At 39.2% G+C, this 72,089-nt stretch overlaps 1 protein-coding gene across 1 annotated transcript; it reads right to left on the reverse strand.

Moving 5' to 3' along the window:
* Window positions 1–819: 819 nt before the first annotated feature.
* Window positions 820–28,461, reverse strand: LOC135088396 (neuroligin-1-like). Its single transcript, XM_063983244.1, has 14 exons — window positions 28,362–28,461; window positions 24,589–24,781; window positions 23,162–23,280; window positions 21,449–21,601; window positions 20,093–20,290; window positions 19,174–19,309; window positions 18,535–18,783; window positions 18,029–18,290; window positions 14,921–15,155; window positions 14,250–14,387; window positions 7,728–7,926; window positions 3,773–3,903; window positions 3,050–3,132; window positions 820–2,255 (listed from the first exon to the last, which is right to left on the reverse strand). The coding sequence occupies exons 1-14, from the start codon at window positions 28,459–28,461 to the stop codon at window positions 2,166–2,168; spliced, it is 2,286 nt and encodes a 761-aa protein (XP_063839314.1). The 3' UTR covers window positions 820–2,165.
* Window positions 28,462–72,089: the final 43,628 nt, after the last annotated feature.

Consider the following 72,089-nt stretch of genomic DNA (forward strand, 5'->3'; position numbering starts at 1 on the left):
TTGAATATAATGATTATGTAACAATATTTAGCACTAATGTATGTACCTTTAACATGACTGGGTTTTTTGGCCCAAAATTAATATTTGCATGCTTCGTGCAAGCAAAACATGACTGAACATTTTTCTGTGTAACATCTGTATATACCGTGTTTTAAGCAAATAAATGTATTCTTATTCTTCTTATTCTTATAATAAAGATGAGCATAATTTCGTTGCCAACTCCGCGGTATAGTTAATTCAGTTCCACGCGTTAAAAAGTTTCGGGGAAATTTGAAAATTGAGTGGTAGGCACGGGGAGGCTTCGGGTGTCTGTTGCACGACCCTCAAATATTGTAAGGATTCATATTATTTTTAGGAATTATGGGAAAGTTAAAGTCCAGGTTGTTTTGTACTGTCTTCGGTCATTTTAATGATTTCTTTCATCTTTTGTATTGTTGTCTTTAACGCTATTTCTGGAATAAGTCTCTGCAACGTAGCCGTTTGAGAAGCTTTCTATTTGGCCACTGGATTCAAATATTTGAGCAGTATGAGCGCTATCCGTTGCAGCGCGAGTGCTACGGTCGGTACATGCACGCCGAGTTGCAACTTGAGCGAAGTTATTCGCAGCACGTTTCGTATTTGCTGCACGTCTGTACTCCGTAGATTGTCCAATAAGAGGAGGTAACTTGTAAAGTGACATCTAATTTAATTCTCTAGTTAAATTCTGGCAGAAGCCATTGAATTATTGATCTCACTCGAAAGGGTTAATTAAAATTCACACAAAACGCAGATAATAAACATAATTTAAAAGGGGACCAAATGTGAAATAAAACCACTTCATACCAGGAAAAAATGGTTTTTATTAAAAACCCCGTTTTTACGAGATAACTCTCGGTTTAGACAGATATTTGACGACGACCTAATATGTACAATAATAGAACTAGACCCAACTGTATATACAAAGTCATACGATATCATACATTAAATCGAGAATCTGTATAACATAGAATTTGATATACATAGGGACTAAAATAACGATATTTTACAAATTAGATAAAGATTTCATAAACACAATAGGGACTCGCTAACATTTTACTAATTCTATGTATACCATATAAACAGAAGTATATTTTTTCTAACAAGTAAGTTTTGGCCACGCAGCTGAAAACATTCTAACCGTTAATTGATTTTGGAGATGTTTCAGAAAATTCAGGAATTACGGCGTAGTTTCTAAAAGCTATAGTTAACGGAACGCTCACCTCAAAACCACGGAAGCTTAGCATGATAATACCGAACCGACAACGGAACATTTATCAAACTTTGCCCAAACTTTCTAATACCCATAATCTAAGTTTCGCCAATAGCTGATATTGTGAATAGGGGAATTACCTGAAGTTTGTTCCATTGGCATGGGAATGAAAATATAATATTGAAATCGTTGTTATACAAACGAGGCCCAAAGTAGACCCTTGATAGAGCCCATCATTAAATAATACGGACATGAATGGTCGCAGCTGCGTGGATCGAACTTGAAATATAAACAGAGATATAGAAAACAGATAAACTAACAAACACAACCAGAACAACATGAGACATTAAGCCCTTTAATTGGTCAGGAGGTAGATACATACGAACCCTTGTTCCCTATACAGACATAGGTATAGCATATCGGTTAAAATTTAGTACAGTTTTCTCATTCACGCGACATTACCAATGGAGAAATTCAAAGCCAGCTGTGTCAGACTTTAACGGATTGGGATTAAATTATTTTACGGCATCTAAAAGTTAGAACTTTAAAACACTTGTTGATAAAATTTTGATTTCAGTGTTAAACCATCAAAGAGGTTTTTCAAACATTGGTAATGTCGAATGAATTTCCACACAGAAACTTTTCACTCTTTCAGTTTTTCACACGAAAGTTTGAGTTCTCACTCTAAAAGTTTCAAATCACTGTTAGATTGTTCCAGCTGGATCACACTCGAAGACGATTGATGTCAGAATCAAAGCGCTTAGGGTGGTTTAGTTTTAGGGGTCACTTCGAGTCACATATGAATTATTGAAATTCTTGCTCGGATGCCGACTGGCCTACTTCCCGAAGGGTCGGACCGGGACATTATCTGTTTCATCGATGAATATCCCGTATCCAGAAGGCTCCCCATGTTCTAGAAACTAGCTTCAGAAGTCATCTAGACAGATATCTCTTGGATTTGGACGCGCTTTTTTGCGGGAGGTGGTGCGTTGCTCGGCCTCTCTTTTAATTCCGACTCGCTGCTGCGCTGTGGAAACCGATTATATGTTAGGTACTGGATATTTTTGACAAACAAACAAACATGTTTTGTCATTATCTTATTGGAATTTTACTGCTCTCTTGAGATTTATTGTTGATGAAGTTTGTTAAAAATAATGGAGACATAATATTCATAATTTAATTCTCCAGACACATTAATAAATTCATTGTTTAAAATAATAAATTAACCCATTGCCACATCCATAACTGTAAGTAAAGATACAAATAAAATAAGCCGTTCGCATAATAAATTGGCCGTTAAAATAAGTTTATTATTTACATCCACTTAACAGCCGGCGCACCTGTATCTGTAATAATCAAATATCCCGCAGAATCATGAGTGAATCGGATTTAATATTAATATCATCGAGCTCGCCGACTCCCGACTGCTGTTTCAGCTGAATACATTTGCATTGTATTATTATTTAATGACGTTAATTTGTTATGTTCAAAGATATAAAATGGAACTTTAAATTAAAATATTCCGAATCATACAAAACAACTTTAAAGAAGACATTATAAAAGCAAGATAATTTACTTTGTCTCTTTAAATTCAAAATGAAGTTAAATAGTTGTTGCAGAAGTTGAAGTTAAATTATAAAGTTGTGTACCCAGCACGTCGAGTAATGAATGGCTGAAAGCTGCTAATGAAAGCCAGTTGTACACACGACAGCACATCAGGCTACCAATTTTTGTTGCAAAGTCGCCCCTATTACAACTGCTCAAGAACCCACAGTGGTAACGTTGAGGTGCCTCGTCTGTGCGTTTGAAAGATATTGTTACCTTGAGGGTGCTCTTCCGCGGCGACAGCGCAGCGGTCGGGTCGCTGGTCAGCGACCCGGTGCCGGTTCTGCTGCTGCAGCTCCCTAAGAAACAAAAGAACGATGCTATTTTGGAACGTCGAATTCCTTTTTCAAAAGTGTTAAACAGTCGAATGACTATTTACAACCGTATTCACAAATTACTATGAGGTCTCACAGTGCGTGTGGACGCACAGGGTGACACACGAACCAATCACAGAGCTCTAATCAACACTGTGCGTTTGATTTGCTGCTTCACATAAGCAAGCATCGTTTGTAAATATGGGCGTTACAAACTGCGACTGTGCTGTTTGCGTGTTGACTGCGACAAAGTGTTAAGTGTCTTTTGTTTTGTACTTATTTATCTATGTGCGTTACCTTTCTTCGGCGGTCTTAGAATCTTTTACCATTTTGAACTTAACTCTATTTGCATTATGATCTAATTTAGACGAATTCTAGTACATTTTTCGAACACATTATCACAAATTACAAGGGCTTGTATGCAGTGAGCCTAGGCGCAGGCCACCGATTTTTAGTTGGCCGATAGTTGGGCCTGATTCTAATTTGTATGAAGAATCTGCCGATACTAAATCGGTGTAATGTGCGCACTTTCATACATCTACGTGCTGATTAACAGCCCGACACAACTATCGGCCAACAAAAAATCGCTGGTCTGCGCCTAGGCTAACTGTTACTTCAACCTTACCTTCCCTCCTCGGCCTCCGATGAGTAGTCCTCCGGCGCCCCCTCTGGAGGTAGATCCCGGCGAACACGAGCACGTTCAGAGCCAGGAGGAAGCACCCTGCCCCCACCGTCACTCCCAGCGCCACGGTGTAACTGTAACAAGGCAGAAATAGAACTAGGCCGATCTGAAAAAGTAGGAAACTAGTCAAGTGGCATAGGCCTTTTTCCAGTAGTAATCATAGGGCTCAAAAACTGAACTCCGACAAACGTAGTGTCGGAGTAACGTAATGTCGAAGTAACGTATGTCGGAATTTACTTACGTAGCCTAATCATTTCATAAGTTTGTAACTAAGAGTCATTCGGGTTTTCGTCAAATGTCTCTTAATTTTTAAACTCTTGAAGACTTTAGGATTTAATTTCAGCTTAACTTTGGCGACTTGATAAAATAAATCTTACTTCAATTTAAACTTCCAAAGTGAACCGTAGAGTTGTATTTAGATCAAGAAAGGAATTGCCCAGAATAGTTGGCGGACTTGAAAGGGAGCTAGATCCAGTTCCGGCATTGCTTACAGAACTTTCGGGAAGGTGAAATTCTCTTAAACGCTTCTACATTCGGGAAGTGCACCATTAGCGGGAACAAAACAACAGAGCGAACGCTGTAATGTACCCCTAAATAATGACGGTGTTGCTCCATTAAGATAATATAAGATATACAAGAAAATCTTGGGGATCTGTAAAATAAGTTCAGGAAAAATTTAAATTTTTGCATAGATAAATCTTCGTTTCCAAGAGTTGTAATTTGAATTTGAGATTAGTAAGAGCTAAGACAGTGTTCTCTGGTAGACAATACCGCACTAAAACTTTAGTTAGACAATATTGCGCCACCCTATCCTTGATAACTCCGCGATAGTGTTCCCAAACACATCGTCGTATAAAAGCGCCATATCAACAAACAAAGCCCCCAACTGGATTCCGCTCACATCCCCAAACATAACGCAAGCACTAAATAACTCGTTTTATCGCGTCCAGCTAATTCGGTAGGAAAATTGGCGCCATCTCTTATTATTATCATCCAGGAACACTCCCAAAAAACGCTGAGAAATGGCAGCATTACTCCGAGACAAAGCGACGCAGGTAGTAAACACATTAGTGGGATTACATCCGCGGGTTTGTCGCAGGTTAAACTGAAATATGTCACTAACTTGCGTAGTGTAAGAATTCTGGTGTTGTTGAGCTGTCACGACAGATGGGCCACTTTGCAGAATTGAAGTGAATGCATGACAAGTGACAAACGAGTATTACTAGTATAGCTGCGTATAAATCTTATTTTTATTCTTACAGACAATATAAAATAATACACCACGCAACTGAGTGCATTATTTTTCTCTAAAAAACTGTATCAATGAAAACACCAATGATTGCACAAGTATTCATTCACGTTCATTTTACCAAAACAGCGAATCTATTTTAAATTTTAGCATCTCGCAGGTATGTAGTTGCAAATGTTGTAATGGTGTGGGTTTGCAATAAAAAATTACAGTCAACTGTCGAGGAGAACATCTTCCGCTAGGTAGAAAAATGGTTACCGTCTGGCCGACTGTTTATTATGTTAATCAAAGGTCCAGTGACAACACCAGCCCGACTGCGACTAGTTGGCCGACCAGTCGCGCGCGATGATCGGATCACCCCCGCCAGTCGATTTAGGGAAGCGGAAAAAGTCACATCTGAACGCTACTTATCTGATTGTACGTTATACTTGTACGTGGGTGAGCGATAGTTGGTGATTTGTCACATAAAAGGCATTGTATTAGTGCTCAGTGATAAAAATAAGGAAAATAAGAAAAGTTTCTTAAATCAATCTATTTGACACATGCCTACTTACTTAATTCCAAGAACTAAACATCATAAAAATGTAACTTGCACGTATCTGTTTTATTTATTGTCAAAACCGCTTCATTCCAGCTCAAATAAGCAATTGCCAATAACAATCATTTGGTCAGCGGGCGGGCTAATAAAAACAAACATGTCGGCCGAAAACGTTTCAGTGCACACCGCGGGGACTCGCTTCAATGTAGACCGGGACTTTACACGGGGCTTCACGATTAAATCGTTTAGATGTCACAAAAGATAGACTCGATACGATAGAACGAGATCAAATATTGTAAAATCTCCTTGTTGATAATTTGTTAGCGGATTTGAGAGCTATTTGCATCTTGCGTCTTGATTTAGGTTAGAAAAACACCGTTAGTTGTTCCTGGCGTCAATGGGTCAGAGTATTTAATTTAAAGCGAGACGATCCCATTTAAAACGAGACGTGTGAACCCTCATAATTAGGTCTTAGTTGCCATTTTCAGACAAATCACGATGACATAATACTCGTACAAAAGATTGATTTGATATTTACTGAAAAATCGCCTCATATTTATGTAAATACGGCTTAGGGACGACGATACATCGAACTAAAAACTATGATAGTTGTAATAAGTGCTATTCTGCTACATGCATGTATAGTCTGACTAGCTTTCCGCCCGCGGCTTCGCCCGCGTGGAATTTTGACTGTCACAGAAAAACTTTATCGCGCGCGTCCCTGTTTCAAAAACCGGGATAAAAACTACCTATGTCCTTTCCCGGGACTCAAACTAACAGAGTTACTTTCGCATTTACCTATAATATTAGTATAGATGTGCTGGTGACTGTACACTGTTTTAATTGGACCGCGCGCGTTAGTGACATAGTATTGCAATGCGATTGGTATACATCTGGGAATCATTTATTGGTAATTGCATCGATCACATTCATTACACATAATATACATGCCGTAGTTTATGCTTTTTAGTGGAGCTCTACGTCGCATCGCTGGGTCAATTAATACAGCTGGTTGGACTTATAATCTTTTATTTCCAAAAACTCGACACAAATATTTTCAAAAATGAACAACTTTATACTTTGTGTGCAGAGTATATTACATACCTAGTTGTTTAGCTTGAAAATTAAGAACTTATGAAGTTAACCTTCTCATAATTTTAGTGCTTAAATGCATTATGAGCTTGTTCTTTCTACCTCAATTGTTTGTAAACTACGCCAACGTTATAACCGTTTAACGTCAACGTTACACTATTTACCGTACCGTTACCGTCAGGTATTACCGCTAACGAGATGCAATGCGTATTTTCTATAAACTTGCGGTGTACGCTTGGAATCCATTTGCCGCCTTTATAAGCTGGGTTTCCCGCAATATAAGAACTACCCTCGTTGAGGGCGTAAAAGCCTCTAATTAAGATGTGGGGGGTATTTCCTTAATGCTACCTGGAAAGAAGCTTGCTTGGGCCGGAAACGATCTTGGAAGTTACATTACACAGACATATTTATTCACATATAAGATTTTTTTCAAGGAAAACGGACGCCAATGGACCGATATGAAAGCGTGAAATAAACAGTGAAATAAACCAACCTAATAATGTACTTTGAAATGACATGGGCATTGGGCAGTATCAAAACAAGTAACGGCAAGCACTACTAAAATAACTTTGCGGTGGCATCTGTGTATTATCAAAATGTTTAATGCCCATACTATGTCTTCCGGCCTGTGGCCACCACTAGAGAACTTTTTTGCCCCAGCGGCCATCAATTCTGCGAGCTATGTGCTACATTCTGGTACGGTATCTGCAATACTGCGTGTCCAGGTTGGTAAGCGAGTCCTTGGGCGAGGGCTGCGGCGAGGGCAGCGCGGAGAGCTCGAGGGCTTGCACTCCGCCTCCAACGCACATTGTGACACGGTACCTGTAATACGCACTACTCCGGGTCACATTTTGCTACGGTACCTGTAATACTGCGAGTCCAGGTTGGTGAGCGAGTCCTCCTTGGGAGAGGGCTGCTAAGAAGGCAGTGTGGAGAGCGAGAGGGCTTGCTCTCCTCCGCCTCATTCTGACAAGGTACCTGTAATACGCACTACTCCTGTTCACGTTCTGGTACGGTACCTGTAGTACTGCGAGTCCAGGTTGGTAAGCGAGTCCTCCTTAGGCGAGGGCTGCGGCGAGGGCAGCGCGGACAGCGCGGGGCGTGGGGAGGGCGAAGGCTCGCACTCCTCGGCCTCCGACGCCTCCTCCTCGGGCTCCGAGCCATCCTCGTCCTCGTCCAGGGACGCTGCAGTCGTGTACAGCTCCGGGAATATGTCACCTGGGGAAGGACAGTTGGGTTAGGCAAAAGAAGGCAAAACCGGTCGCACTGTTAGTATCACATTATCAATGTGGAACAAGGTAAGGTTTTTAAAGGCAAGCCAAGTAGCCGTTTTCGCTAGTTTTGGACTGATCAGTATGATATCAAAGTCTTCGTTGGGACAATGCTTTGTTTGTTGATTGATATTGCCTATTTAGAGCAGAATTTGTGTAATGAGCACAAACGTTTATACCTGGGATCGTGGACCTTTGTGAAAGTGAACCTAGTTACCGCAATACATACAGCCGAGTGGCTTTGGATAATTAGCATTAATTTTTCATACAGACTTCTTATATTTTTTTTATACAAATAGAGATACTTTTCAACAATGAATAACTCTACGGTGTAGAAAATAATCCCTTACGAGGGCTGTAAGGATCCAATATCTATTACGAAATGACTTATTGATATAACGACATTAGTACAAACATAAATAATTGATTATAAGATAATCATATCGGAGGTGACAATTCGAGGCATTTATTATATCAAATTGATTAGATCAAACACACAACAATAAGGTTCGATCAAATTAATTAACTACGTTATTAGGACGGCGCCGTGAACGCGTAATTGGTTTATGTCCGGTAATTAAACTGACAATATTTGTTTAGTTATGTTTGATGTGCCTAGCGAACGCATTCGTGGAAATACTAAACTGATTATAGGTCGATTATTGTCGATTCAATTAATACATTATAATATTTTTCAATTAAAAACCATACGAGATGGATTTAAATTACGGTTGAATCTTGTTCCTCAACTGATTCCAAAAATCTTTGTTATAATATTATTATTATTTTTGTCTAAATATAAAGGATCTGTAAGTAGCATAAAGCATAGTAAGTAGTTACCTAAATTGGGATGTCATTTCATTTATTTTATAACTTTTTAGTCTTTATCTCTAGATATGATTTTGAATCCACAAAATATACAGGATACGTTCACGTAGCGGAATCAGATACAGAGATCTAAATTGTTTGTATAAATATGCGGGACGAAACCATTGTTTCCGCGATCATATTTTCGCCTCCCCTGTAAATGCGTATAGAATCGTTCGATATGACCCAAAATGCAAATTTTATTCTCCAACTTGCCGATATCTTGAGATCTGCGCCATAAACCCGCGGAGCCGTTAAGATAACTGAATAGGGGAATGATTTAGGGATAGCTTGCTTATTTTATTCCTGAAAGTTCCGAAGTCGTTAATGAACTGTGATTTAGAGAGTGAAAGGGTTCACAGTGGAGGTAGGCCTAGTGACTCTACCCATCGCCAAACACCATGGACATAATATCTTACTAATGTGTACTAAAATCGAAAAGCCCAGGTGCATTTATGAAGCACTGCGATTGATGACTTCACTTTGACGTATGTGACCACTACAAACAGTTATGTGATGTGAAGTGCGCTCCAGAGCACTGCATCAACTGCCGTATTACACAACATACAGTTTGATTGAAGCCTGCCAGTGACTAAAATGGCAACCTCAGACAGAACACTAGAAAATTGACAAGCTCTGAATGAAGAAGATTCTGCAAAACCAGATGAAAAACCTTACTTAGTGCAGAAATGATACAAAACTTGTAATATTTTTATATTCCTGTTCATTTTTTATGATATCTACTTAGTTTTATGGTACTTAGATGATTCATTACGTGGAATCACCAGACCTTCTGCATATTTCTGTGTTATTTTGCAAGGCGTTATCTCAAACTTCGGCACAAAGGTCGGTGCGGTGTACCCTGGGCATTGTGGCAAACTCTGAAACTCTTCAAACTCCAGAAACAATGTGTGCCGAAAGAAGCGTAGTTGAGAACTCCGAGGACGATTGTTATCGGCCGCCGCCATGTTTGCAAGGAAGCCCACTCGGTGCGGTTCTTAATGATTGTGACGAGTGGGAAGTTGATAATTGCGTTAGGGCTGGTTTGTAGTGGTAGTATTTGGTTTATAACTAACTTAAAGCTTGATATTGGCCAGTTGCCAAGATGCCGACATTGCCGAAGAAAATTTTGGCAGATGTTAAAACCCTTCGTAAAATAAGATTTTCCAAATTGCTACTTTATATCCTTGATTAACCTGAAGTAAAAGTGTGCCACATAATAATTAACATGAAAGTAAATACGTACTTTTTATATCAATAAATTAGGTTAAAACTTATAAACGATGCACCTAAATAGCAAAAAGTGATTAATGATTTTCAATAATGGGCCTGAAGGAACGCAGTAGTAGGTTAGAGCCGTTATTAATTGTTCGCGGGTTGGATTCCGCCATAATGAGGTATGCGGAGCGCCGCACAATGGCCGAGGTAGAATGGAGCCGATTGAGGGAGCCGCCGGTAATCGCGGGAACGCCTCGATGTCCGTTGTAAGAAACAAAAGTTCCTAATTATGTTTTATGCCGGTTTGGTACCGGAGTACAATGCCAGAGAGCGCAGATTCTATCTCTGATTGTAGTAATCTCGGCGCGATCATTTTCTTTCTGATGTTAGGGTGCGTACAAATTATGTTACAAACTGTTGGTAGCACACGCCGTCCATGTGTAACTTATAAAACTTGTTTTTTGTAGTCCAGATGCATTTTGAGGATGTATGCAGTAGGTATGCTCGCATTATGTTTTAGCTTCAATAAAAAGATTTACCAATTTACCATGGCTCAAGATATAGAATCTGAGTGCTTGAACATAATTTGTTTATGATATCTGGTGGTATACCATCCGGCAATAACAGCGAGGTGTCAGGAATACGCCTCAGAAATTGCCCCCGTAATAGTAGAGCTTTGTAGCGCGCGTATTGTGGCGCTGATAATGCCGCGCGCACAATGCCCCCTCCGGAATCGAAACCCGGGACCCTTTTGTCGGGACACAATCGCGCACCTGCATATCGAAGAGTTTCAGGATACGTCCCGAATTGAAAATTTACACAAAACAATCGAATTAATCGAAGGAAATGGGTCGGTTAGTGCTGTGTTGCTAATGTGTTACGTGTTTGCGTGTAATCGGGACAACTTGGTTGGTGTAGACAGATCAACAGCCTGTTAATGAATAGCTATACAAATGCGTTTGTCGATCTTGTATGTGTTATGTAGAGGCGTCATCACTTAATGTTTATGGGTACAGAAATCGCTAGTGGGCAATTCTTGATTCGTTACTGTAAACCTTTCGCTACAATAGTGTTCTATTCAGTTTAGTCGGGAAAACAAACATAAAACAGCTTTAAAAGATCTGTAATCCTACAATGTTTTTATAGCAAGCAGTTTCCGAGAAATCATTTTAGGATTGTGAAGCTTACGGTCTTTTGTTGAATAGTTTACAAAACCTTTGACAAAATCCTATTCAACGTAACACACAGGAATATGTCACTGTACTCTTATATTTCATAATATTTTACTAGGTTTCGCTCTGCCTCAGACTATCTTTTTAGAGTTTTACAAGATGGTTTAATTGCGTGGTATGTACGAGTAACAAGCAAAAAGGTAAAATTAATGTCGCACTTATAACATTTATGATGGATAAAATAACCTCATAATACATCAGTGAATAAACGTCACCGAAACGGTGACAAATTTGAGATGTTTGAGCCAAAACTGTGATCTCTCACAAAGCGCTGTTCATTATCTTTGATGTGGCCGCCAAACGACGCCGCCTTCCGACGGTAACACCGGGACGGGGCTCGCCAATTACATTTGTCATATCCTCTTCATTCTGTTTCGTAATGGCCGCCTTCTTCAGCGTTTTAAACCGCGGAACAATACATTAATCAGCCGGGTTTACGTGTCTCTGAAGGCACGTTCATTAATTTGCTAACCGGACTAAAGGACGACCCGTTATAATAATAACCCAACAAGGGAACAGTTTTTTAATCAGCTGCTTTGGGCGGACACGAAAAATCAAGCTTTTGAGGATACAATGAAGCAAAAATTTTTCTTTTTATTTAGTCTTATTTTTCCAGTGACTGAAAACTAGGCCTTTTCTCCATTCGTGTACGAATTTCTGTAAGCACATCACAAAACTTTTTAGAACGTTTGCGTGATTCACATCGATTTATTTTTATTTGCTTTCCCGTCCCAGTGAAAAAGTTGCTCCAATACATGCGGCTCACGCTTTCAGCACATCGTTAAAACTGGCAAGCGGATACCTACTTCCCTGCCATTAACCTCGGCACGTGACAAAAGTTCGTTTTAATTGGTATGCATTGTAATAATTTCAAGTGATTCAATGGTCCCGAAGTTTCACCCCGGAGATAGCGCGGCAGGAACAGCCATAACAATACAGTAAGTTAATTCTTCCGCAAAAAAAAGTTAGGCAAACTTAGCAATACCATCTGAACATTTTTACTCGAGGGTTGTAACCGAATCATCCCACTCCGCTGGCCATTTTGTCCTCCAGGATACGTCATCATGATTTTTTATATGCATCTGAACCTACCTACTTCTTTTTTCTTACGTTAACTGGCACCATACCTATACATATTAGGTATTTATCTCCAAATTGTAGTCTTGAATACAATACACCCTATGTTTGGCGACGGCATCAAATATTGAAACTAAAAACAAGGCGTCACAACTAAATGGAGTTATTCAGGTTAATGCCACCAACAACAGCAAACAAAGAGCACCATTATTCGTATGGACTGGCGTTTCTCTCCGACCTTCGCCTCAGATAGTGTTTCAGAACATTTATTAGGGGAGGAAGGGGGAGTGGAAGCGGTTAATGAGAGTGTTCCGTATACGAATGCGAGGGGAAGAGGGGGTGCCCTAATGGGCTCGGATAACAAGCGTGCTCAATTCAAACTCGAGCGTAGACGTTAAGCGTCTCGATTCCAGCTCTCTACAGTTCTCAGATTTCGTTTACATAAACGTGTTAAGGAGGTCTGAGCCGATGAATGTTAAACACTTTTTGAAAAGGGAATCAGGAATCGCAATCGAAATTTTAAAATTCGCAATCCAGGTTTTTTTAGAAATGTAATCACGATTTAGCTAGATTGCTACTGAACGTCTATCCGATCAATCTCCTGCGATAATACGTACGTACCAATAGTACGAGTTGGCATGATAATTTCGTAACTTTTTATAAATTAGTCCTTAAGCCAGCTTACGCCAATAGGCGGTTACTTGCCTGCCTTTAAACTTGTAAAGCTGTGTCGTACAATTCTATTATGATAAAGCGTAAGACCATCAAATAAAATTACGCAGTAAACAAAAGAGAATTTCTTGTAAGTATCAATAAATCCACAATTGTGTCAGCATTACACTTTGCTTGATTTCAGAGCCCCTCAAAGACAATGTCTTCAAAAAGCAGAAAAAGTCTTACACGTCTCAAATGCCAAGAAACATACAACAATAATTCTGATTCCGACTTATCAAATTACAAATGAACGCCGCAAAAACAAAGCTCTTTATTCCATTGGGAAAAATAAAAACGTCGGAAAAATCTTTGTTTTTTCGGAGCGGTTTCTCATCATTTCCCTCTTGTTGTATCGAATTTTAATAATTACGCAAAGATACGTGATTCAGCCAGGAGCAAACAGCAACAAAAATAAAGGGGTTCACGAAACTCCGCTCAGTCGGAAAGTTTCTTGTGAGAACAAAAAATCCTGCGCTTAAGTTTATGTTGCTTTAAGTTAGGGTTAATTTATTACAGGCTTGTGGGTGTTTTCGAATAAAAGTTAGCGTCGGGAAATATTGTTTGATGTTTCTTAGTTGTAGAAAAATTATGGAACAATAACTGCTTCAAGTTCCGATGTTTATTACCTGTCTGATACTGCACTGGCCTTCGCAGTTTATTGTATCAGGTAGTTGAGACTTTTGTAATAAATATGATTTCATGGTGCATTCAGAGAGAAGTTATTTCTTCAGAGTGGGTTGTTATAGCTCAAAAGAAGATTAAATTAGAAGTTTTATTACCATTTAGGGAGATTGGACATTTCAACGTAGTCTTAATTCTTCTGAACAACTCCTTGTAGGGGTAAAAAGAGTTCTTTGATCTTGAATAACCTGTGCTTGTAAAAGGTTTTGCGGAATTGGGCTTTAAGGCTTTCAATTATTGATCGTAGTCCAAATCCCTCATTTGCCTCTAGTCAATTGGGGAGGGTCGTGTTCCTGCATCGTGAAGACGGCGACCGCCCTGTGAGTTGACAGATGTTGGTATTCACGGTACCTATTCAAGAAGACAGCGGATTACGGGTAATGCAGCAGGGAAAGGCAATGCATGGAACTGTTACGCGCTACCTCGTTCCCGTATAAATAACCTGATGGTAACAAATGAGCTAGAGTTGAATACGTCTGACCTGCGAACATGTCGGGGTGCACGGAGCGGAACTGGTGGTGTCGCGGCGCGGCGCCGGGCCGATGCAGCTGCGGGATCAGGTGCAGCCACAGCGCCATCTTGTGCCCGCGGTAGTGGCTCTTCACGCGGAGCTTTGTACCTGGTGGGGAAGTTCAGTTTTTGGTAGATATTTCCAAGTTTTGAAAATTTGACTTTACAGATAGTTTTGCTTTCTTCTGCTGCTTCATCTCAGCATTGGTCTACTTTAGGGAGAAGCCACTTGGTGCGTTGCGGTCGCGACGCGGCGCCGGAGCGGAGTCGCTGCGGCGTCCTGCATATAAAAATCAATGATATGCCAGACGGTGCGTTCCGGCGGCATATCATACACCACAGGTACACCCCGCACTTCGATTGAGCGAGACGGTGCCGTTGCGGCGCCGCATACCACCATGTGTACAGTGATGCGGCAAAATGTTTGCGGTGCGACGCCGCACCGCACCGTGTGGCTTCTCCCTTATAGTCCCGATGCAGTACTGTGATGCAGATGATTGAGCACTTATCCCTCAAGCACAGCGTGGTCGTTTATCATTATGTTAAAAAATTTAAGTCTTCACAACACAATTACTCTCACACCTAATAATAACATTTGGCTATAAAAACATCCAAGCTTTAAATACCATGACCAATACTCACTTATGCTAAGATACTGCTGCGTGTTCAGCTCGTATCTAGGCCAGGAGTCGTGATGTCGCTCGTCCGCCCTCGGCGTGGGGTCAGCGGTCTTGGCGAAGGCGGCCAGCAGTGCCACCGCCGCCTCAGCCACCGCCACGTCACCGCGTGAGTAGTTGCGAGGAGCGGCCGCCGAGCCCCCCACTAGGGGCAGGCCGAGGAAGTAGGGCAGGGTCTCGCTGGACACACTGCCTAGGCGCTGTTGGGAGATACACTTGACGTTATGAGTGTTCTGAAGGCCTAGTGTGAGTTTTTATCAAACGCGTCAAAAAATGACATTATATGTATGACGGATTGTACAGCGCCCCTAGCGGGAAACGTTCAAAAACTAAAATTTTCATACATTTTTTAAACGCGCTCACTAGTGAGCGCGTTTGATGTAAACTCACACTCAGCCCACAGATATCAATGGTAACTTGTAGTGTATAGTCATAGTCATTTATTCCATAAACAATAACATTATAAATATAAATAAATAAATAAATAAATATCTTTGGACAATCTCACACAGCGCCATCTAGCCCCAAAGTAAGCAATTAATATGCTTGTGTTATGGGTGCTAGCTTAACGGATATACTACTTATATACTTTTTTTTTTTTTAATACATACATATTATACATAGTAACACCCAGACCCGTCACAGAAATTAAAATTCATCATTTCAATTTCTGCCCGGCCGGGAATCGAACCCGGGACCTCTCGGCATAGTAGTCCGTTCTGAACCACTACACCAAACGCCCGACAAATTATCGTATCGGAAATTACAAAAAATATGAAAAATTAAAAAAAAACATCAACCAATATAAAATCACAAATTATACAACACAGCATAAAGCTTTAAGGAAGCATTTAACAAAATTATATATTACTTTTTATCATTTAAATAATCCTCAATACAATAATAACATTTCTTCAATAACAAAGACTTAAGCTTATCTCTAAATTTATTAAAATTATAAATAGTATGGTATAGTATTTGGCCACTTTGTCTGCTCCAATATATCTGACGGCGACTGTACTGAATGTAGGTCCTCCCCCAATGAATTGCAGATTGATCAGTTTGTAGCAGCCTGCAAGCTTAATAAGTGCGCACTATGTGGGTGGACGACCCACACAGCATTTGTACAAACAATTTCATTGCGAGCTCTAAACTTAGATATTCTTAAGATTTCGTGGTCTTTTAGAGATATCCAATCGTATGTGGGCGGAGTGTGGACAAACTTTCCAGTTACGTAATTCGCATGAAAAGCTCATTTATTCAACCCTATCTAGATAATACTTTGTCAGCGCAAAAGTTATCTTACGATCTGTGCCAATAGTAATAAGCAATCTTGGGAAGAAATGAGGCGGACTAACATCAAGACTAGAATAGAAACAAAGGAACTAAACAAACCTACCTTTCTGTATTTAATTCGAGTAGTCTTAGGCTGGGTTGCACCATCTTACTTTAACTTTGACAAACGTCAAAAATCTGTCATACTCCATACAAAAATCACCGGTTATCGTTATAGTCACGGTCAAAGTTGGGTGGTGCAACTCAGCCTTACTGTATTTAGATTATGTTGATGCCTAATCTCATTCAAAATCAATAGCACAAAATAAGTAAAATAAAAAACTCAGACTTTGAAATCTCGTGCTAATTTTATTATATCATAAAATAAACTGGAGGAAACAGAGGGGCAGATTAATTTGTAATATCTGCTTTATTAATTTAACTTAATGAGGCGTTTGTTCATCTAATGAGAGATAAAAGGGCCCAAGAAGTAGGTATCGCGCTTGTTAGCCATTTTATTAATTAGTCTGAAAATGTTTGAAATTATACAAAAATCCATTGTGTGAATTATCAACTCGGTGCGAAGTCAATTAGGCGACATTCGATATCACTCGATCAGGCCGAGGGCTATTCGTGCCTCTCGAATGACGACAAGTTGATATGAACTACTTCGGGGAAATCTATATTGGTCTGTTTATTAATAAAGGACTTGTTAGTTACAATTTCACGCCCTCAATGATGTTATGTATGTCAGTATCACATTCAAATAATTCGTGACACCCAAAGTAGCCAGGAAGTTACACTTGGAATAAGGTTGTGTTGTCATTGTTGTTAACTTTATGACCACTTTGGATGTCACGTGACTATTTGACGCTGAAGAGAAGGACAATAAGAAACTTTCTGTATGAAAACAATTGAATGGGGAAGGAAAATACAGTAAAAATAGAATTGTAAAATGTACTTATGCATTAACTGGTCACTGAAAAGTTTTAAGATGATATTGACCAGCCAAATTCCGAGCATCGCAGTCTCTATCTACTGGAAAACCGTCGAAATGTTTACGGTGTAATAGCAGTCAGACGACGCGAATGGGCACCGGACGCCACGAACTCCATGGACAATTCGATACCGAGATATTAATGGCGCTAGTTTGGAAACGAGTTCAATTTTTAGTGTAACGCCAAAATAGGAGGACTGGTCGAGCGGGATATTGGATGTTCCTGTCTTTGTTTGGAATACAAATGCCGATAGCTTTTTGTCTACACCACTATTGGATCGGAAGTGAAGGACTTTTTTCAAGTAATTCAGTTGGTATCAGAAGCAATAATTGCAATAAATTTAAATAGTTTTAGGTTTATTAATTTATTGTGCAATAAAACGTGTGCCTTTGGATGTTGATGGATTTTTCCATTCCTAGAAGATCAATAGTGATGTTCTAACACTTTTGGCCCCTCTTCTTGCGTACAGCTGGGCCACTGTCAAAGTAGGTGCGGCCACAGCGGCATCACTTAGTGACTCCAGCGTGGCGTCACGAATGTTGATGGCGTATATTGTACTTTCCTCTCAAGAAGATCCATCGTGCAGTGTTCTTACCTGAGGATAGTCAGCATCTCTGCTTTGGTGAGCAAAATGCGCGAAGTATGTCTTAGCCCCTCTCCTGTCGTGCAGCTGGGCCACTCTCAAAGCGAGAGCGGCCACAGCTGCATCGCTGAGTGACTCGAGCGTGGCGTCGCGGATGTTGATGGCGTATAATTATTGTTATTTTCTCCTAAGAAGATCTATCGTACAGTGTTCTTACCTGGGGATAGTCAGCATCTCTGCTCTGATGGGCGAAGTGTGCAAAATACGTCTTGGCCCCTCTTCTCGCATGTAGCTGGGCTACCCTCAACGCGGGAGCGGCCACGGCTGCGTCGCTGAGTGACTCCAGTGTGGCGTCACGGATGTTGATGGGGTGCTGGATGGGCTTCTCCCAGTCCGTGTACTCGTTGCGAATGGCCGCGAAGATCTCGTTGCGGTGGTACCGGTACACGTTGCGGACATACGTGCGGAGGATCCGGTTTCTGGGTGGAGTAAAAGTTTCGGGGTTACGATTGTGAATTTGACGAAGGTTAATTTACAGCTGTGTAGAAAACGCCTATATAAAAATGAAAAGATACATTCTCCGTTGTCATCAAAAGAAACATCAGATTTTTTTTAACTAATGATGAGTGTTTAGCGTCATAGCTGAAAAAAAAACACTGCCCAGTTGTTTATAAGGTGTAACTATTTCAAAAGTTCAACATACAAATTGGAAAACAGCCTCACCTGTGTTCCTCTTCAAATCCGTGTCTAATATCGTCTTCACTAAAGAACTGGTAGCTCTCGGTAGTAGCTACCACCACGGCCAGCGCGCAGTCGAGGAAGGCGTCGCTGGCGTGCAGCGCGCGCGTCGGCGGCTGCGCCTGCGCGTCCCGTAAGGGGACTGACGGCGCCCAGCCTGCTAGGAAGCGGGCTCGAGGCGCTTCGACTGCTAGTAATGCAGCGAGCGGCCTAGCGCGGATGCATTCTAGTAACCTGGTTGGGGAAATATTGTTTTAGCAGGACTCTTTTGATAAAACTAGGAAAGTCTTTTAGTGTTAAAGAGTCACATGAGGCGTCATGAATTGGAACCAGCTCCCCGATGGAAGGCTTAAGCTTCAACCACTCCAACGCACGATCAAAGGCCAATGCCAGGTCGTGCGACCCATGACAGTTCACGCGACCTGTCATTTCCCTATGATCGCGCCGGCGATGGCGATCTGCACGCGTTGGTGTGATTAAGCATTACTGTCTATAATGGAACCACTGGGACCAATGGGACACAAAACAATAAATACAAAGTTATGTGTACTCGTACCTTCATCTAATGATAAACTAACAATCAAATGGACTGAAAAGTAAGAATGCAATGGTACACAAACTTACCAGTCGTCGGTAGTGGCTCCGTCTGGCGTGCACCGCAGCGCCTGCGCCGCGTGATCACGCGCCAGGGCTGCGTCGGGCGCCAGAGCCGTCGGGCTTAGCGCGGAGCCGCTCAGCAGGAGCACTCGTGATACCAGACCTGGTACAATACCGGGATATTAAAGCTTGTATAACTCGGCTCTATCATCATTTGTAAAAAGGTAGTCAGGGTACCGTCGAATAAGAGCATTCAACACATCCAGGGGCGCCTTTTAAAATAGGGATCAGTAAATATTGACGCAATTATTACAGAATCGAAGAAAGGTGGAGTACGGGACTATTCCTACTTCTCGTTTCCACCACTGCGACTCCTGTGTAGCCAGGGTCTACAGCTTGAAGAAAGGTGGAGTAGGCAGATTCTGCAGAGATCTGTCTCTGACACCTGACGACCTCAATTTGGCGCACATGCACATTGGCGCTGCTTAGAGGAGGCCCACGTTCAAGTAACCTAAGCAATTTTGTTATCCAGGTGCCAGCGTACCATTGGTCTCCGGCATCATGAGCAGCACGTTGGCCAGCGCAGCACCGGCGGCGTGCCCCGCCAACGTGACGCGCCGTCTAATGTAACCTAAGATACAGTTGGTGCAGGCTACCTTTGGTCACCGTCGGACTGTGTGCTTCCAGCTGTTCCTGTCGCCCCCCGTCCTGGGGGGCTTGTAGGGTCCGCCGTGCAGGCGGACAATCGCCGGGAGGGGCTGTGGTAGAGAAGGCTTTGTCCGGAAACCCACAGTCTCCTCCCACTTATGGCGAGTGACGGAGCACCGGGGTCTTTTTAGTGGGTATGCCTCGTCCTTCTGACTTGGTGAGCCCCACATAACCTACCCTGTCCCCGCAGGGTAGGTATGCGATTCAACGCATTTTTTCCCCGTAAAAAAAAGGCTACCTTTGGTCTCGGGCATCATGAGCAGTGCATTGGCCAGCGCGGCGCCGGCGGCGTGCCCCGCCAGCGTGACGCGGCGCGGGTCGCCCCCGAACGCGGCAACATTGCGTTGCACCCACGCCAGTGCCGCGATGGCGTCGAGAGCAGCGGCGCCGCCCGCGCGATGCGCCGGGTCCGAGCGGGAGCCGGGGGTTAAGTAACCTGAGAGAAACAGTTGGTTAAATCTCATTCATAAAACCATTATACCGCAAGGGGAAATGAAGAGGCTTTAGAATTTTCCTATTTGCTACCTTTTTCTCTCTGAGAAACTTGACAGTGATTTTCCTTGAAATAGCGTACCTATTGTAATCTGTTCCTGTTAGGTTCAATTCCTACTTTATCAGCTGATGAAGATATCACAAGTTCGAATTGTTGAAGAAAATTACGATTTCGTGCCTCAGAAGGACGATAAATCATCACTCCAATAAAATAGAGATATGGCTTCATTAGCCTCAGGGAAGAGCCTGGATGCGGGCAGCGCAGGACCGTTCATTGTGGAAAACCTTGGGGGAGGCCTTTATCCAGCAGTGGACGTCATTTGGCTGAAACGACGACGATGTCTTCATTATAAAATTGTCTGATATTTGAGTTATGACCAGAAGAAATGGCAAACCTGAGTAAAGCATGCGCTTACCTTGTCAACATCTGCTGGTATCAAAAGGATGTACTGATACTAATCCATACCTAACAGTCCTAGCCTATGGTTGAGGGTGACGACGAGCAGGTGCGCGCGCGCGGCCAGCACGGCGCCGTCCAGCGCGTTGCCGGAGCCTCACTCGTGCTCGCGCCGCCCGCCCACAACACGCGTAGGGCGCCCCCAGCCGCCTGGTCGTACAGTAGGGCGTACCTAACAGTCCTAGCCTATGGTTGAGGGTGACGACGATCAGCAAGCACAGCGCCGTCCAGCGCGTTGCCAGAGCCCCACTCGTGCTCGTGAAGCCCCCAGCCGCCTGGTCGTGCAGTAAGGCGTACCTAACAGTCCTAGCCTATGGTTGAGGGTGACGACGAGCAGGTGCGCGCGCGCGGCCAGCACGGCGCCGTCCAGCGCGTTGCCGGAGCCCCACTCGTGCGACGCGCCGCCCGCCCACACCACGCGTAGGGCGCCCCCAGCCGCCTGGTCGTACAGTAGGGCGTACCTAACAGTCCTAGCCTATGGTTGAGGGTGACGACGAGCAGGTGCGCGCGCGCGGCCAGCACGGCGCCGTCCAGCGCGTTGCCGGAGCCCCACTCGTGCGACGCGCCGCCCGCCCACACCACGCGTAGGGCGCCCACACCACGCGTAGGGCGCCCCCAGCCGCCTGGTCGTACAGTAGGGCGTACCTAACAGTCCTAGCCTATGGTTGAGGGTGACGACGAGCAGGTGCGCGCGCGCGGCCAGCACGGCGCCGTCCAGCGCGTTGCCGGAGCCCCACTCGTGCGACGCGCCGCCCGCCCACACCACCACCGCGTAGGGCGCCTCCACGCCGCGCGCGCCTGATAAGGGTTTTAGGTGCATATTAGAAAACGAAGCTCAAAACTCGATTCAATTTCAAGCTCATAGATAGTGCCATCCACGAAGACGCGCCCCACCATTTTTCCGCTAATGGAGTGTTATCGGTACTTCTTGGATCGGTAATTATCCATGAGTGCACACGCAGACTACAATGATGACGCTCTGATTGCTCGGATCAAATTCCCCGCATCCCGCGTTTCCCTCGACTAAAAATTGGTAAGGCGCGTCTTCGTGGATGGCACGACCTATACGCGATGCGGCATGACCTAGCGGCTACTCGATAAAAATCTATTACACATTGCACAAGCCACCGACCACTAGAGATGGCCACTACCACTCTTGGCAGCCTCCCCACATTGACTGAACTTTACGGCCGGTTCACACATGTCTCCGTTTTTTTATCGTGTACGTTTTTTTTCGTCGTACACGATAAAACGGAACAGTAAAACGGAGATATGTGTGAACCGGCTGTTAGATAGTATTACTGTGACTTATGCTAAGACAGAGATCAAATCGAGCGTTGAGAATTATTTTCTAATAAATACGGAAGTAGAAACATCTGAACGAGCGTATAACAATACTAATGGAAAATAATGTTGTCATTAATTTGACGTATAATTTTGAATGGACATGAATCAACATAAGTAAACAATGTAATCTTTTGTTTTTCGTAATTTGGCAGTAATTATATTTCTAACATACGACGCGCAAAACAGTCGGAATATAATTATGAGGAAAACTCAACGTGAGGAAAAATGCTTAAATAGGAAAATTTAATTTACAGAAAGTTAACACCAGCCTTTATATTATTTACGAAGTTGTTCGAAATTACTTTCTAAATAGGAAATTTTTCATGTTTGGTATAATTAATTTTCGCTAAAAAAACGTTGAATTGAGACATAAATAATGTTATTTTATTTTTTCTAATGTTAAAATTAAATATTATTATGAAAACCATTATTTCACCTTGCCGACAGCAAATAAGAAGGTACTTTTCCAATAATTGATAACTTCCCGGTAATATTTATTGCTCCTCTCTACTTATAAGGTTTTCTCAGAATTTGTGAATGATGTTCATCTCTTAAATTACCATAAGTGCCTTAGAAAACGAAATACAATATTTATTTTCTTTCAAAGCAAAGCATAAACAAAAGATGGGAAATTAAGCTTCAATGTCTCATAATTCAAATGTTATTCAAATAAAATTAGCACGGAGACATGCCCGTCAATTATTGTAAAGCAGGAGAAGCTTCCATTTCGAGAGAGGGACGCTCAAAACAAAAATGTACGCACAACGGCACACAAGTTACTCTGGTATCTTATGTCCACTGAAAACCAGTGTCTTGGCACTTGGCAGTAAAATGTCAACTGTCAAGATGATACTGAGTGGGTGATCTCTTTGGCAACATTTTTTTTTCTCTTTTCTCTTCATTGTTTTTGTACTTTTTTTTTATTAGTTATCATATAAATATTTTTTCTTTCTTTTCTTTTTCTTTCTTTCTTAATGAAGTTTGAAATAAGTGCTGTTATTGTGTACTTACCGCTACCGGGCACATAGATGTTGAGGTACAGGCAGTCTTCGCTCTGGTTGGCCAGGAAGGGGACAGTGGCTTTGAGCTCGTTGTACAGCCCTAGGGGCATCCTCGATAAAGCTGCACTCCTGGAAAACGCTCATGCTATTAACACAATCAGCATCAAATAGTTCGTAGCACCCAAAGTGACCAAAAAGTGCGTGTTGCAAACTTTTTGGCTACTTTTAGTGTTACAAACTATTTGACGTTGACTGTACTAAGATATTCCACAATTTATATCGCTAATATTACACGTAAAGGATCGTTCAATCTGTAGATATTTAAATCAAGAGTTAGTAATACGTAGGTACCTACTACAGTATCCTCAATTTCAGCTGAGGCTAATTTCAAGCAGATCAAATTAATCTTTTCGGATCGTACCCAATACGTGACTCCAGATTGTTGTCCGTATCTCATAGTTAAGGGTTATGTAATTGAATTACTGGATCATCAATAGATTACCAGCCCGGCCGGAGCGGGCAAACATCTGGACGGTTTCGGATGAATCAAGCTTGTAATGGAGTTACACTTCAAAGGGTTACACCACATCTGGGTACACTTAAGACGCAATTCCAAAACAAATGTCAATCTCGTGTGAGATAACTTTATAATTGGGGACGTAGTTAGAATTTAGTTTGAAATGCTTCTGTTTAGGGGGCTCTGCTTTGCTAAATTGGGATCGCAACAATATCCAACTTGGGCTGTGGCTGTTGTTTCAGTTTAAAAATTAGGTATTATTTTTTGCGTAACAGATTTAAGAGTTTATAATCGGTAGCAAACTGGGGACCTTTTCAAATGAAAAAATTGACTGACTCAGGTGATACTTTAAAGATTTCATTGTTGAGTCATGCAGCAGATGACGTATCGTCGCGACACTACTGGTTTCTAAGTATCATACATGTAAATACATATGTACATACGTAAATACATAGATATGTATTTCTATTGAATCGTCTGAAGGTTTCGTTTCAGCCAAATGACGTCCACTATTACTACGCTGAACAAAGTCCTCTTCCAAGAATTTCCACATCAACCGGTCCTGTGTTGCCCACATCCAGGTGCACCTTTATTTTCTTTTTGGAAGGTATTTCATAGAAATACATAGAAACCAGTGGCCGCGATCCACACATCGAACTCATGCCTTCAGCTGCGAGTCTATAACTTTTTACTTGCTAGGTGACATTTTCCATATACTCGTATGCAGTTGCTAAAATACCAGTCATACAACTTTTTAACTTACATTAATTTTGCCCAAAAGTTTTGTAGTTCTACATCATCATCATTTTCATGATAATTTCAGCCACAGGACGGCCACACTGCTGAACACAGGCCTCTCCCAATGATTTCCACATTGCTCGGTTGGTAGCCTACATCCAGCTACTTTGAGTCCTACTTACTTGTTGGATATGTCCGGGTAGCGCTGCGGGCAGACCGGCGCGTACGCATCGGCCAGCCGCGTGCCGGACCAGGCGGGCGGGGGCGGGGGGGCCCCTAGCCGCGGGGGGCGCCCCGCGTACGGCACCCCCCAGAACGCCTCCACCGGCTCCAGCCGCCGCGACGCCGGCTCCACTATGATCCCGCGGATTGCTCCTGGGGAGGAGAAGATAGGTTAGTATTGAAACTTGTGCGTTGAAAATACTCTCCTGATACTATCTTCGAGGGAAGTCGAACCTTAATTTCGAACTCCTCATATGTTCTTCTGATTAATTTCGTTGCGGGTCCAATGACAGTTTAACTTTCCCCCGGGACAAACTTGACCTTCATTGGTTGGGTTTTTGTGGCGGTCAAGCTGTAGATCCTGGCTACACAGGAGTTGCAGTGGTGGGAACGAGAGGTGGGAATAGTCCCGTATCTTCACTTCGCACTGGATATAATCTGCAGTGTATAGACATTTGTCTCGAGCGCATACGTCACAGACCAGTCAGCGGGGGCATTCAGCGTCCGACCGTGGTGCGGGCAGGTCGTGCTGTGTGCGTAGTTGAGCCAAATAACAATCCAATAGTGGAGATAACGGTGTACAATACACAATTAATCCTCAGATTTGAACATATCTTATTATATTTCGATTGATTTTGTTGCGGTTCCATTCCACTAGGGAACGAGTAGAATTCTTGACCTTAACAAACATACTTATCGGTCACTACCTTCTGTATTTACCCGTAGGTGGCTATCGATAACTGCTTTATTGTAAGCATCTTAAAGGACAGTTGGGACTACAACTAATTCAGAGCCTACCTCCCTTAATCGTTCGTTCGTTCGTTTCAGCCAAATGACGTCCACTGCTGGACAAAGGCCTCCCCCAAGGTTTTCCACAATGAACGGTCCTGCGCTGCCCGCATCCAGGCTCTTCCCGCGACCTTTACCAGATCCTCCCTTAGTACTTACTTACATATCGAGCTGTTTCGCGACCGATATTTGAATTAAATTCTATGAATAAAGCAAAATCACAAATACCATCATGTCAATAATAAGCTATCATTGTGTATCTGCCTCATTATTTTCGCCATTAATCAAACTGTTAATTATGCGTCAACTAAGTAATTGATGTAGGTACTACTAACGACTTGACGAACTGGCATTCCACGTTAAGACTTCAGCAAGAAATTGTAAGGATTGGTAACCAGTAAAGTTTAGCGTTCCAGTACTGATTAAGATTAAAAACGCGTCTTCGTTTATCTAACAAATAAGTAATTTTCCAGATGTACTTACATTTCTTTGGTTAAAAATAAATCTGACAGTTCCATTTTTTCAGTATTTTCAAAAGGATTTAACATAATCCTGTAGGCACAAGTCAAGAATTGACGAATGAGTGGCATTTTTCCCAGCTGGCCCATCGGCCCGCGTAAGCGTCCAACCCAAATCCGTTTCACCGAGGTCACTCCGGCGCTATTCAGGCCCAACAATTAATTTGGCCCGCCCGATCGACATTTGGTTTACAAAATGCCCCAGGACAACCCGGACAGGCCCGGACGGCCGCTGATTGGGCCCGGGAATTAAACTCGATCCAAAACATGCCCGGCTCTGTCCGGATTATGCCTGCTAGTATTTGTGGGTGTTGCGTACAATTAAAACTGGGTCTTAGTTTGAATTGTTGGTGAGATATTATATCCTCAGATTATAACGTGGGACAATTTCAAATCACCGTGGTTCTTGAGATAGGCTGTTCTAGTTTTGAGTACGATATATCGTTTCGTTTCTCGATATTACACCTTTGAGATGGATGATACCTAGCACCTATTATATGGCTCTCTTCATGGCAACAGTGAAATCTACAAAAGAAATTGAATGTGCGTGTTTTTCTAATCATTAAAAATATCGAAATCTTTCCTAACCAAAAAATTTTGTACCTACTTATTTGGTCTACTCATGAGTTAATAAATGATTGGTTAAGTTAAGATTAAGTCCAATTAGGATAAAAACTACTCTTTTATTTGGAGGTAAACATTTCAAATAAACGTTAGAGCCATTTATAATGTTAAAAGAAAATACTCATTGTTCAAGTTCCCGACTTCGACATGCCTTTTGTAACATATCATCGCTTTGTCAGACCCCTGTCTGGGGTCCGTCCGAGCAATACAGACAGAAGTAATTGGAAAAGATTTAGTTGGAACCAATACCACAATAAAGGCAGGTACAGATCGCGACGAGTATTGTTGTTTCTGTGCCAGAGCTAGAGACCAATCTATACTCGTATCTATACTATCTATTCCTACTAATATGCTTTCACGCCTAAACCACTGCACTGATTTTGATGAAATTTGGCATAGAGATAGTTTGAGTCCCGGGAAAATACATAGGATAGTTTTTATCCCGATTTTTGAAACAGGGACGTGCGCGATAAAGTTTTTCTGTGACAGACACAATTCCACGCGGGCGAAGCCGCCGGCGGAAAGCAAGTGTTACAATAAAAATAAGGATTTCCAACATAAGTCATTTTCGTCAAATAAAGTAGAATTTTTATAGTGTTACTGCTGGTTCAGTTAGTAATTTCGAGAAGGAATACAATTGTAACAACAAGGTGTAATTAAGTTTAAGAGTTCAGCTGATTAGTTTTTAACTCAATATCATTCCTTCGGGGGTTGTTTCACTTAATTGGAAGAAGCTTTCGATTCTTGTATTCGTCTGTATTCCAGGGCACGTACCAACTCTAAATCGTATACGAGTACGATGGTGCCTATGTCGGAGATCAGAGACTTGGGAATAAATGCAGATAGTATTTGTTTTAATTACTGCTGGCATTGGTAATGATGCTTCAACTGCAAGCTCTTGCAATGCTTGCATAGTCATGTATGGGAAACACTCCATTCACTAACTCAGTGAACTTATATTATGAGTTCAGAGTACCCGTAACTTGTCGCACGAAGCAGTAACGTGACTAACTCGTAACTGTAATGATGCTTCAAACTTGTGTCTGTACTCTGTGTGGAAATGACATTCCTTACTCACCAGAGTGTTTTGTTAACTGTAGCCCAACCCGATAAATACTTCCTACGCATTATGAGGCATGAAGAAACACGTAACAGTAATACTTCAACCACGTGTGTGGCAATAAATGATATTATGTGAATAGCGCCGCGCACCACGCAATACGCGCGCTCCATGCGACATCACGCGTGCTTCATGCGATACCACGCGTGCTTCATGCGATATCACGCGCGTTCCATGCGCTATCACACGCGCTCCATGCGATATCACGCGCGCTCCATGCGATATCACGCTCGTTCCATGCGCCATCACGAACGCTCGCCTGCCGGTCCTATAGCGCGGGACTCACCGGCGTGTGTGTGCACGATGCGTGAGCTGTAGCGCGGGACTCACCGGCGTGTGTGTGCACGAAGCGTGAGCTGTAGCGCGGGACTCACCGGCGTGTGTGTGCACGACGCGTGAGCTGTAGCGCGGGACTCACCGGCGTGTGTGTGCACGACGCGTGAGCTGTAGCGCGGGACTCACCGGCGTGTGTGTGCACGACGCGTGAGCTGTAGCGCGGGACTCACCGGCGTGTGTGTGCACGACGCGTGAGCTGTAGCGCGGGACTCACCGGCGTGTGTGTGCACGACGCGTGAGCTGTAGCGCGGGACTCACCGGCGTGTGTGTGCACGACGCGTGAGCTGTAGCGCGGGACTCACCGGCGTGTGTGTGCACGACGCGTGAGCTGTAGCGCGGGACTCACCGGCGTGTGTGTGCACGATGCGTGAGCTGTAGCGCGGGCCGGCGGCCGCCAGCGCCGCGAGCACCAGCGCCGCGCACCACGCCGTCCGCGCGATCTCCATGCGCCATCACGCGGTGCTTGCCTGCCGACAAAGGAGGTAATTCGTAAAGAAAACACTAAGGCTGAGTTGCACCACCTAACTTTAACAGTAACTATTAAAAAAAAAAGTCAAAATTTCTTTATTTGTTTAGACTAATAAATAGTTCTTACAAATCGTCATTTTGCTCTTAAGGAGCCTCTACATGTCTCATAATCTTTTTACCCTACCAGCGCTTCGAGACCAACATTTGGCAAGTGCTGAGAAGAAGCGCCGCAACAAACTCAGTCACCATTACGATTACCAGTGTATTTTGTATGGAGTTTGACAGATTTTTGACGTTTGTCACAGTTAAAGTAAGATGGTGCAACCCACCCTAAGTCTGCGGGCACAAAACTGGTGACGGCCGAGCGACGCGACGGCGGAGCGGGGGCGATACATACAACAACATGGACAGTATAAGGTGGCACAAAACGGTGGCGGAGCGGGGCGATCGCAATACTACCTACTCCTCATCGCCGCCGCTTCACCGTCGCGTCGCCCCGCTTTCGCTCGAGCTTTTTCGAGTCGAAAAATTACAAATATTTGTTTTTATGTAGTCGTGAATTCGTGATGGATGTTATTATGCCTGATTAGCTGCTGCTGTTAATGCTCATGAAATTTAATCAGTTCACAATTATTCAGAGAGCGCAAGATAATTTTTTTATCCATTCCATTTTCATATTCGTATTTTTCATACGATACGAACGATATAATTAGAATTTCCAAGAAGTGAAATAATTACATTTGGAACGCAATCTCGTCCAACCAAATAGTACCAGATTTTCCACGCGTAAATTAAACTTTGTAGAATCAATATTATTTAACGTGATGAATTTTTAAAAAGAACATTGGTGATAGAGGTCATTTGGTGATAGGTATCGTACATTTATGAGTATTTACATTTTTTTTATTTAATAATAAAATATGTATAAATATCACAAACTAAACTTTGTATTAGTTTACTTTCCAAACACGCTGGTTAGCCAATGTTTGCGTCCCAATTAGTAATCAAATTAATTTCTGAAGCCAACAGTACAGTTCTGCGAACCAATTTCGAGAGGCCCTAATGGCGGCGGCCCTAAATGAAACCATTTAGGGAACTGCTTTGGAGCCTAATAACGACACAAACACACATTGAAACAACTGTAAATGAAATAATATTTTCAAGACATTTTATTCATAAAATAATCATTTTAAATAATCCGTGTTGCAGATTGCACCAATCAAAAAACATTGTCTGTGCTCGACTCTAATTCGCTTATGTAAGGTTATAGGTATAATAGGTACATGCATTTTAACGTGCTACGTCACGTGACGTAATAATCGTTTAAATTACATTAGCTTTTTTGGCTCAGGTAAAACATTTAAACATTTTGTGCCAAAATGTCGCCAATTATCTTGTTCTCAACATAAATCACGCTTTTACATCTGCGATAAGACCCGAGTACTAAAATCATAGTGGCGGTCGTTACTCTTCGTAATGACATTGTTATTAGTGCGGCAGACATATTGTATGTCATTGTCATAATATTCACGCCGTAGTGTCATTAGCGTGCGGCGTCTAGTGTCTACGACAGTTCGCCGTAGCGTCGTAGTTCATCTAAGTGCTACGACATGTAATTCGTAGCCATTTGCCGTAGCTGCTACGAATAGGGAGTGACTACGGACTACGAACGACGACGACGCAACGCTACGAATAGGGAGTACTAATAAATATTTTGTACATAAATAGAAAAAACATCGCATAAAAATACAATACAAGCTAGGTCTTGTAGAGCTATAAGATAACAATAAACGGTGAAGAAATGTTATTTATTCCTCGATAAAAGCTTCATTGTTCCATAGAGAAGAAGACAGGTATAGTAGAAAACCGAAAGGTAAACTAAAACGAATTTATTTCATCTTTGCTTTCGCATGGCTTCTTAAAATAAGAGTCAGCCTTCTTAATATCGCTGACAAAAGTCATGCGTTCGCTCCGTTCCCCAAATTACACGCCTGTTTAAATATGTACGGACTCGTAACTTTCCACGCTCGCGCCCTTGCCTGACCTCCGCCGCGAACAGTTTTCATGTATTTCATAAACGAGCTCTAATTACATCATGTGCTAGTAAATGGAATATGACTAATTACTTCATTAATTTGTAGGTTGTTAACAACACAAAGTTAAAAGTAAATAGTTAATTTTTTAATCTTTGTCAAAATTATACGCTTTGTCAAATTAATTCTTGCCCCAGGCAGTTCTATGGAGTTCTTATAAATTAGAAATTGTAAGTTGTCAGAGATTTTGAGTGACATATTTTCGTTTGGTCTTAGAACGCTCTCCAAAAATTGAAATTATTGTTGTTTAAAAACTAATAAGATTTAAATGGCTACACCTAACTAGCTTGAACTTACGCACTAAATGACTATGTACTTAGAATTTTAAGAGTAGAGAGTCTAACTCAAATCATTCAATTACATATATCATCAATATTCAAAATAAATTGTGACACATTTAACAATACAATGTAGGCGTCATTTATTAAATAAACATTGACATGTAACACTCGTGAAAAGCAAACCCATTCACCTTCAATATCGCTCAATAACGCAAAATAATTTCTCCGTGCCCTAAAGTATCAATTTGAAGCCGCGGATCCATTACAATTTGGCTCAATTAGGACGCGCTCGCATCCGCCTGGAACCCGATGCCTCCGCCTCCCGACTCCCGACAAAGACTCCCGTACGTGTGACGTAACACGAGCGGAGGTTAAGGAGTCCTTGGGAATGAGGCTTTGTCATCGGAATAGGGAATTTTCTGTCACAGATCATAAGCTTCGTTGAAGAGTGGCATTAATTTAAAGGAGTTAAGAGTTATGTTGTTTGAATAAAATATTATAAATTAATCAAGGCGAGAGTGAATAGGCAGTTGTAACATCTTAGACTGTATCTCTCACATCAGGTGCAATTGCAGTCAAATGCCAGCCTTTAATACATAATTTATCGATGGTTTATACTTAAGCATAATAAATAATGTGTCTACACAATATTTTAGCAAATATGTTGATAAGTCAGAATAATAAAGTGACTCCAAGTCAAAAGTAAGGTCAGATCTACAAACCTGTTAGCTCCCTCTGATATAAAAAGCATTTGCATTATAAAGAATTTGAATATTCTTCTGCGATCAACAGTCAAAGGCTCGTGGCTCCTAAATTCGGTGGCGTCAGGAAGCTCCGCCACAATGAGCGGTTTAACGCGAAAATTTACATTTTTTGCTCCCAACGATCGTATTGTGCCTCATATTTCCTGATACAATACAATTTGACAATGCTGCCAACATTTTGTGAGCGCTTAGCAATATTTTTCCTGGAATGTGGCTTTCAAAATCATTGTTTCATCAACCGTTAAACAGCACCTGATTCAATGTGTCTGATATTCACATCATGAGAAGTTATCTTGTTTATTTAATACTCAGCCACTCAGCGTAAATCCAAAATCAATAAAATGTAAATTTCACTGGTAAATGACAGATAATCAGATAAATTAAAATCGTGCTCAAAGTCCACTGGGGGTTACTACACAAATACGAGTATAACGATGTTAAAATAACGAAATTTCGCAAATGGCGATTTCATGAAAGCATCTCGGCCTTAGCCTTGATTTCAAAATGGATCGCAAAGTTCGTATCGAGCCAATCCTGAAGTTTTTTTTTAAATATTCATTTTGCCCGCGGAGCTTTGCGATCGAGATGTTTCTGACGATTGTTTTTTCTTTTTCAGTTAAGGCCGGGTAACAGAGAAAATGGCGAAAATGATGTTTTCATTTTTCATTTTTGAGGTACTAAACAGTAAAATAAAAGGCTAAGATTTTTTTTGGGCATAGTTGAGGATATTTTCTAGGGCTATTAACGGATGGAAACACGATTTGATGAAGTTGACTCGATAGAATAAATTCCCAAAGTTACCTCTATTCGTTTTCTAATTATGGTTTTATTTTTAAAATAAGCGATTTGAGATTCTGAATCTTTTACTAAACTAAAGTTCAGAAATAACTTGAGGGCTTTTAACGGATGAAATTTTTATATTGCGTCTTATTTAGTTACTATGTTAAAAAATGTGGAAAAAATTGCCCATGACGGCTTGGACAATCTCAATCAGTCGCGCGGTGGCGCTTACGGAGGACGGACGCGTGCCAGTTTTTTGGCCGTGACAGTTCGCGATTTGTCAATATTTTTGACAATGATGACTTTGATGAGTCACAGTATAATAATACCAGTGTTACTGGAGAAAGCTAAAATTTTTGATAACTAAGAATTCTGAATTTTGTCTACCTATTGAAATTTAAATCGTTGGCATCCTTTTAAACTAAGACTCTACTCATGATACATTCCTCAAATATGAGACAAAACCAATGAGTTAAAATTACATTTTAATAGTACCTACATACAATCGTCTTCACTCTTTAGAAGAGCACACTGACACAAATAAATAATAAAAAATTAGGTCAGTGGGTCAAATATAGGGGCAGCTGCACGTCACTGAAAGACGATTCTGTTTACTCGGCATCTGGGCTGGAGAACATGAATCCTTGCTTACAGATGCAGATGTAAATAGAGTTATCGTTCGTTCGTTTCAGCCGAAAGACGTCCACTGCTGGACAAAGGCCTCCCTTAAATAGAGTTATAATTGAACAAATTTTACATGAAATGTTTAACAGAACTCAGTTAAAAGACACATACATGGAATACCAATAAGGTTGCGGAGGGAAAGCTACCTATTATAAACTAGCGGCCGCCCGCGACTTCGTTCGCGTGGACCTCGTTTTACCCCCGTTAGATATGATGTTTTACCTCATTTTACCCATGTTGATAGATGACGTTTCACGGTTTCCCCCGAATCAATATTTACGAACGTCATACCGTAGTTTGTCCAGTGCTGTAGATTTTAACCAATGACTATAGATGGCGCTTTTAGACACGTTTTATTTATTTATTGAAATTTATTTGCCACATATCGTCATAATGTTAATCTGGGTTATAAGCAATAATACTGTAAAGTTTCAACAAATCCGTTCAGTAGTTTTTGCGTGAAAGAGTAACAAACATCCAGACATCCAGACATCATGACATCCAGACATCCAAACTTTCGCCTTTATAATATTAGTAGGATATTTCACAATCCAAACTAATATTTACTATTTAGCATTTACTTACAGTAAATATTAGTTTGGATCGTGAAATATTTAAAATAAAAAAAAGAATAAAACAAAATAGGGTTTCAAATTACCTATCTATAATCTAATATTATAAAGAGGTAAAGTTTGTGTGTTTGTATATTTGTTAAATTGTAAGGGGTAATCTCGGGATCTACTGAACTGATTTTAAAAAATCTTTCACCAATTGAAAGCCACATTATATCTTAGTGTAATAGGTTATATAAAAACCAAAAAATTCCACGCGGGCGAAGCGGCGGGCGGAAAGCTAGTTTATTTATAATTATGTAAGAGCATAATTATTAAAGTCGAAGTCAAACATTCTTTATTTGTGTGGACCTATATTAACGAGAGATTACAAAAGATTACAAGGCGTCAAATATTTCAAGAAAAAAATTAAAAACTATTATAAAGCTAATCTCATGGAGCCTTTACCTACTCTGACAAATTAAGACTTAGAGAAGAAACTAATAATAAAACTATTTAACTGTCCTGCAATGAAAAGCTTGATCGGGTACAACACCTCAAGTTATTTCAGAACTTGATTTCATTAAAAGACTCCGAATATCAAATCGCTTAGGTATCTAAAGTCAAACGATTCTGAAATGTCAAGTGGACTAATGAATAACCCATTAAGATAGTAGCGCCCTCTTGTCAATGACATACCTGGAACGATAGAGTTTTGAACAACTAATAAAAATGGTTTGTCCTAAATGACTGACGGATATCGTAGAGACCTGAAAGTTGGAAGGTGTGTTCTTTTTATGACGTAGACATCTCATAAGAAAAGATTTTCCGAAATGGGGTCATGAAATGAAGGGGGTGAAAAAAGGGGGCAAAGTTTGTATGGGACAAAGTGATTCCTTGGTTCAATCTACTTGAAATTTAGTTTAACAATACCTTAATATAATTCATGAAAGACGTGTGGAACGGGTAGAAAGTAATTTTGGCAGTCATTTTCTTCGAAGTTGATATCAATATATACTACTTAGTGCCTTTGATTTAATTACTTTTTATTTTTACAAGTGTTTGAAAACTCCGTTTCAGATTGTGTTCAATGTCAAGTGAAATCTCAAATTGAAATGTCTCAATCTCAATGAGGAGACTCTGTATTTATTCCTAGAATTCCCCAAACACCGTCAAATTACCCTTTCGAATTCAAGACAGTGCAGTTTCCCATCAGTCTGCTTCGTAATGACTATAAACAAAGCTCAAAGTCAAACTCTAGGGACCTCTGCTTAAACTACCATGAGTGCACAGAGGTACGCAGGTAACCGCGTGTGATGCTCATAGCAATTTTCGATAGGTACTGAACCCCGTACATACGTCATACATATTATAGAAAGAAAACACCCAGACCAATACAAACAAATATGTTTCTGCAATTTTAGTATGATATTTTTATTTATTAATAAACAAAGAGACTGAACAAAATTGATGCGTACCTATACTGATTAATGTTATTAACCACATGCAAAGCTTCGTGAATTGCAACAACTATAATTAAATTTATTATCCAAGCTCTAAATAATCGCTACTAAGAGTAACTTATCATAAAAAAAAATCCCAATCGCTCAAGCTCCCAAGGGCCTACCGATAGGTCGGGTGACGTAATCTTGAAATTCTTTAAGCCGGCGCAGAACTTCCAGAAGGTCGGGCGACGCCACGGCCACTTTGAACCGTGTTTACTTCTGCAGTTATATTTTATATTTATTAGATTCTAGAATATATTCCCAAAAAGTCTGAAAGGTGTTTTAATTTGTATCACTTGGATATGATTTGTATTAGAAAGTGTTGTGAGTGTGACGCTTGAAGGGAAGGAAGTCAACCTAACCTAACCAACTGCGTATTTCTATACTGTGTAGCTGGAAATTGTGGCGGGAGCTCTTTGACGCGCTGTTTTCGGCGAAGAATTGCGCGCGCAGATTTTGACAGCGCGAAATACCTACTTTAGAAGAAATACCAAGCCTTAAGGTGGATCGTGTTTGCCGAGGAGATTACTTTGAAACAGTTTCTGGAGAGGAATAAATTAATTCGTAGAAATAAGAAGAAACTAAGATTGTGACGTGATCAAAGCTGCGTTTTCACAGGGGCAAAGTTGGTTGCGGTGAAGTTGTTTTCGTAAACATACGCCGCTTTTGCCGGCTATATACAGCAAATGTATGAAAAGCCCGATACACTCCGCCGAGTGCACTTGAAAGGAATCGCTGCATAAGACGTTTCGTTTGGTTATACTTGCTACAACATTATAAACAGGTGTGCGAGTCAAACACTACACTAGTAGTTATTACTTACTGTATAAAGTCTCACACAAGTATGCGCACAGTGTACACACAGGTTAGGTAAATTGCCAATACTCGATATTTAATCAAAACAGGTTGAGATCAGCAAATCGCACGCTCAATGCTGAAGCGTCAAGTAATAGATGGAGCCACTCAGTGACGTCACGAGCAGGCGACCCGCGTCAGGCCGAGGGCCTTCATCTGCATGCGAGCTGATCGCCGTTTGATCGGCCTTCGGGTATCAGCAGAACTGGCATCGATAAATCAATCGGTAGTAGAATAACATCCTTGTAACAAACTTAAATGTTTTAATAACTAAACAAATAAATAACCTTGGACATTTTACACTGTACCTCTAGTCCCAAACTAAGCAAAGCTTGTACAAGGGGTACTAGACAAAGGATATAAACATACTTTAAATGCTATTTTTATCTGACAGGTAAGCCTCGGCATTCAAAGCCATTTATTATTTTACAAAACTCTTTTACACGGCAATAAATCTTCTGTAACACAAAAACCTTTGAAAACATAATAATTATGAAAACACCCGTGTTCATTTTCAATTACTCGTACAAAACAACGTGAAAACTGTTTGTCTTTATCGCCGACGTTAAAACGGTTTCGTGCTTACAAATTAAATTTAAAACAACGGAACACTTTGTTCCGAATTCATGTAACACGATACACTTGGAACCGTAAGCTACAATTTTACAAACTACCCACGTCCGTTAAGTATAGCCTTAACCGTTCCGCTTCAAAGTTGTTAACCACTTTAATACTTCCTTCGAAGCTTTATTCCAAGAATTTGTAACTGTCTTCATATTCCATTATTATAGTTTAATTTATGTCCGAGTACGGTATCTGGGCGCCATGCATTTGCCCACAAGTTTCACAAAGAGAGCGGCGGCGATATGTGCAAGTTATGTTTTGTGGGACGGTGTGGAAACTTGTCCTTTCAACGCTGCACGACTCATTATGTGGAGTACCTAGTACATGGAATACTCATTTCTTTTGTTTAAAACTTTAAAAACCAAGAGACTACATAATATTTACCTACCTTTACGGCAAACGCTACAGAACAGTTCTTGGGTAAATCTGGTTACCTTTGGAGTAATTTTCTTTTTATAAACTTAAACTGAACTATTTTGAAAACAACACCTACCTACGATGATATTCTGTTTAGGTTGTGACAGTTCGGTCATGCTATTGATTTATGAAGGACCACGAACCAACCTTACCGCACTAATGTATTATAGAGGTATTCAAAATATTTACCAACGCCCGTCATATTTCGGAAATACAGGCCATTTCCGCCGCCCTTAGGCTGCGCGCTCAATATTAATAAGTCGTTTGCGGGCAAACATTGTGACTATTAATATGAATAGTGCGTCTACCAGGAATGCCCTTATTTGATTTTCTTTCCCTTTCTATCCTTCGGGCTGTATAAGCCATTGTGTGGTTATATGTTTCTGATAACACATTGAGCACATTTTGTTAATTAATGTAATGAACTATACCTAACTCAGTAGGAATGTATGGGCTTTTATTTTATACAATATTTTATATTCATTTATTTCTATGAATGGGTACACACAGTAATTTATTTTTTTGTTAAAATGATGATCAACTTTAAACGAGCATGTTTAAGTAGTTTAGACTAATTCGACCGAACAAGCGTGAATATAAATCTCAGAATAAATTGTAATTTTTGAGTTTTTGACATATTTCCCATATTGAAACTGTAAATGTGCCTGTTATACCAGGAGTTATTCTCGGATCAAATTTTAGTCGAATGGGGCCTTAGTCGACAATTTAAATGGGGTACAAAATATGACAACAACACACATCACAGGTAGATCTAAGGACGTGTATACATCACGTGCAGACATAACTATCTTATGAATAAAATACTTTGTATTCCAGAAGCTGTAAGTGTTGTGTCCGCTTCCTAAGCGAAGGCGGTGAGCCTCGGTGGGCGTAAGACAAATCGCGTGCTTATGTCACGCGCAGGCGACGAAGCGGGCCCGAAGGACCAACACGGGCGGGACCCGATGTCGACTTGTGTAACAGTAGGGTATAGGGTACGGTGTCAAGTGCCGAATTTGGATTTAACACGTTTTTGGTAAAAGGTATGCATTCAAGAAGAAATAGTAGTACTCGTATATTATCTACTACCTGTTGGTATTTGAAATGTTTTAGTAATCTCCTGGACACGTTTTTATTGATAGATAAACATAGATGATAATTTAGTATGTTAATTTGAAAAGGCGATAACAGGCATCATGCTATTAAGTATAACCTATTGAATAGGTAGGTACACTAGCAGAATTACTACTGAATAAAGTCACTATTATGCGCACAAGATAATTATTGATCAACATTCAAAGGAGGAAATATTACTTCACAATCAGTTTATTCTAGTATCCGATAATACTATTCAATAAACTTAGTTTACTTCAATATGAATATTAGTTCTGACTTGTACTTTGGAATCGAAATTATGAACTCAGCGTACTTAGATAGGCAACTTCTCCTACCATACCACGGAGACGATTGCAAACGGACCTCGAAAACGGAATCGTTTTGCGGAGAACCGGAGCCAATCCCGGCATCGCTGCGACACGTCGCCCGGAGTTATCGCGGACTCCGATGGGGGCTTAATTAGAAACTTGTGCCTTCGGAACTAAGACATTGTTTATAAGGTTTGCGTTGTGATTGTGTTTGTTTTTCTCAATTATGTACGGAATTAGGAATAAGAAATCACTTGTAGTGTTCAATACAGTTCTATTTTTGTAAGACTATGAATGGTAGCGACTCGGCAAGCATTGGACCCTCTCCAGCAAGCTGGAATGAGGACTTGCGATAGGTCACGGACAAAAGCTGAATTTGACATTTCGAAAATAGGAGAAAATAGCGTCAATTGGAAGCCTATGTCCAATAGTGACTAAGTACTACATGTTGCTGATGATGGTGGTACATAATATGAAATTCAATACCGTTCAACAGCAACAGAATATTTCATATCATATCAAAAGAGTTTTACGTAAGTATTTTAAGTTAGAAACTCTAATCCATAATTGTATTATTATTTTATGATTCACCTGATTTGAAATTAGAGAAAGATTAACCAAATGTTAAACCTCTAGTTATCAAATCCCTGATCCCGTAATGTCACCGGGACATTACAAAGCGCTCCGATGATACATCACAAAAGTCGGCTGTAACGTGTGCGCCTGAACACACACGCGCGACGGATTAGCGCGATTTACCGTCATGTCACACGTAAGCACAGAATAACTAATTTTATTGTTAACATTACATTTTCGTTTATAATTTTTTATAGTTTGTGTTTTACTCGTTCACGCGAAAACTATTGGACAGAATTTGATGAAACTCTACGGTATTATTTTTTAATACACCACAATAGCATTTAGCCTATAATTTATAATGTTAACTGTTGAAACTGTGTCTATCAATTCATAATATTATCAAAAATTCTCGTAATTACTGAAAAACAATCGACTAACTAGGTATTTTTATACTCAATTATATACGAAATAAGTACAAGGCCTACCTACATACAAGCAATTCAATTTTAAATTTTAATGAAAAACGTGTTATGCACTAGCGAGCAAAGGTTAATTAATTCGAAACTAATTAAGAGTATTTCGTCTGGTCTTGTCTTTCAATTTGTTAAACCCAAAAATATCTAGTTCTCAAGTAAAATAATGTACATTTTCTAAAACAAAGAAAATTACATGCACTATCATGCAAAAAATAATGACTTACCATCTTATTTTCTAGTAAAAATTTCCACTTGACGTTTTACAAGTTAATGACCTCATCTCAAACTTAGCAGGGTCATGATCGTCTATTGTTTTACATTATTTCTTTATTTTTTCGTCTAAGTTGCCAGTTCGCTGAAAAGGGTATCGTTAAAACTCTTTTAATTAAATTAAACAATTAAGATTTTTTAACCTTTTTATACACTTTCGCATTTTTTGCTCACTTTTCAAAGATAAGGTTTCTATTGTAAGTTAAATTTTATTCTCAAATGAGTCCAAAGATTTTTTACTCATCAGGTTTTTTAGAACCTTTGGTTGAAAATCATACTTTTACATAAACACAATAAAAATAAGTCTCATAATTTAAAAATATTAACTAATCATAGTTGACTGACATTAAAATTTATACACATACTTCTAGTTATTACTAAACTATCACAGATACTATTCCAATTTCACAAAGATGGAGGACATTATTAAAATAGTTCAACCAGAACGACTTCCGTATTCTACTTAGTTCCAGTTGTAAGTAATACTTAGTTATGAGTTGACTATAAGTTGTCAGCGCTCGTGACTGAAAGCTATCGGTTCGTGGTTCGAATCCCAAAGTTACCTACGAATATTTTAGTGGAGTAATAGATAAGAAAAATGGCATATTTTTCATTTGTAGCCTACTCGTAGTCTAAACTTACGTTCTGTTAATGTAATGATATTTTTCAGTATTTGTATGGTGTAATATTGAATGTCTTGCCAGGGATATTACTATACTAGTCTATATTAATATTATAAATGCGAAAGTAACTCTGTCTGTCTGTCTCGCTTTCATGCCTAAGTCGCTGAACTGATTTTGATGAAATTTGGCACAGATATAGTTTGAGTCCCGGGAAAGGACATAGGATAGTTTTTATCCCGGTTTTTGAAACAGGGACGCGCGCGATAAAATTTTTCTGTGACAGACAAAATTCCACGCGGGCGAAGCCGCCGGCGGAAAGCTAGTATTGTTATATGCGGACAAAGCCACGAGCAGAAGCTAAACATTTTCGGTAACCGTTTGTCCATCTTAATTTCATGTAGTACATACATTTCAACTCGGTTGTACTTTCATTTCGACGGCGATGATCGATGTTATCACTGCGTTGATTGATAAGAGCGAATGATTCATCGCTACCATTCGTACTTTGAATGAGTGAATGATGTACTAGCGGGCGAGTTCCGAATGAATATGCTCTCGGTTATTCGTTTGTTTATGTTTGTTAGCCATCACGGGTTTAACGAATTTTGTGGGTAGAATGAAAAGCTCGTTTTACAGAACGTGGGAGGTAAATTTAATGAAATTACTTGCTGTATAAACATCAAGGTAAAAATACAAAAAATAAGCGCCTTGGAAAGTTTACGACGAGAACAGTTTATGCGTCATATTTTAAGCTAGGTATATAATTTTACGATGCGTACATTTGTTCGGTATGTCTCTACAGGTACCTAAATACATTTCGGTTAGATGTTGGATGTTTTGTTTTCAAAATAAATTCAGAAATTTGCAGTGCCGTTGCATATTTGTGCGCTTGCAAGAAAGGTCTCGTGAGGCAGTCGATTTTTTCAAGTGAAAAGTCATGTAATAAAGTTTACTCGGAAAGCTTGCAATAATTAATCTTACTTACAAACTCCCGGTAAAATACACAAAGTGCAGTTTTTCCACGGCTCCTAAAACCGGCTTGGACTCATAGTTCCAGCAATTAGCTAGATAAGCTGCGAGCTCGAAAACTGCCATTATCAACTTGCGGCTTTTGCGGCGCTGCCCTACATTCCGTTTGCACTGGTCCACGATGAATGGAAATTACAAAAGCTAAATTGTGAGTCCAAACTGGAAAGAGTGTGATTTTTCATATGAAAAATCAGATAATTTTTGTGAGACGACGATTCGTGATTACATTTAATCACAGCTTCCTTTTTACTACAAATCTGATTTGAAATTCAACAAGAATGACATAAAATTAGCTTGAATGATATTTCAACTAATAACGGTTTTTGCAATATAAGTTACTTGTGATGTCTATGAAAATCCATCTACCTATATTAGAGCGGGTACAACCTATTCGGAAAAACTGCTGCTATGAATTTGCATCTTTTTGCGCTCCGCTTGGCTGTATCGGGAATGGAGATTATAATGAGGGGCAAGTAGTCGGATAACGGCGAGCTATTCCGTTCGATCCATAATAATGGACTCTATAATATAGGTCGCACATTGTTCGCATCATCGTTAAGCGGAGTTATTATGTGACTAAAAGTAGATATAAATATTTCATTATTATTCACAGATAAATATTATTGACACATGTTTCGACAAATGAAAAATAAGAGTAGGCAAGACAAAGTACGGACGATGGCATTCAAGGTTAAAATAAAATTGTTGTTATGATAATAATTTAACATAATATTAACCGTTATGCCTTTAAATACACTATTACTTAATTGGCTATGATATCTAAAAAAAGTTTTAGTTTACATACAATTTAAAGCGCTACCACAACCTCATATTATTCAGTCGTTTAATAAATCCAATGATCTACAAATTGCACTTTTAATCTCCAGCAACAGAATCCTTCCTGAAGTTTTGTAAAACGATAACCCGTTTAAAGATGCTCACTTAGTTCACGGGTTTGGTGTTCATTAAACGAAATGAATCAAATTCAAGGATTTCACAGGAAAATGCGGATATTCCTTTAGAGGCCTCCAATAAAGACCTTTAAAGGTCACAAAAGGATTTTGAACATTCCAACACCGATAGTTACAGATTGTAAAATGCAATTAGAGTTGACCCAAAACTTGACTGGATTCTAAAGAATTGTGACATTCTTTCTTCCAAGTCAGTATTTTAATGAAAAATGCTTTCCGGGAAATAAATGAATGTCTTGAAAATTCATGCAGACCACTAGGTATAATAATTATAGTACACCTATCTTATATCTATAGGTAAAAGCGAAAGGTCACTCATCGACTGACTCACTCATCATAAATATCAGAAACTATAAGTGCTAGGAGTCTCAAATTTTGCACAGGGGATCCTTTTAGGAGGTAGGTGCTCACTAAGACGGGATTTTGTAAAATTCAACCCCTAAGGGGTCAAAGTCAAAGTCAAAATTTCTTTATTTGTTTAGACTAATAAATAGTTCTTACAAATCGTCATTTTGCTCTTAAGGAGCCTCAACATGTCTCATAATCTTTTTACCCTACCAGCGCTTCGAGACCAACATTTGGCAAGTGCTGAGAAGAAGCGCCGCAACAAACTCAGTCACCACTGTCTGCCGGTTAATATAAATAAATAGAAATAGCAGTAGTAGGTACATTCGATTCAGGAGCAGTTCACTGAATTTACAATGCATTCTTGTATAGTGTATCTTATAAGAATGGGTATACAAAATTTCGTGGTATATTAAACAAGGTAGTGACGTGCTAATATCTAGACTTACAGATTACATACTTAAAAGGGGGTAAAACGAAGTACTAAGTCGCGGGCGGCCGCTAGTACTAAATAAGAGCCTCAAATAATACGATCTCCTGCTTTTCTGCTGCTGCATAAATCTGTGGAGTTCTACCCTCGAGAACCGGTTAACTAACCTTTTAACGGTCTTATGACAGATATGCCCTATCCAGTGTCCACTTTCACTAGCTTGCTACATTTTGGACAACTATTTTGTTTTAATTAAATTTGTTTAAATTAAAATCAACAAGTTAAAAATCTTAAACATTGTGTATTTTTTGTAAGTTTCAAGTTTCCAACGATAACCCGTTAAGATGCTCAGTTAATTCTCGACCCGTGTTTATTAATTGCGAGCAGCGATGGGGTCCCTCGGGGCTCCGTTCGAGGGTTCACAAGAAATGCCTTTTTAAACCTTTACAACACTTTGAACGGGTTTTTTATATAAATATTGTTGGCGATTACAAACTGACTCGACAGTGTTAAGCAAATTAAGAACCCCAAGAGTCAAACTGAAAAAGTATTTGCTTACGTTGTTTTTAAATAATTAAACTTTGGATAGGTAAATAAGTAGAAATTTAGTAATAAAGAAGTGATTCTAAGAGAGCTCAATACGTTAGGTCTGCCAAAAAAATATATTTAAGTGCCCACTCAATTCAATGTTATTTTACAGTGAAATACATTAAAGTATAATAATATTTAAATAGTGCTTAACTATCAATAACGGTAGCGTGGGCAGGCCTCCTACTAGGTGGACCGACGATCTGGTAAGGGTCGCGGGAAGAGCCTGGATGCGGGCAGCGCAGGACCGTTCATTGTGGAAAACCTTGGGGGAGGCCTTTGTCCAGCAGTGGACGTCATTTGGCTGAAAAAAGAAAGAAAAGAACTATCAATAACAATGTATAATAATTTTATGAATAAAACAACATAATCCTCATTTATTGGTGCCGGATGCTGACGCACGCAAAACGCAATAAATTCTGCATAATCAACAGTTATTTCCGATTACCATAAATTATTGATATCAAACGAAACACTCAATTAAATATTAATTGGCTTTTGTAATCGCAAAGTAGCAAAATGCACGTCACGGTATCTGTGGAAACCAAACCCCGCTCTGGACTGAAATCTAGTTTATTTTAGTTACCTACCTGTGTTGTAGTTACTCTTAAGGCCTAAAATAAACTATTTAAGATATCTTCTACTAGTCGGTAAAGTCCATACATTAAAGTTTGACATGCATTTGTCCTACGCATACACTTAATTTATAATTGTGCCTCACTCATAGTAGTATCATATATTTATTTTTTGTAGTTAGGCTTACTTTTAGGATAATGTCTTCATCTTTTTTAAAACTTTTTTTAAAACTAAGTCAAAAGCGTCACCCCGTCCCGTCGCCACAAGCATCCGCGAGACATTCTCCCATTACCCGCATATTTTACCCGGCGCCGCGGTGGTAATTTATGCGAAACTTCCCTGCTAACTTTTCTAACGAAATTAGGCAAATTTATTTTACACATAAGCTTCAAAATGGATACGCGGCGTTATTAAATTTCAGGGACAGATGCTCACGACAAGGCTTCAGTTGAAAAACACTTGAGAGGATTTTGATAAATTGTACTTGGACGAAGTTTTCGGATGCTTCGGAATGTTCTCGAAAGATACCCTCGGTACCTATAACACGATGGGTTTAACCTTTCAGCCAAGTTTTCAGCAGTTCTGACTCTTCAATAACACCTGTCAACCCACAAGAAGAATCCTTTAAAATTTTACATAAATTTTTAAAATAATTATTAGTGGATGATGACATGTAGAACATTTTTTTCTATCCACATTATGTAATTTACTTTAAGGATCGTATAAGACAACACTCACCACAAAATCTCAAAAAAATGTCAAACATCAAAAACCGAATATTCTCCCCTTGGATAATAAAATACTGTGTTATAAATAAATCTTAATATGACACCATTTTAGCATGAAAGACATTTTTCCCTCTCGGGAATTTGATCCCGCTCCCTTTGATATTTATTTGGGCATAAACTCTGTTATTAGTACGCACGCACTCTGCCCGACGTTTTCTACATTATGCGAATGCTAGCGAAAGCCAAGACGTTCAAGAGAGATTATATTCAAAAGAAATATTTCTAAAGCGTGAGGTTGTTGAAATGTAATATTCTAATACCTATTTGAATAAATTACTTCTTAATAGAACCGAACCACACAATACAAACGAATTAAGCATTTGGAATGTTTGTATACCCAAATAGAAAGCTTTTTTTTCACAAGATATCCTGCCTAACTTAGGTATTACTTTTTATAAAAAACAAGCTTTATCCTGAAATGCAGTTGTACTAAAACGAAAAAAATAATTGTATGCTAGGTTCAAAGAATTTCGAAAGCTTGTATCGCGCATAGAATGTATTCCTCTTTTTTTCTGTTTGCGCTACAAGCTTCCGAAATTCTTTGAACCTAGCATACAATTATTTTTTTCGTTTTAGTACAACTGCATTTCAGGATAAAGCTTGTTTTTAAAAAAAGTTTTTTTTATTATAATTTTATTTTACACTTTTTAGTTGACTATCTCAATATCAGGGCCTGGTCATCTTTTGGCATGAAAGTGCTAGGGAAGTCGAATCCAACGAACCCAAACTCGATAAGTTTCCGCCGTTTTGTTTAGGAGTTCCTATGGCCACCTCCTGACTCCATCATCAGACCAGCTCAATGGTACCATAATATTGCATTGTCATCGTACTTACATAAGTATACCAAATTTCAGCTCAATCGGTTGAGGAGAAGTGGTCTTAAATTCAGTTGCAAGATTTGTCCCACACATACTAACAAGTGAAGTCAATATAAAGCTTGTAAAAAGCGATCGCTATTATAAAAAAGTATGAAAAAATATTCACGTTATAAATATTGTCTCTTGCAAAATCATAAATCCGTTGTGCATTAAGTAATGAATTATACTTTAAGGCTTGAGATTATTGCATTATCAAAAAAGGTTAAGAAACAGGTACCTAATTTCTTTGAAACTTGATACCGACGGCGGCTATTAAAATATTCAATGACGATAAATGGAATTAAACAGAATTACTGTCACCGGAAATATGCTAGAGGGCATTTTGTCAGCTTAATAAGGGCTCGTTCACCGGGTGCTTCGCCCGCGGTCAGCATGGCCGCCAATTAGGCCCGGATCAATAGGTGCGATAAATTGTAGTGCAATCTCGGTGTTTATGTCATTATGCGCTTACATTTTAACGCACCTTAAAAAGTTTTCATACTTACCTATCAGGTTGCTTTAATTTACCTAAAATCTCTTAAAAGATAGTCTTTCTACTCAAATATTACAATATTTATTACTATGGCGAATTTCAACACGGGTCATACTGACCCAACCCTACACCCGTTGTTACATATTTTCACTGTGCCGACGCCGGGTTAAAATTACCCGTATTATAAGGAGTTTTTCCCGTAAACAAACTAAATAAGGTCGTACAAGCGTAGTAAAGAGTTCAATGCACACAAGGAGAATTTCTGTACGCTCTGAGTTACTAAATGAAATGTCATTGTCCGGACCCAGTTTCATTTACCTCTGCATTGATCCGTAAAAGGTGGTCTGTATTGGCGTGATTTAATACATTATAACACAGTGGGTTCACTGACTGGAGTTAATTTGTGAAGAGAAAGGGACCAGAACACCGTGGGGTAATCAGGACCTTTGCGACACAATAATACTATTCCAGAACAAAGCTAATTGAATGTGCCACACAAAACACATAAATATCGAAACGTTACAGGTTCTTTACCTGTTTCCGAAACAAAGCTACAATAAATTGCTTCATGAAATTCTATTTTGAAAGTTGAATAATTTAGAATATATTTATTACAGATATAAATTACTTTTTTTTACATACGAGTTTGTGGCTTAGTGCTTACGATTTTATCCGCGGGAATTTATACACAGTCCATATAAGCACTAAACAACGAGCATGAACTTCTTTTTTGTGTTATTTGTAGGTACGTCATTTTTAATTGATACTACCTTTCTATTCATAAATAAGTTTGTTGACAGTATTTAATAACACAAATTAGTTAGCCTGGGGGAGCAGACCCCCAACTTTTAGTTGGCCAATAGTTGGTCTGGCTGTTAATCCGTATGGAGAAGTATGAAAATCCGCACATTACACAGATTTGGTATCGGCCGATTCTTTATACAAATTAAAATCGGGCCCAACTATCGGCCAACTAAAAGTTGGTGGTCTGCGCCAAGGCTTACTTGAATTTAACCAACTTTCTGAAAGACTACCAAGTTGTTCAAACACTTATTTCCACATCACTTTGGGAATTTAAATTAAACGCAAAGATATAAATGTGTCAACCACACGACTGGATAAAGTCTCTCCATTTTTGTGAATGTTCATGTATTATAATTTATTGTGTGATACGATTTTTTAGTCTCATAACTTAGCTTTGGGTCTAAAGAATAAATCTTCCTTCATTATTTATGGTCATATTTGAGCACAATTGTGAAATACGGACAGTCACGACGTGCAATAAGAGAACGAGATACTAAATCTTCCAAGAGGCGCCCTTTTTAGGGATTTTGCCAAACAAGCATAGCAATTTCATAAGTTATTAAGTATGATGTCTGACTAAATTCTAATGATGACTAAATTCAGTTGGATACATGATTCCAATAACTATTAAAATCTATCCCCAGTCCCAGTCAATGAAGCACAATTAAGATGTCGGGCCCTGCGTGCCCAATCAACAGCACGCAGGAAGATTTAAGAATGCTAATGACAACGCCACTTTTGTAGCGGAGCTTTGGGCTGACACTGTGTAAGTTTGCTGTCGACACTACAAGAAGAAGAAGCCTTCTCTATAAAATTTAAGGCTTATGTATTACTAGCTGTGCCCGCGACTTCGTACGCGTGGAAAACCGTTTTCGCAACATTTTTCATTTTTGCTCTGCACTTATTACTCGCAGCGTGATGGTATTATAGCCTATAGCCTTCCTCGATAAATGGGCTATATAACACTGAAAAAATTTTTCAAATCGAACCGGTAGTTTCTGAGATTAGCGCGTTCAAGTAAACAAACAAACAAACAAACTATTCAGCTTTATAATATTAGTATAGATTAAAAGCATAAATACCTATATACGTATGTCTCAAAAACCTATCTGCCATAACATTTGCGCCATACGCGCCTCGCAATTTATAGCTCCCGCGCAGGTTGAAGGCGGCCATGCCCCGGCGTGGGAGAGGGGACGGCGGGAGGGGGAGGGGGGTTGTCAGCGCGAGGATTTAGCTCGCACTAAATAAGATTTGTGCTGTATCCTTCGGTAAATAAACTATTTCTTATGGCGTTGCTTACTTATATTTATCTTCGGTGAACGCGACGCAAATGGATTACATTTGCTACAATTTTACTTTGATTTCAGTTTTAAAATAAACAACACTCGTTAATGTGTCACATTGTTGACGTTTCAGTTTGCAAGCAAAACGACTGACTAGATTATATTTGATAAGTTACTCTACTCTACATTATGAAATCAACATCCAAAAGGGTACCTATAGAATCATGAAATACAATTTATTGGCGAAATCATAATAGTAATACCTATACCTCTCACCACTACCTCACATTTTGTTGTCTAAAATCGACAAAATGAAACAATAACATGGTATGGTGGCTCATGGCATCTCGACTAATACAGTAATAACATTTGATGAAGCGCGTTGTATGCGGGTAATTAAGCGGAGAGTCAACTAGCTTGCCTCAGGAGCCTGATATTTAGTCTAGTCAGCTTAATTACTATGTGTTCACACCGTACATTGATTTCAACATATCGATTCTAGCCATCTCTTTCACTCAAGAGGAGTGAGAGGTGGTCTAGCGGCGAAGGACATAATTGATAGTATGTTCAACTTAGTTGGATCCATTATGTCGAAATTCTACATAGAGTATCAACCTTGTTCTACATTTCCTAGCTGAGCTTGCTATTTGGCTACGAGCCTACGAGTGAAAGCGATTCCATTACAGGCTGTAATCAGGTAGTCCCGCTGCGGAATGGAGCCGATGATCCATTGTGTGTAATCGGTCGCAAGCCACACGCTCTCGAACCGAAAATACATTTCTAGGAACGAGAATTGAACCCTAATGTTGACACGTGTATGGTGGAATAAGAGTGAATAATAAATTATTAAATTTCAATTTGGGGTTTCAATCTAGTCAGCACGATACACAATAATAATGTACTAGCTGTGCCCGCGACTTCGTACGCAATTTGCAATTTTTTTCTGTACTGCTATTGGCTGTAGGGTGATGTTATATAGCCTAAAGCCTTCTCTATATGGGCTATCCAACAAAAAAAGATTTTTTCGAAATATGTAAAATGTACGTACGTAATTAATTCAATTTCTTCGAGGTAGTGACATTTGGTCCTTAATATAATTTGGGCTCATTTTTCTCTCAGAAATAGGCAGTAGGTACATTATCACTCGCAACGGAGTCATGAATACAGTAATAGAATAAAGAACTAAATGGCGTTCGGGAGGCCATGATGTTGTGAGGGCCTGAGGGGGCGGGGGAGGTAATTGTAACAAAAGGCCCTTTAAATGGGCCCTGTCGGGATCGTATTACTCAAAATTAATATAACGCTGGACGTAACTTAGTACTTACTAGGCCTATACGAGGATGATACATTATGTGCGGTGTTTTCATAATGAGTACGGGTTAACATTGTTGTTATTGGATTACTAAATACGTAAAATTGGGTGGAACTGAATTGAGTACTTAAGCAGCGCGGTAGCGTGCAGCGGTGCAAAAGAAAGAATGAAAGGCTTATCGACAAATCTAAACACAACTAGGTAAAACCTTTACGTTTCTACATTTAGCAGTGCGTACCTATGTAATATACTTGAAGTGATAGATAGGAACCACCATGCTAGTTATATCCCCATTATCAAAATATGCTTCTCACGCCAGACCATAATATCACCGGTTGTTTCACAGAAGCTTACCGGCAAATATTCCATTCCGGGCCAGTTCCCAGACGTTCCCGTGAGCACCCGTGAGCATCCGTGAGCAACCGAGCACCCGAGCACCCGTGAGCATCGAGCACCCGAGATATCGAGTGACGGATGCGAGCGGCATTATTTAGCGCGTGAATAATGCAGGCGCCATTACGCGCACGTCGATCTGCGAACTGGCTCAGATTATACGAGCACTTCGAGAGGATCTGATTCGGTAGAAGCTTATCAGTACTTAGGACAAGATTTTTTATATTATTTATTAGGTAACAAGATTGTTTTGCAATCAAAATAGGAACGAAGTATTGTTTTATGAAGGTTTAGCCTAAGCGCAGACCACCGACTTTTATTTGGCCGATAGTTGGACCTGATTTTAATTTGTATGAAAAATCATCGATACCAAATCCTTGTAATGTCCTCTCCTGCATCTCCATACTGATTAACAGCCCGACCCAACTATCGGCAGACAAAAAATCGATTGTCTGTGTCTAGGCTTAATAAAACTTTTAAATAGTTTAACCATTTCAATAGGTAAAACTTCTGAAACTTCGTGAATAATAATTAAGGGTTTAATTTATGTTTTTTGAAATAAAAGTTTACAGATATTTTACTTTAACAGATTAATATAATATTTTTACCTCTTAACTGTGGAAGACAATTCCTCATTCCGGGCAATTAATTTGTATTATGTTGAAAAGAGTAAATCCAATGACGTTGGATTTGGCCAAGATTAATGATAGGAAGCGATTTATCAAATATTTGAACAGCGTTACGAAGAGGTTGGCTTTATCGATATAAATGATTTTAAATGAATTGGAAACAATAAAAACTGTACATTTTCAAAAATGAAAAGTTTAGTGGACGACCTTTAAGACTGACTGGTTTTAAATATTTCAGAGCCCTGACAGTCAAAGTTTCATAATTAACTACTAACGTAATCGTAACTGATGTTTTGTTTGTTGAAATAACTTTGCTTAGAGCAAACATGAACCTAATACCCTAAATACTAATATACCAATTTCCTCGTCTCCCAGAGCAGTCTGCACGGTATTCCTGTAACCCAGATTCAGATGTATCGACAGACAGGAGCTCTGAATAATGTAGCCCTTACATACAGGGTGGAATTTTGTAATGCCACCTGGAGGGAAAGTACTCTTAATACTGTAGATAGAAAATTTTACTCAAAGAAGACATTCCTTTATTTTTTAAAAGAAATAGAACTGCATTAAAAGATTTCCAAAAAATTGCTTGCCGCACCCGGGAATCGAACCAACAAAAATCTGTTAAAAATGACACCCTGTATTTTTATTGCATCGATCGTTAGGGTTAAGTATAAGGATGAAATCTCTCTAACAAACTTGATAAATAAAATTAAAGGAAAAACATGAAATCTTAAATTATTTTATTTATTTACAAAAAATGGTATGGTAGTAAATTTTCGAAAATTTGCGGGAAATTTTTGAATGCAGTTATTTTTCTTTTCAAAAATAAAGGAATGTTTTTTTTGAGTAAAATTTTCTAGCTACAATATTATGAGTACTTTCCCTCCCGGTGCCATTACAAAATTCCACCCTGTATAGGCGCCTATTGTGTACTCGGCAGCATACGCACTGATTCCCGCCTCAGATGCCTATCGTCGGGCCTGCTCTATTATTGAAGAACATTGATAGCGTTCAGGAAAAAGAACGAAGTGAGAGAGATTTTTAGGAAAAGAAAAATTGCTACAAACAAGTAGGTATATATAACAGATTAATGCCCGTTTTCACCATCAATCCCTAATTTTTAAGTGACCCCTATGGTAACACACAGGAATTTTGTTTACATGGTGTTCACTTAAAAATTAGGGATTGATGGTGTGAAAACCCTTATTAATAAAAAGTTACACCTAGGATGAACACTGTTAATATGACATTTCCATACAAAAGGTTCAACTAGGGTGTAACTTTTATTAATAAGGCCACTAGCGTTTAAATAAGACAGTGCCCGTAGAATGGGAACATTTTATTTATAACGTGACAAAGCATACAAATCTGAAGTCTCCCTGACATTTTTGACGTAACAAACACACCCTCCCGTGCCCATACCTCGGGTATTGCCTAAGTTAAGCGCTAGGGATATAGTCCGTACTATTTAATGTATTGACTGTTTAAACACAAACGAATTAATCTCAAATTCAAGATATCTCCGCAATAATACGAGCCACAAACAGAGGCCCTAATGGAATTTGTTTATCGGTGCAATATCCCAGGATCAGAGACAATCGGATGATATCGAGCCGCTCGCGAATATTGACCTTTTCCTGATCACCCGATATTTCTGTTGCGGCTTATTTCATTATCCTGGCCAGCTGTAATAAGCCACGTCTTATGGGTACAGTGCAGATAAAGGAAGTAACAACACTACATTAATTATTAATGTATCAAATCAACCATAACTTAATCATCATCATCATCATTTCAGCCACAGGACGTCCTCTGCTGAACATAGGCCTCCCCCAATGATTTACACAATGGCCGGTTGGTGGCTGCCTGCATCCAGCGCCTTCCCGCTACCTTTATGAGGTCGTCGGTCCACCTTGCGGGTGGACGTCCTACGCTACCGGAAAGCGCATAAATATTTTCCAATAGCTTCACGGAGATCGCCGGGAATAAAATCCTCTGTACCGGTGGAAAGTAGTTTAATATTGAATGGGTTTAATCGAATGAAATAATACTAGGCACATTTCCTGTTTTGTCTTTTTGCGAAACTCAGTTCACGGCGGGTTTTGTTTTGCTGATGTTCGGAGCTTTTGTTCGCGAACTCGAGCTCGGCACTGAAAGCCCGCGTTAGCTTTGGGAACGATTGTTATCAGAACTTGGAATTTTACCCCGAAAATGTGAACTGGGAAAGTGTTTTTCACTTTTGTATACGAAAAACCCATTCCGATTTTAGTTTAGGCGTTGATTGATGAAAACAAAACACCTTTTCTCGCTTTTAATATACCTATTGGGTTTATGCATACTTACCATGAAATAAAATATGCTTAAATCGTGGGTAGTTGATTATTGTTATTATTATTTATTATTTATTGACAAAGATCTACCAACAACACATCTTTACACAAACAAGTAATGCATGCAATGATGACAAGACCAAAAGATGTAAAAGTTTAGTTTATTTCAGAATTAATTATCGGAATAAGGGACTTTGGATATTGAGAAACTATTAAACGCTATCAGTTTCTATTAGTTAGAACTTACGCTCCTTCCTACAAAATTATTCTTAGACTAGCTTTCTGCCCGCGGCTTCGCCCGCGTGGAATTTTGTCTGTCACAGAAAAACTTTATCGCGCGCGTCCCTGTTTCAAAAACCGGAATAAAAACTATCCTATGTTCTTTCCCGGGACTCAAACTATCTCTATGCCAAATTTCATCAAAATCGGTTGCGAGGTTTAAGCGGGAAAGCGTAACAGACAGACAGACAGACAGAGTTACTTTCGCATTTATAATATTAGTTGGGATTAGCTTAAATTTTTACAACCTTATTTTTAACCGAGACACGCACGATAAAGATTTTTAACTAGATTTAGATTTTTACCACAAAAGTTTTTATCGAGAATCTTTTTAATATCAGCCTATCAGCCTTTATTAAATCGTATTTCAAACAGCTGCATTTGCTTACTTTCCTAGCTTTTATGTTTAAGCCTTAAATAAGCGTCTCTCTGAATCCTCATCTTTTTACTTGACTACATATTGCGTTCCTGTTTTGCTCCCGAGCGCCTTTTTGTGGAGTCTCGGCGAGGCCATACATTATTCCCGTACAAATGAACCTAGAAATTGGAATTGTATATTTAAGCAGTAATTAAATGTTTTATTTGCCTGTAAATAATGTACACGTTAGTTATTAATATTCATGCTCTGTTGTTGCGACTAATCCAGGACAAGAAGGAACAGTAAGCTCATTAATTAAACTTTAAAAATTCGGTCTTGCCTTCCTGATACTTGTCAAAATCACATATTAGGAATATCTCACACAAGACCATGTATGAACAGGCACATCTAAGTAAAACACTGTCTTCATAAATCCTACTGCAGCCTAATGCACTGGCGTTGGTATGTAATGTACATAAATTGTACTTGCACCATCGTGTGATTACACAACAATAATTAGTGTGAGTGTTAGAACCATTTATTTATTATCGAAGAAGAGTAAAGGCCTATTCAGACCTAAGCGGTATTCGCTACCGTCTGCGGCAGAGAAAACCCAGTGGGTATGCGGTAATAATACTGTTCAGACCTAAGCGGTATTCGCTACCGTCTGCGGCAGAGAAAAACCAGTGGGTATGCGGTAATAATACTGTTCAGACCTAAGCGGTATTCGCTACCGTCTGCGGCAGAGAAAACGCTCTAGCCGCCGGCGGTACTTGATACTAAATAGGTACCTGAGCGAAACCCGCGTGGTATGTACCTCTACCCACAGCGGCAGCGAATATCTCGCAGGTCGCTCTAGCCGCGATACTTGATACTAAATACCTGAGCGAAACCCGCGCGGTATGTACCTCTACCCACAGCGGCAGCGAATATCGCTCAGGTTTGAATAGGCCTTTAGAATTATAAAGATGGAGTGTTTTGTTATAAGCGGTGCTACTGAATCCCTACACATTCACTAAGCACGCGGGTTTACCAAGCAAATGTCGGTAATCTTGCCTTATAATTGAGTTTGCAAGCGAAATTACGAAATGTTATCAACACTACTCGCAACATCATTACCTATTACCGAACAACGCAAATATTTGATAAACACGGCGCGTGTTTGTCTTAGGTTAAGGTTATGGTTAGGAGCACACTCTCGTTAATTTCATGACAAAATAAATCCAAACGTAGTACGCAAAGTAACTTGGTTACGAAACAATCATAATTTTAGTTGGAAGCGGGGAGTACAATAATGTCACTTCCGTTGCTAGAACTTTTCAGACTGTAAATGCATTATATCAAATTTTAACACGAAAAACTCATCCCCCATAAATTTTTGTTGCGCGTAACTCTTTTTCAAATGCAAATAGAAAATGAATTTTGAATAACCTTACTCTCTAGGACTTTACAACCAAAGCGTCAAGGGTATATCGCGCTAATGTTAGTCCTTCGAAGGATTCGGGCCCGCCAGCCGTAGCTGTGGCTATTTATAGTTCCATACACAAACCGCTAGATCAGGCTAACGTTTCCAAGAATCAGAGAGACCATGATTGGTTGTGGTTTTCTAATGTTTTATGAGTATAAAACACAAATCTGTGTATAAATGCCTGTGACATTAATGTTTGATAATAATAATGATGACTTATGACCCCCATCTAGTAACTATGAATTATTTGAAACCACAATGGAAGAGGTACTTAGAAGAGTGTGTAATAGTTCAAAGAAAGTAGTTGTATGTGGAGACTTTAATATCAATATAATAGAAGATTCCTCTCTTTCAATACGGTTTTTAAATTTATTCAAATCTTTTAACTTGTTAAATCTTTTCTCTGAACCAACTAGGGTGACTCCAACATCAGCTACTTGCTTAGACAATATATTCTGTAACTGCTTAGTGCTAGAGAAATCAATAATAAATTTTGTTAATTCTGATCATTGCGGTCAAATAGCGTCATTTCAACACCATTTTGTGCCATCGAGCAAGGAAATAGAATATAGACCAGTCACTGCATCCCAGAAAGACAAATTTAAATCTCAAATATCTAATAAGGTCCCACTTTTGCATTACTTTAACTGTAGTATAAATATTTTATATGAGCAATTATTTGAATTAATTAAAAATGAGTTCAATAAAATTTTTCCTAAGAAAACAATTATTATTAAAAACAATAAAACTAAATTCAGTGACTGGGCTACAGTAGGTATTTATATTAGCAGGAAAAAAATGTTTGAATTATATGGTAGAAAAGCCTATAGTAGCGACCCGGACTTTATAGAATATGTAAAAAAATACTCAAAAGTTTTTAAACAAGTTTGTACTATGGCAAAATCTATTTACATACGTGACAAAATTAAAAACTCTGGCAACAAAATTAAAGCTACTTGGAATTGTATTAATAAAGAAACTTGTAGAATTATATCTCGGGATGACACATTCGCGTTAAAAATTGATAATAAGTATATTAAATGCAATGATAAGGTAGCAAACGCATTCGAAGGTTACTTCTCAAATGTACCAATCATAACAACAAGCAATCTTAATTCATGTTCATATCAGGCAATGTCTCTTCTCGAGGGTTGTGTTGATGTTTGCAATAGCCCATTAAAATTTAGACAAATAGACCCCATAGTTATTATAAAAACTTTCAAAGAACTAAATATAAAAAAGACAGAGGATATATGGGGCATATCAACAGACATAATAAAACCCATCATTCCTCTTATAGCTCCCCATTTAGCTCATATCTTTAATGAATGTATTAACGAAGGTCAGTTCCCTACCCTGATGAAACATAGTAAAATCATACCATTATTTAAAGCTGGAGACAAAAGTGACCCATCCAACTTTAGACCTATATCGATACTACCTGCGCTCAGTAAAATATTTGAAAAAATTATTTTCAATCAACTACTGTCTCATTTTAACTTAAATAAACTGTTTCATGAAAAACAATATGGGTTCACAAAAGGGAAAAGTACGACCGATGCAGGGGTTGCTCTTATCAAACACATTTTCGATGCTTGGCAGGAGAAAAAAGATGCTATTGGTGTATTTTGTGACTTATCGAAGGCGTTTGACTGTGTTGATCATCAAACTCTGTTATTTAAGCTAGAACATTATGGCGTATCAGGCAAGGCCTTAAGCCTATTACACTCTTACCTCTCAGACAGATTACAAAAAGTAAATATTCACGGAACTAACTCTTCGGGCGCCCCCCTAAAAATGGGAGTGCCCCAAGGCTCAATACTGGGACCATTGCTCTTTCTGATTTATATAAATGATCTACCTTTTTATTCAAAGGACCTTTGTGAGATAGTATTATTTGCTGATGACACTTCTTTAATTTTTAAAACTGACAGGCGTCAGGAAATATTTGACGACGTGAATAATGCTCTTTCCAAAGTATTAGACTGGTTTACAACTAATAATTTGCTATTAAACGCAAAAAAAACCAAATGTTTAAAATTCACTATGCCTAATGTCAAACAAGTTAATACTAATATTACAGTAAATAATGAACGCATTGAACTGATAAACTCTACTGTCTTTCTAGGTATTACCCTAGACTGTAAATTACAATGGGGCCCCCATATTGCTGCCTTGGCGGGAAGACTTAGTTCAGCTGCCTTTGCGGTGAGAAAGATCAGAAACTTGACTGATGTTGAAACAGCAAGGCTTGTATATTTTAGTTATTTTCATAGTATTATGTCTTATGGTCTTTTACTGTGGGGCTCAGCAGCAGACATAGAATCAATTTTCATTTTACAGAAAAGAGCTGTTCGGGCAATATACGGTCTTAAACCACGTGACTCGCTTAGAGAAGTTTTTAAAGAAATCAATATATTGACTGTGGCTTCGCAATACATATTTGATAACATTATGTATGTCCGTAAACATATACATTTATTTACTAAGAAAAGTGACGTCCACTCATTTAACACGAGACATAAGAATAAACTTGCTGTTCCATCATTTAGGTTGCATAAGATAGGTAATTCATTCTTGGGGAAATGTATTACCATATTTAACAAAATACCACACAACCTTGTCGAATTGCCAATAAACAAATTTAAGATACATATAAAAAATACCCTTATGTCCAAAGGGTACTACAAGGTTCGAGACTATATTGATGACAAGGATGCGTGGTCAGTTCAGTCTGCACATATTTGATGTACTTAAATTTGACTATTCTTACCGTTAGATAATTCCTGGCAATAAGTGGTGACTGAGTTTGTTCCGGCGTTTCTTCTCAGCACTTGCCATATGTTTGTCTCGAAGCGCTGGTAGGGCCCAAAAGATAAGGAGACATGTAAAGTGCCCCATAAGGGCTACCTTTTTCTTTTTTTATTATTTTCTATTGACGTTCATAAGTGCCACTTGTGGTCTAAACTGAATAAATATTTTTGATTTTGATTTTGATTTTTGATTTTTATGGTTCGGAAACGTGGCCTCTCACAATAGGCCTTATAAAGAAGCTCAAAGTTGCACAGCGGGAGAGGGCTATGCTCGGTGTTTCTTTACGAGATCGAATCAGAAACGAGGAGATCTGAAAACGAACTAAAGTCGCTGACATAGCCCGATGGATTAGCAAGCTGAAGAGGCAATGGGCAGGGCAAATAGTACGCAGAACTGACGGCCGATGGGGCAGCAAGGTTCTGGAATGGAGGCCGCGTACCGGAAAACGCAGCGTGGGACCTCCACCCACAAGGTGGACCGACGACATCATAAAGGTAGCAGGAAAGCGCTGGACGCAGGCCGCTACCAACCGGGCAGCATGGAAAGTATTGGGGGAGGCCTATGTTCAGCAGTGGACGTCCTATGGCTGAGATGATGATGATTATGATTAATGTTTGCACCGATTGTAAGTCTTACTCGCAACAATACCTAAGTAGTTGTTATACGATCTATCCAGTCACCCGTCAATTATAATCGTGTTAAAGTTGCCCCTGAAGGTGAATCCTTCCAAAAATTTTCCAATCTGGAGTTTTCCTCTAATTAATGAACATTACAAGCGCCAGGACGAGCTAACAACCCGCCACCGTGGTATCGATTATTCGGCTCTACCATAGTAGAAACAAATAAGTAGGCCATATCGAGCCCTGAGCAAGCAATAACACCCTAAACACGTAGGTTGTAGGGCTTTCGCTTATAATTTATTGAATCTTCAAATATGCATAGTCAATCTCTATACTTAGCAATTTTTGCGCTGTAGGATAATCAGGGATCTATAATATATTTTATTTACTATTTTTGGAACATAGACCAGAATCTGCGGTACCTACTACGTACGCGACGTAGATGGCGGAGTATGTTGTTCCGGCGTTTCTTCTCAGCACTTGAGTTGCCATATGTTTGTCTCGAAGCGCTGGTAGGGCCCAAAAGATAAGGAGACATGTAAAGTGCCCCATAAGGGCTACCTTTTCTTTTTTATTATTTACTATATTTTGACGTTCATAAGTGCCACTTGTGGTCTATACTGAATAAATGTTTTTGGTTTGATTTTGATTTGATTTGCGTACTTATTTGTTTCTACTATGGCTCTACCTCCGCAAATGAAACGAATACTTGCGTAATGAAAGTATAAACGAATCGCCTGAAAGGTCCGCTTTGATTTTAATGAGTTCGTTACGGGAGGGAATGTTACATGCCGTGAATGGGGTCACTACTGAAATACTGAGCTTTATTTTTTAGGTAAAATGTACGCTTCAATGCCTATGGGGATTGAATAAGAAAAGCCAGAACGGTCCGACGCTAATTTAGGTTTAGGTTAAAGAATTTATTCTCATAAAAGATTACAAGAATCTAATGACTAGTAATAGTGAGTTAACGCATGAAAGTCAAAGAACAAATAAGATATTTTTGGTTTTTAATATTATTGTTTGATGATCAACTCAATTGTCTATTTCATCTTCCTTTGAATAATTCGGATGCCAAATTCGCATTATCCAGAAAAACATTGCAAAACAACAACCTACCGCCATAAAGTTACAAAAGAATGCTCCCTCGCCACCTACTGCTCTCAGCTTAATATGTAAAGACACGATTATACGAAAACGAAACGCAAAGAACTCTGAAATTTCGCGAAGAGGACCGAGAGGGCAAATATTTGAGCATTCCGATGCCCGGACTAAATCGAATCACCTCGCTATGATTACTTCTTGTTAGCTATTGTAATCGACATTATGATTTGATGAAAGCTTTTGTTGTACGTCTTCAAGTCCCTCAATAATGGAGCTCAAGTGGTCTGCGTCAGTAATGAAGTGGGCATTTGGAGCGTGTGGGCAGGGATTTATTGTGGTTGCCCTTTTGGATGCTCTGCCTGCCTGCTCTGGGATGCTCGGACGACTGCAGTGGCTGCGAGGAACTGCCATGGCATCGAGATTTTTTGTTATTTTCCCTGATGAGTGCCCTGCAAATAGGCAAATAGGTAAATTAATTGTTACCACTGTGCGTGCGGGATTGTTAACTCTCAACTAACAAGCCACTCACCATTATAGTTCACGGCTTCTGGGTGATGGAGTTCATCCATCCGTCTGTCAATCCATTTATTTTTAACACAGTAGACATTAAAAAACACATAATATATAATATAGTACATTGTTAAGGTGAAAGTGTTCTGTCGCTACGTGGCTGATTTACGTGGCAAACGTGAACGTCAGGTGACTTTTTCTTGTCACTTTTTTATTATTTTTTCACGGCCCGTCACCTGACTCTTTGGCCGCGTTAATCGACCGCAGCCAAGCGGCGTTTTGTTTTGTTTTGTTTTATTTCATTAATAATATTATTTATTACATTTGTCTAATTTAAATTATTATTGTCCTGTCTGTGTCGTTAATTTGGTATTTTATTTTTTAATGTGAATTTTAATTTATTTTGACATGTTTATTTGAAATTAATTGTATTTTTTTTTGTTTTTTTTTTGTTGTTAATTTTATTCTTATTGTAATTTTTATTTTATTGTGAATTTTAATTTTTATATTTTTTTGGACATGTTTATTTAAAATTTTAGTAATTGTATTGTTTTTTTTTTATTTTATTGTAATTGTTATTTTTTATTTTAATGTGAATTTTAATTAATTTGAATTTATTTTATTATATTTTTTTGCCCCTGCGTACAAGGCACACACTGAAAACCAGTGTCTTGGCACTTGGCAGTAAAATGTCAACTGTCAAGATAATCCAATCAAAAACAATACTTGTCAAAAAAACCAAGTCTCGCAACTCAGTTGTTCTACGGTAAAAAGTTGTGAGATCCATGTAATACCAAGTCCAGGCCAGGAAATCTTTAACGTTTTACATAAATTATTGACTTGGCCATCGCACTAAATAATTTAATTTACTCGTGTTTTCATGCGATGGCCAAGTCAATATATTTATGTAAAACGTTAAAGATTTCCTGGCCTGGACTTGGTATTACATGGATCTCACAACTTTTTACCGTAGAACAACTGAGTTGCGAGACTTGGTTTTTTGACAAGTATTGTTTTTGATTGGATCTCATTTATTTTTGTATTTTGTAGACAGCAGTTATGTATCTAGAAAACTGGACCGAAATTGAAAAATTTTACTCGACTTGGCGGTTGCACTACCGTGCCCCCAAATATTTTAGTTTTTCCTTGATTCATACACCAAACACTACTTATATTCCAAATTTGAAGCTTCTAGGTCTGCTAGAAGTGCCTTAGAATTTTGATGATCGGTGAGTCAGTCAGTGAGTCAGTGAGTCAGTGAGTGACAAAATTAAGTAACTTTGACCCGTTATAATTCTTAAACTACTGGTTCAAATTGAATGAAATTTTAAATATACCGTGTCTTTACAATGCCTGCATAGCTAATGAAAATTCAGCCTTCTAGTTTTATCCACAACGAAGTTACAGGCGGTCGAAAATGGCCTGAATTGCTTCGAGAAAAGGATGGTACGGCCGTGCCGCTTTTTTGCTCGACTTGGTGGGGGCACTGCCGTGCCCCCAGATACTGAGTGGGTGACCTCTTTGGCAACATTTTTGTTTTCTCCGCCTCATTGTTTTTGTGCTTTTTAGTTGTCAAATAAATAATTTTTCTTTCTTTCTTTCTTAATTTATTAATTCTCTATTACAACTGGAATTTAAAGTATACCAAGGTAAAGTTTTAGATTTTATTTTAAAAGTAAAACTATTTAAGTACTTATTTCAGAATAATGAAATTTAAAAAAACAGGACTTCTACAGAACATTTTGTCCAGAGTAGATAAGAAAAAGATTATCATCAATAAACAACAATTATTTTTTATAATTGCTATTTTACGATGTCTCAATGAAGTTAAAAGCTGCTTTAATAAAGTGTTAATAAAGCAAAATGTAAAGTTTAACCTAGAAATTATTAATCATGTTATGTGAATAAAAAATGGAATTTTAATGAAGCAACATGTAAGCAAATAAAGCCCGTCGGTCCAATTACAAAGCTGGCACGCAACGAGACGTCCGCCATCAATGACGGAAATGTGAACGTTTCACAAACGATCCTGCTCGCGATAGGATAAAATAACCTTTCATATTTGCTTTGATGTCAAACGGGAATCGTTTAGCTGTCGGCGAACGGGTTAAAAAACGCAGCTTTTTTTAAAGAGTCACATGGACGCCTAAATTTTTTAAATTCTATCACTAGTGTTTTTGATTTTCATTGGCAATGGACAAAAACTAAATATATTTTTCATTTTCAATGGCTGAAACTATCAACTAGTATTTAAACTATTTTAGTTTCAAAGCAAATGCGAGGAAGATTAGTTTTTACAAACACTTTGTTTTACGTCAAACTAACTTTCCGCCCGCGGCTTCGCCCGCGTGGAATTTTGTCTGTCACAGAAAAACTTTATCACGCGCGTCTATGTTTTGAAAAACCGGGATAAAAACTATTCTATGTCCTTTCCCGGGACTCAAACTATCTCCATGCCAAATTTCGTCAAAATCGGTTCTGTGGTTTAGGCGTGAAAGCGAGACAGACAGACAGACAGATCGACAGACAGAGTTACTTTCGCATTTATTATATTAGTATAGATAGAATCAAGTCAATTATTTTTTAGCGAAATGAAAGTATTGTTACATGTTATATTTTATAATACTCGTAATTGCTCCAACTATCGCGCACGGTCAGTTGTTAATGGGCCAGTGCATCCATTAATGCAGCTCGGAAGCCCAGTGACACGGAACCGTGCAATTACACGTTACTCTATGCACAAAACAAATATGTACCTACCTACTATAGTAGGCGCGCGAGTTCATGTCCATCCTGAGGAATGCGGTAGTGCTGTTACCTAACTAATTATGCTAATGTCGATATCGATAATTATTGCCAATTAAGTAGGTCAACCTTATCTACTTATTCCATATATTATGCAACTTATATGTAAGTATAAGTATAAGTAAATAAGTAAGTAAGTAAGGCCCCGATGGACATGAACTCGCGCGCCTACTGTAGGTTTATGTTTTTAAACTACTTGTAGAAGATTTAGCCTTCAATAGCAAAATCACGTTAAATCTTGAAGAAATATTGTTCAATGGCAACAAAATACGTTAACCTACTGACTCGTAGTCATCATATTTTTTACGTCGTCGTTCGTTTTCCCCCATTACTCTCTATTGATTATCTGTACTGGCTTGCATCCAATTTTCCCACAACATTGTTGTGCTTTCACTTTGAATCTTTCTTACAAAATACTGTGAAAAGAAAACGCAATCTAAACCTGTTCCCTAAATATCCCTTGACCTTCCAAAAAGTAGTTCAGGATAGCTTAAGGGCCTAACGGGAGCCGACCCGGCGTGTCGCAGCCATTCGCGAGAACAACGAGCGGGGAACAATAATCTTTTGCTAGGAATTTCCTGGGAAAATTTTCAGATCCCGTATATGTGCGGGAGGGAAACGAAAGGGACACTTTTCCGGACGATTGCAGCGCATTCCTGGGCCGACGGCGATCCGCACCGCGGCTATTCGCACTTGATCGCGCCGTAGACAAATCTAATCAGTATATTGTGGACCCGATCCTTTCTGATATCAGAAAAGTTGAAATTGGTTTACAGGAAAATGCCATACTCGTATTAGCCATCTTCTGCAAACTTACTACAAACGTTTGTAACTGGCTTACAAAAAATAGGCCGAAGTATCCAAGTTCCTTACTCAGCTATGTTTCAACACTGGCTCCTAATTAATTGCAAACGGTAAATTAATTTTAAGAGCCCGCGATGTGAAGATTAAGGGCACACTGCAAAAAAAAACGAATATGGATGGATGGATGATATGGGTTTATTTCAGGTCACACTACAGAAAAACCGAATTTAATATGAAATACTGTGGCTGTTCTTGCTAAGCAATCTCCATCGCGCTCACGTCTCGGTGACAGATGGCGCTCTATCCACTAAACAGTCAATGGTTATAGCGGCGCAATTCTTCAGGATCTTTTCCTACGATTCACTGCGTTGTAAGACAAGGAATTTCAAACCATACTCGGCGTTCCTCAGATTAACAGTTTTGTTGTAATTGCAGAGAACATGGGAGCAACTTGTTATGGAGAGAACTATGCTCGGTATTTCTTTGCGAGATAAGGTAAAAGAATGGTAGGTATTTATTTGCAAAAGAAAGGTTGCTGGTATACTGGATAAAGTTCTTACAGTGTACTCGTTTAGCAAAGTACGAGTACATTAGACATTTTATTTCAGGATACGAATAGCCAGTTAAGAAAATAAATAAATAATACATTGAACCCTTTTTGCTAAGAAAACTACCACCACAGGTATTTATCACGCTTATTGGTAACGACAAAACTATCTACATACCCTCCATAAAGTGGAATCATCTTATCTTTTTCTGTCAAAGAAGAAGAAGAAGAAGAAGAAGATTAAAACATGCAATATTCTAACAAAAATCGGCACACCAAGGCATTAAAATGTTCGGATCGAGAGAGTTTAACCCGTTAACTCTATTTTTTGCACATAGTTTGTATAACGAAAAACTGAATTATTTATAATCAGATCGCTATCCTCCGTTTTCTTATCGCTCACGACGTCGCACACTAGCATAACTTCGACAAAAACAATTACCTTCCCACGATATTACGCCATAAACCATCACCTAAACGGGCGCCCCCTTTCCCCATAGTTGGGAACTATTTGCATAAGTCGCCAGGCGCAGGCGATCCGCAGCCAATATTAGTTTGTCAAAATATTTCCCCGGTATCATTGAAAGGGAAGAAAAGACGGCCGAATAAGTTCGGGGGTAGTTATGTGGTCCCAGGTACGCCCCCGTGGCAATGCAGGGCTGCCAGTTCATAGATATTGTAAGGTATTATTTTAACTTCATGAGTAATCTATAAAATAAAAGCGAAAGGTCACTGACTGACTCACTCATCACGAAATCTCAGAAACTACAAGTTCTAGGGGTCTCAAATTTTGCATGAGGGTTCCTATTAGAACGTAGTTGCTCACTAAGACTGGATTTTACGAAACTCTATCCCTAAGGGGGTAAAACGGGATCCACGCGTACGGAGTCGCGGGCGACCGCTAGTACCTAATAAGGGTCACGAATTTCATAATAAATTAATATTTAACGTGTATATTTCCGTGGCGTGCTACACGTGTATGAGGCCAGGCCGGTACGCGACCGGGCTTTGCGGTTTCATAAAAATATCGCCCACCACACAGTAATCTGAGTAAACCTTACTTTGCATTTTTCGTATAAGCTCTCTAGCACAAACATTTTTGGTTAAAACAAGTTTTATGGAATATTGATAGAATGCTACTGTTACACTTATCGTAATAAGACTAATTCAATATTGTCAAATGCGTCATAATTGTACGTGTGTCTGATGGGACTGAAGCAAAATGATAAAAATACGTTCAATTACTTTAGCGATTATACTTTCAGCGGTTTTTTAGTTGGCACCCCTGCTCGTGTGCCTGAATACTTTTCAATTCGACATGACGGGTACCTCCAAAGCGGCGAAACTCGGGCCTTGTTATAGACACTTTTGTCGCGGCCGAAATTGAGCGAGCTCTATGGAGCCTGGCGCTGGACGCGCGGTCTACACAACTTGAAAGGATGGGGTCACCTGATGTATCGGAGGTATGAGAGGAGGCATTTTTCTAGGAATAATGTTATTTAGCGACATATTCTAGTTACAATATCAGTTGCGGTTTCGTTTGAGAGAATTTCGTTTTTAGTTACTTGGCAGGTGAATGTGATAGAGATAAAATAATAATATAATATGTGTACAAAATCTACAACACGAGCTTTTATGTATGGAACTGCGTCCATAAGTCGTGTTGTAATAAAATAATAACGTTTTAAAGTTAAGCCCAGGCGCAGACCACCGACTTTTAGTTGGCCAATAGTTCGGTCGGGTGGTTAATCAGTATGGGCATGACGTATGAAAGTGCTCACATTAGGTATACCAATTTTGGTATCGGCCGATTCTTCATACAAATTAAAATCGGGCCCAACTATCGGCTAACGAAAAGTTGATGATCTGCCCCTAGGCTAAAGATACTCGTAGTATTGATTTTCTTAAGCCTAATTAATATTTCAGGTATTCCATAAGTTATATAAGTTCCTACATTTCCTAACACAACTTACACGATACCAGGAATCATGTCAGATCAAGTTTGTTGTGAAAGATTTCCTTCCAAACAAAACTATGTTACTCGTAGGTAGGTACCTATATTTTCATCAGCAGTGTTGTCGCTCTACAGCAGTTTATATCGATAACGATAAAAGCAATCTGATTCTTATTTATTACTGAGAGAGTTTTTAACCAACGTTCATTTCAACCAAAAAACGTTTTGTCTGCGAGTACATACTTAAAAAACTGTTTTATAAGTAGTGGTAGGTTACACAAGTACAACGAGTTGTTATTCGTATAATACACAGTGGCAGAGTTTAGTTTCGGACATGGAATTCTCCAGACAAGGCTATAATGGAAAAAAGTCAACACTTCTTATAACGAAAGTTAGGCTCGGTTGCATCATCTTGCTTTAAATTTACCAAACGTCTAAAATCTGTCAAAATCCATACAAAAAACACCGGTTATCGTTAGCTGGTGCCACTCAGCCCTAGATTTGTTCATATTTATTGAAGGCCGATCAGTGATCACATCTCTACTCCCCAGTAATGACCAGCACGCATTACGTATGCGGGGCGTGCGCGGGCCGGTCAATGCGCCTGATTGCCGCCCGCGTAACTGCTGTTAATTTATTTAGCCGAAAGCCCCGCTGCCGACTTTCGCAGTCCCTTTCAACGTGCGCGCTTTGCCTTTTTCTTTTCACCCCGATGAGTCGACTTCTGTCCCAAATTATTAACTTGGCTTAGCTTAATAAAATGTAGATATTCCCAGAATTTTACTTGCAAAAATATGAGTTGAAAATTCTATAAAACGGTGTCGAAAATAATTTCTCATAATTAATTAGTAAGATTTCCATAACGACCGGTCCAGGCCCTTCCCGCGACCTTCACCAGATCGTCGGTCCACCTAGTGGGAGGCCTGCCCACGCTACGTTATGGAAATCTTTGGGGGAGGCATTTGTCCAACAGTGGACGTCATTTGGCTGAAACGAACGAACAAACGAATAAGTAAGATAACTTTTTTGCAGTGGCATAGGCAGTTGCTATAGGCAGTTCGATTTTTTCAAGTTATTTATAATTTTCAAAGATAACTTTTTCCTCCAATATTCGAATCGGGTCACTTAACTTTGTTATTTTCATAATTTTAATGTCGCTAAGAGTTTTTTTTACCAATATCGATAATTGTATAGAAAATAAATGTAGTGAATCAAGACTCCTGTGTGCTTGTATAAACTTCTTTACACGGGCTAAGATCCTAACAGGTTTTAAAATTAAGTTTCATTTTGTAACACTTTTAAATGTAACACGTATTTGACCACTTCATAAACGTCTACTTTTCTAAAATCTCAACAACCTCCGTCCATTCCCGGAATTGTAATAAAATTTGAACAACTAGAGTTAAATTTAATTCCGTTTGAGCAGCAAACTTTTGATTCCGACAATTAAGAGGCCCAATAGATCTAACTGTACAGTTAGCTTGCGAAGTTAACGGCGAGTTAATATTTATGTTGGGCTAAATCTAATCGGTTACAGATAATTTGTTTTGAAGTCGACGGAGTGGCGGAAGCACTGTATTTTATGAATGGGAACGGAAATTAATGGCTATTATAAGATGAGCTATCTAATTTTAAGTACGTACTGGATGCAATAAAATATTGAGGATTGAGCTGCATGCTGGCTATAGTTATAGACCAGGGGTGGCCAAACTTTAGGCCTCCCAAGTAGCAATTGGTATTAATGGCAAAATCTTACTTGTCTTAACTCTATCTAAATTTACACTTAAGCTAAAACCAAATACACTTTGAGTAGAGATTTTTTTCTTTAAGACTTTATATTCTTCATCGAGCGCTACTTAAGCAAATTAAGAATACCCAAAACCAAGTTAAGTATTCTTTAGATAATTTGGTCTTAAGTTATTAAAAAAATCTTATTTTACTAAATTAAGATTTTTTGTATGCTCACTTAATACTAAATAGTATAGATGAAGTATTATTTAAGTGTTGCAAAGTAAATAAAGTATTTGTAGATTTACTTAGGACTTTTTAAAGACCATTGTCCTAGAAATAGTTTTCTGAAGATTAAGTTAATTATCTTTTTACTAGAATCAGTACATTTTGAGAAAAAATACACTTAACGGGACGATTTCGATAAAACAGGATCACGTAATGCACGCCCGCGGCGTGTGCCCGCCGCGGGCACCTGCGTGCATTAATTTTTGATACAAAATGCGTGCGGTCGCCCGCGAACTAAATTATGCTATTATAAGTAAATATAAAATTTGATTTACCAAAATATTTTCAAAATTGTATGGTAAAGTTGAGTGCAACAATGATATTATACAATTTAACCCTTAACTGGTATCGTAAATTGGACATACGTAACTGGTATCGTGGGGGCCGCGCAGCCCCCATACTATGTTTGCTTCTAGGAAGCATGTTTTACCTATATACTTGAATAAATGCTCATAAATGATATATATCAGGCTTTTTCTGTGTAATCATTCAGTTTTTATTGTATTAAATCTTCTTACTTATATACTTCAAGACATAATAGTAAAAATTTTTTACATAATATTTTTTTAACGTTACAAATATCTATGAAACCTATCGTTTAGAAAGTTATAACCAAAAATTTTATTATTTTATTTAATCCATAATAATGTGAACTTAATAATAAATAACGTTTTAATGTAATGTTTAATAAAAATAATAAACATTTTATAAAAATAAAAACATAAATATTATGTTGACAAACATTAGCAGGTGCTGGTGGATTTTCAGACCACTTGTATTTATTTTTTCATAGTAGTTGGATTGACTAGGTCCTACAACATCTTAATGTTCACTCTCTGAAGAAAAAACTTGAAAATCAGAATCAATATCCTCATTATCGACCGAATATTGGTTATTGGGTCTTCACAATGACCTATAATATTATTATTACTATATCCTTCTTCTGGCATACTACTAATCACTAACTTGGAATCAAAAACTTCGTTCTAGGTATATTCTATTGTTTTATCACTTATAAGTCATCAATACTGCAAAAAAACAAAAAACAAATATAAATTGCCATGAAAAAAAAACTAACGTAACTGGTATCGTGGGGGCCGCGCGGACCCCAACACGTGCATATCTTCGTCCTGGTGAATGATGCAGTGCTGAAACGCCTGCACCAGACGCGAGTAGCGCCGAAATGAGAATACCAAAAATATTGACAGCCCACGATGCGTAGCTTCTTAGAAATCAAAGAAAACGTCATGCGTGGGGGCCGCGCGGCCCCCACGATACCAGAGGGTTAACTAACTAGGTGACAGTAGGTACTTTTATAAAATCTTAACATAATAACTACCGAAAAATATTTGTAATAATTGTAATCCACGCTAATTTACGATTCTCAATCTTCTCATTTAATAAATTAGAAACACTGTGTGATTAAATTTAACAAAATTACAAATTGTTAAAAGTTCCTCTCTTTCCTCTGTAACCGTCTCTATGGTCTAGTGGTAAGACCACCTGCTTCAGACGCAGAGTGATTTCTAGTGGGGGCAGATTTTTCTGTTCGGTTTGGTAGGTGGTAGGGCTTGTTCTAAGTCCGCCTGGCCAGCTACAGCCATCTTACCTAAGTCTGTCGCCATAACAACAATGTTAACATCATTATTGTGTTCCGGCAATTAGAGGTAAGATTCCAGGTAAGAAGCCAGAACGTAAGAGGCCAGTTCCTCCGTCTTTGAGGATTCCGGGCGAAGTTCGCTTCCACCTTCGGCCTGATCGTGACTTACCATCAGGTGAGATACAGGCCAAGAGCTTCATTGTTGTGGATAAAAAAAAACCGGCCAAGTGCGAGTCGGGCTCGCACACCGAGGGTTCCGCCGTACAAACGTAGCGGTTTACAATTTATGACGTATTAAATCAAATTACTTACTTGATTCCGTTGCGAGTAGTGGCGAATTTCAAAATATGCGGTATGATTATTTTTTATTTATTTATTTTTCCTATATTTGCATTAGGTAGGTCCAATTTCGAGAAGGAGGTCAATCGTCGAATCCAACTCGGCTGGGCAGCGTTCGGGAAACTACGCAACATCTTTTCGTCCAAAATACCCCAGTGCCTGAAGACGAAAGTCTACAACCAATGTGTGTTACCTGTGATGACTTATGGCTCGGAAACGTGGCCCCTCACTATAGGCCTTATACAGAAGCTCAAAGTTGCACAGCGTGCTATGGAGAGGGCTATGCTCGGTGTTTCTTTACGAGATCGAATCAGAAATGAGGAGATCCGTAAACGAACTAAAGTCGCTGACATAGCCCGACGGATCAGCAAGCTGAAGTGGCAGTGGGCAGGGCACATAGTACGCAGAACTGACGGCCGATGGGGCAGCAAGGTTCTGGAATGGAGGCCACGTACCGGAAAACGCAGCGTGGGACGTCCACCCACAAGGTGGACCGACGACCTGATAAAGGTAGCGGGAAGGCGCTGGATGCAGGCCGCTACCAACCGTGCGATGTGGAAGTCATTGGGGGAGGCCTATGTTCAGCAGGAGACGTCCTGTGGCTGAAATGATGATATTTGCATTAAAGGTAGGTACCTACCTCAGCGTTTTGAATTTTTACGTTGATTTAGAATTTCTCACAGCTTAGAGGCAATTAGATTTAAGAAGTGTTTGATATGAATTTCAACTTTAATATCTCTACGCGTTCATGTGAAAAAGGGTAGGTAGTAAGTTTATAATTATTAAAAAAATATTTTATGTCATGTAAGCAAAAATAATATTTTAAATTTTATATAACTTCAAATTTATCATTTTCGCAATTTTTCCTTTATCTGTACTATATAACGTTGCTTCGTGCCGAATTTCAAGATTCTGAGTTCACAGGAAGTACCTTGTAGGTTTTGATTCCCTAGCGAGTGACGGAAATTCGTCTAAGGTGTCGGTATAAACTGCTGTATCTTTTGATCGCGTTAACTTAGAAGTTTGATTTCTTTACTTCTTAAAGGGACAATAGATCTAGGTATTTGGTATAAATTTCAATTTGATACCTTTATTCGTTCGTGAGAAATAAGGTAGTAAGTTTCATTTTATTAAAATATTTTTATTATATTATATAACTAAAAAAATGAAATTTTCGCAATTTTTCCTATATTTGCATTATATGGCAATGCTTTCTGCCAAATTTCAAGATTCTGAGTTTACGGGAAGTATCCTGTAGGTTTTGATTCCTTTGCGAGTGTCGAAAATTTGTTGAAAATATCGACATAATCGGCTGTATCTTTTGATTGGCTTGGCTTAGAAGTTTGATATTTTCACAGCTTAAAGGGACAATAGACCTGAGTATTTCATGTGAATTCCAGCTTGATACGTTCACGCGTTCTTGAGATAAAGGGTCTTGACAGACGGACGGACGGACAACAAAGTGATCCTATAAGGGTTCCGTTTTTTCCTTATGAGGTACGGAACCCTAAAAATCCATAAAAACGATTAAAAACTTTTCACAATAAAATACGTCATGTTTTCATTAACACGGCAAAAATCATATGGCCGATATTCAATTAATTTAATTGCTTATCGCTGAGTGTAGC

This window comes from Ostrinia nubilalis, chromosome 3 (assembly GCF_963855985.1).
Source record: "Ostrinia nubilalis chromosome 3, ilOstNubi1.1, whole genome shotgun sequence".
Classification (NCBI taxonomy): Eukaryota; Metazoa; Arthropoda; class Insecta; order Lepidoptera; family Crambidae; genus Ostrinia; species Ostrinia nubilalis.

Excerpts from the sequence above, each read along its gene's own strand:
- LOC135088396 (XM_063983244.1), bottom strand. The coding sequence starts at position 28,461 with ATGGAGATCGCGCGGACGGCGTGGTGCGCGGCGCTGGTGCTCGCGGCG. Across the intron at positions 23,281-24,588 it reads TACCCGGACATATCCAACAA|GAGTGCAGCTTTATCGAGGA; the intron begins GTAAGTAGGACT and ends AGCGTTTTCCAG. Across the intron at positions 3,133-3,772 it reads TCGGAGGCCGAGGAGGGAAG|GGAGCTGCAGCAGCAGAACC; the intron begins GTAAGGTTGAAG and ends TTTGTTTCTTAG.